Below are 61,801 nucleotides of genomic sequence, written 5' to 3'. Positions count from 1 at the left end.
TCAAGAGAAGCCAGGCTTCCCAAAAAAAACAAATAAAATAATTTATCTTTCATCTCTCTGTGTTTCAGAATTTTCCTTCAATTCACAAGAGGCTGAATGTATCTCACCGGAGAAAGCATCTGAGCGAGTGAAACAGCGCCCCTCTGTCTCTCTAGGTTTAGGTCATCTATCTGATGCTGTCTGGTCCAAACAAGTATGACATTGTTGCCGAACGAAGCATTGAATAGAATGCAAGGGAAGCCAGTGAGCAATTGGCCTCCCTTGATCAACAAAAGTATAAAACATTTGCCATTCAGCGTTGAGCTAAACAGAGCTAGCTCAACTGTGAATGGTCCTGGTGCACCAAAAAAAAGTGTCAAGGGAAGCCAACTTAGGGTTAGAGAGCATAAGTCAATTGACAGAAACAACTTGAATTGTTGCATCTTGTTGTGTTGTTGCACTCTGGTGGCTAGCTAGCTAGCTAGCTAAAATTGTCAGTTTCCTAAAAAAAACATGAATGGAGATAGGGATTTGGACTTGTGACTTTACTTCATTCTCTGTACTCGTTAATGAATATAACAGTGATTCTGATCCAACCATTAATTCATCCTTTACTGTGCCCCTGGCATGGACACAGAAGTCAGAACCGCAGCCACATCCTATGTAGCTTATGTTGATTGGACTAAATTGTTTTTGCTATCTTTTACTTGTCACTGTATTAGACTAAGCAGAGGTGATTTAATGATGTTTAATGATGTTGAAATTATGCTGGAATAGTGGAGGCAGCTCCTGTTTTCTTGCTCTTGTTTTTTTGGTGACTTGCGGTAACTCTGTGGTTCTAAATCAATACTTGTTATGTGGTCCGAAAATGTCAGAAACATTTGCTTGACCATGCTGTATGTCATGTAACTAACTGTCTGTTACATGCAATATGCTTTGTGAACTAAACCGGACAGAGGTTGCGCTCCGATTTGTTATAAAACAAAGGTGTGGTTGAATTTATTCTGCCACTGTCATCTTATTGTCTCGGCCTTTAAGCCTATTTATACAACGGGTGGGTCTGATGCTGATTGGTTAAACCACATTAACTCTGGCTAAATCTATGACATTAAAATGCCTATTTACTCTGTTCCATTTGTCTGCCAATCCGCTGTGTCTTCAGCTCAGCCAGGCAATTTATAAACTTGATCGCCACTATAAAAAGCATCTAGATATTATCTCACATTTCTTTTAGACTAACATTTAGTTTTCAACAGCGGAGATTTATATAAACCTTGCTGTATGTCTCTGACATTTGCAACATTGTTTCAATATTCAAATTCGATCTTCAGCTGTCGAATAGTAGTGAAAATGTGGGTAGTTGGGATGAGACAGGCAGGCAGCTTTTCTCAGCCAGTCAAAATCATGAATCGGCATCAATTTTTATGGATATATACAAAGAAATATCAATAGAAAATGGATCAAACTAAACAAAGTGCAGCTAGTTTGCAGTCTTTCCAGCTTCAGAAGTGATTGTGTTAGCTGTGTTGTTGGCTAGCTCCTCTAAACAACAGTGTCCTGACGAGAGAGCACATTTTCTATGCCAGGTGAAATAGCCCCTCATTAGCTGATTGTTATGGATGTATCCAAATAAATGTCACTAGAAAACACCTTATGCAAATGCAGCTACTTTGTTGTTATTCTGGCTGCACTGTTAGTTGGCTAGCTAGCAAGCAAGGGATACGATTGTTGCCAGCCAGTATGGCAATATAACATTTAGTACGAATGACAGGGTTGCGTCCATAGATGCAGAACAAAAAGACTTGGTCGTGTCTCTGGCAACCGAACCGATAGAACGAACGACCAGCCGGCTTGGGTAGCAAGACATTATCTTGTGTAAGGATGAAATAGAATGAATAAAAATGTTTTTCTTGAAAATATGTAAATCGTTATTAGAATATGTTGGTAACCCGTTGTATAAAAGTGATAATGTCCTCGTAGCCAACTTTGTCTTGGGCCTAACAACACCTGTGCCAATATATCCTCCAAACCCTGGCTTCTCTGGCATTATCACTTAAAAATCATGGTCGCAAGGCAGATGAATTACCAGGTAATAGAGCAAACAACGCAATTATTGCAACCCAAAGGTTGTAATATGCCTTTTTTCTGGCTTCCCAAGTGATTTCACTACTATCCTTAACCACTGATACGGGATCTGATTGTTCTTCCCCTAGTTATTAAGGTTAGGGTTTGGTAGGGTAATCTGATCCAAGATCTGTAGCGACGTGTAACTTCTACCTCAAGCTCATCTGGCACCCTTTTGTTTTTCCATTGCAAAGACAATTCTGGTCTGATTACAATACTATTGACCTGCACACCCTATCTCCTCCTCCTCTCTTTGGGATGATCACTATCTAATAGTATAAAGCATGATTTGTACGATGTTTTTTGGGGGTTATTCAGTCTGGCGAGATCAGTGATCCGCCCAAGCAGGGAGGGTTTACAGCGCTTGTTGCTAGGCTGTGGTTCTTTTTAAAGAAAATCTTCCACTGCAAAACAGCAAGAGCTATTCTGGCTTTCATCTTATTGGTTGGTGATGGGGGTGGAGTACCAAGGACTGAACACTGAACAGGACATTCAAAATGGCGTTTGTTATTGCTGCTTCTTGCAAAGCAATGCAGTTACAGTCTATCCATGAATTATTCAGTTATATCTGTATGCAAGTGATTATAACATGGTCAATGCATATTATTGGTGATATCAATACAAGTCATTATCAATATTAGCAATTGTATCACCCCATCTTTGGTAAACAATTACAAATGTGATAGCAGTTCATTTGTTGAACTCCCTTTTGAGTCTACATTAGTTGACACGGGTATATTTTGACTATCTATCCATCTATCTATCTGTGTGTGTGTGTCAATAATTATTGAGGTGAATATAGGGCTATGCAACACGTGATGTAATAAGTGTCTGTTGAAATGTTTAGTGAAATATACAGGACAGGAGGAATTAAAACAAAACTGTGTTTGATATTCAAAACTACAAATTATTTCACTACTGAAGTTTGTTTACATCTTGTCTTTAAATTGTCTTCATAAACACATTTCTTAGGAGGCACACAAAATGTGTATTTAAATGCATAACATACATAAATAACCCTTTGAGAATACATATTTGGTAATGTAGGGGAATCTTGCAACAATGTATCCTTCCTCCTTGTAACTAACATTAGATGCATTTCAAAACGTTGAGCACAATGTTGCATATTGACTTCAATTAATATATTAATTGTAATAATGTAAACCTTCCGCGCAGAGGCTCTGCTACCCAGGATGCTGGTGTGTTTCAGAGGAAGTTGTATGCGCTTATGTTGAAAAAGAGGGGGCAGAGCTGTATTGAACAGGATAACAGTTCAGGCAGACGTAGTGAGAAGGACAGACCGAAGAGACGAGCCTACAGCACAGCACAGCATGGCAGAGAGAAGCACAACTGTCAGGGAGAAGATCCCGATAAAATACGAAAATCAGAAAGAAATGCGGCGGCCGCGTGGCAGAAGACAAGGGATAGCGCCCTTCTCACATATGGGTAAGTATCTGAAAGAAAAACACAGTTTTCCCCTGTAAAGGCGCGGTTAGAAGATGTGGCAATATGGTGGTAAGAGCGAGGGTTCGATAGTCTGTTGTAAAAATGGCCATGGTGGGGTCCCCTGCCAAGAATGAAAAGGAAAAACGATTTTCAGACTGGATGTCGGTGCGGTTGAAATTCTAATTCGTGGGATGAGTAGAGAAAAATGTGTTGTGTTAGCCTAAGTCAAATATAAAGAAACCTATATGATTGGGTACACTTTCGAGTTCTAGAACCTACGCATTTAAAATGTGCTTTGTCCTTGAAAGGGCATATGCCCTTGTCTGAAATGGACAGAGGAAAATTGAACTAAATTGAGTACACCTTAACATACATGTTTTATTTGAGTGGGTCGAGAGTAAGATGAAAGTATGAATCATTTTATTGTGATTTCAAGAGATAATATATTATGAGTTAATGTCGATGTTTTTCCAAACAACAATTAATTTAAAAATATATATATATTAAAAAAGGCTTTATTGCCAGGTTTAGGAGTTACTTGATGAAAAACATTCCAGACAGGTAGTTAGGCATAACGTAATATTTTGGCTAATTTTAACAGCATTTAATAATTAATTAAAATTAAGGTAAATCAATATGTTCGATAATGTTCTATATGTACTTTCTATACATATAACACCAAAGGTTTATTATGTTCAAATGAAACTGCCATGTCTTGAGGAGCATATATAAGCTATTTTTCGAAAATGTAAAATAGGGTGTTGCCTTTTAACTCGTTGTGGTACAGAATGGAAATAAAAGCCACTGAAAAAACGTCATACATCGTTTTTAGGTTATTGTTTCTAGCCGTTATGAAGATGAGATTTGGGAGTAACTTTAGTTTTTCACACTTGACAAATACAAAACTATTCACTTTATCACAATTCACAGAATAATTATTTAGAAATGCACCCTTTTCCAAGACACAGAAGCATATGCTGTCCTGGCCAGATTATTGAAATATGTTCATACAGTGAGGATAAGATTGGTTTCATAGATATTTAATGTAATCAACTTGATGCTGTGTTATCACCTTAATTAAAGCTTAACATAAAGGTCTCTGGTGCTGAGAAAGTCTAAAAGTCTTCCTGTTTAGAGATACTAGATTTTAAAAAGATGTATAGATATCATCTATATGGTGGTCATAAATTGCTAAACAAATATTTTAATCTTAGTATTCCAATAACAATTCTTACAAATTGTCTCAATTTTGATACACACACATGTAATTGGATCAATGGCCACAATGCATATTTATGGTTTTCATGATGAATGTATAGTCGTTTTTTGACATGCATGCATTTGAAATGTGTAAATGCAGATCAATTGCCTTAATACAAATGGTTTTATATCAACAATTAATTATGGGTAGATAGTAGATTTTATTTTTTACCCACTTAAAGTCATGTAAATGGTTGCCTCTGTAGCATTTGTAGTAACATATTTGAATATACAATTCTGTAAAGATGTGTAGAATCTCTATCAGAAAATTTGATGGCATTCTGCCATATTTAGTGACATTATATAATTGTTTTAATCTGACATGTTATGATAATCCATTCTCCTATTTTATTTATTTCAGGAACCATTGAAGTTAGAAAAATGGGCTGAAAGAAGAATACCAATGTTTTGATATTTGAAAAAATGTAAGTTTGTGAGGGTATTTTATGAATATTAATGATTTAACCATGAGTGTTTAATTAAGCTAGTATTATTCTCCTTACTGTCATATAAGACTTACCAATAGGTTGGGCTGTTGGCCTGTTTTCACTTTTGTATTTGTATTTTTGAAGGTTTGTCATCCGGATGGTCGACCATATTTATGACTAGGGGGATTGGAATGACCAAGACTTGTAAGTATAAAATGTTTCCTTTTTATTAAAGACTGAGCAGATAATAAAACCTGACTGCATGACACATTTAACATTAAATGCATGACACACAATAACATTAAGGAAAAAAAGAGGGAAATAAAATGTTTAATGTGAAAGATGATATGGAAGTGTTTAATAAACCTTGTATCCTAAAACTAGTACATGGTAACAAAACATTTGCATTATGTACACACTTGGCATTAGTCTGCGCCCGTTCAATATTTGAAAGAAGAACAAAATAAACACAAGAAAGTAGTCACGATACCAGTATCTCGATACTACAATACCAGATTTTCCTTGGCAAAAATGAAAACACAAAGCAGACTTAACTATAAGCTCCTTAAAAACCTACTTTTGACAAATATTGTGTTCTATAGCTTGCAAAATAAACTAATGCGACTCTGGGTGGCGTCAGTCATTTTCCTCAAGAAATGTAGTCTGCTTCATGTTTTATTTCCTTTGCTTTGTTACTTCCTTATAATGGTATCGTGACAATATAACAAGAAAGAGTTAATATGATTTGTCCCAAAAAATTTGTACGTACAAGTGAACACTTGTCGGCACTGTTATGCTCGTTGTGGCCACAAGAGGGCAACATAATTCACTTACGTTTAGCTCGTGATGCTAACATGACGTTGCTTCAAAGCTGAGAGTGTTCCTGTTACGTTTGCGATTTGTGACTTATTTTCGAAATTTGATTCTGGATGCATATGGTTACATTGCAGTGCACAAGGTCTCTGTTAAGTGCTTGCAAAATGTGCTGTTTATCCTTTTGGGGAGAACTGTAACTGACATCCATACATCAGAAGGGGAAAATAGCTAGCTGGGTAATGGGTAAATGTATGATCTCTGACAATTAAAGAACACAGCAAATTACAGGTATTTTTAAAATATGCCTATTCATCTGGCTCAACTCAATCATGCCTAAGCCTAAAACGTATGATCATGAAAGTCTCCGTTCAAGTGCTCCTTCGAAACTAGTATTTACAAGTTGTTGAAGTTGCTATATGACTTAAGCCTGATGTTCTTTAGAAGTCGGGATGAATGAGATGAGTTTATGTAGTAAGTTTTATACTAAGATGCTAGCAAATAAGCTAGCTAAAATTGCTATAAAAAAGTAGCTAGCTTGCTAATGTTGACAGATGGTCAAATTAGCTACATTAACAATCAAGAAGATACCATTTTAGTATTCTGTTCATAACAATACATGTTTATCATAATTATTGATAATACACAAAATTCATATATTTTGACCATCTTTAAATTATGTTTCAAAAGGTGAAAAGTAATATGTCATAACTCGTAAACTGGGGTTGCAGAATTTAGTAATTTCATCTTGGCGAGTCATCTAAATGTAAAATAATAAAAAGTTGGAAACCAATATTTTTTTGCTAGCTGACACTGCTTGACCGGAGTATACAGCATAGCTCCAAGAAACCTGATAATTTCAGAGGTGACATTTTGGGGAAGATATCTTTGGTTTGCATTGATTTAATCCAAACTAGATTTGGAATTAATTCCAGAGTTGACCACAACTCATGGTCTGTTGTATTTGTTGGTCACCTAATTTCACTTCTTATCCCTAACAGAATCAAGGCCTGAACTGTCATTCCCTCCCAATGAAATAAGAAGACAGCTATGTGTAAGTCATGTCTTTTGATCTGTGCTGTAACAAATGGAATGTTTCTTCAAATATCTGCTATAACACTTTCAATACTGTACTAAATCGATTTCTTAAACATTTTTACCTCTGTTGCATAATAATGAAGTAAAGGTTGTAATCTTTAGCGCAAATAACAATCCAGAGGTAGGTCTATTTATTGGTAATGGTAGTAGGGTTCCCAGTTATATATAATTTAGAGCAATGATTGTAACCAATTGAGATCAACAGAGATCTACCACCATGGAATTGTACCTCATCTTCCAGTATTATTGAAAGATGTGTATTCCCATTGAAAGTTAGAACTAAATCAGCTAAATCAGTTTAAAGTTGCTCATCTCTCCCTTTTGGTATAAGAAGCCTTGTACAAGGGCATTTTATCATATCACAATAATTCAAGACAGACTCCTCCCCTTTAAAAAAAAACATTTGCATAAAATATGCCCATACTCCCCCTAGAAGCAGCATATTTTCCCTAGTAGCTGAAAGTTTCCATTCATTCTTGATAGCTTCTTTAAGAGTTCCTCCATCTTTCAAATATTCCCCGATTATTTTCATGCCTGTGACATATGCCAGCCCATCATGTACTATGATTATTCACAACTGCCCAAATCTATCCTTTAGTCTCTTTTTCTTTTAACAAAAGATTTTTCACTTAATCTCTATGGTAAGGTCAGTGTATTCTGACAATGCATAGACTATTATTCTATAGTACTCTTATTGTCTCATCTGGTATAGTAAAGTAACCTAGATACTACTACCATTATGTTTGACTTTTCCAACAATGTTAGAAAATAGTGAAACTGTTACACTTAGGCCACGCTGTCTTCTGTGATACATTTGGGGCGGCAGGTAGCCTAGTGGTTAGAGTATTGGGCCAGTAACAAAAGGTTGCTGGATCGAATCCCCGAGCTTTCAAGGTAAAAATCTGTCATTCTGCCCCCGAAAAGGCAGATCAGTGGCACTGTTCCCCGGTAGGCCGTCATTGTAAATAAGAATTTGGTCTTAACTGACTTGCCTAGTTAAATATTTTAAAAAATCCAGTCTCTTTTCTTTAGTAAAATATGAAACGGGGACTAACCCTGTGTTAATTAGACCCAACCCACATCTACTAATGGATTTCTGTGCATGGCCCTACTGTCCACTGAATGATAATGTCAAACTAAATATTCAACGGAAACTCAGTTTTCTTGGCAGGATCCTCCAAAAACTAACTTTGTTGTCACCTGCTGGTCAAGAACTGACATCTTTGGTCTGAACCTGCCCCTTGTTTTTCTTGGTTCATATGAATGTGTAATCCATTTTGAGAAAAATATGGTTTTATTCTCATTCCACATGTAGATTTTATCTCTTCCTTGTTGAATCTCTGCTGGTCATGTTTGGAAATTTTGGAGGCAGGGTGCATGCAGAGGAAGCACATTTAGCATATTTTGTGCAGTTTAGCTCATGCATGATTACTATTTTTGTAGTTTTGTGTTTTGTTTACAAATCAAGCTGCAATAGTTTAGATACAACTGTAATGGTTCAGCAATGTCAGTTGTCCAAAAGTGTTGGAAAAGGAATTTTGCAACATTATGAGATTAACTCATGCCAACGTGTACTCAATGTGATTCTGGTGGGCCCCCTAATGGACAGTTTAAGTAGTTTTGCCTAGCCTGACAGCAAAATAATAATAAACCGTATCAAGTTAATGTTATCAAATAAATTGGTAACATCTAAAGAACATGGTGCAATTCCAGAAGTAGATCACAAACCATGGCATAATTTGTTTTTCTGATAATTTTGAGAAATAACTAATTTACATGATCCACATTCAAATATAAGTTATAGTGAACGGTCATTCGTTTCAATTAACAGATGTGTTAGAACATTCCATTTGCTTAGCTTTTACTTGTGCATGCAATTTTGTTGTATTTCCTGTTTTGTCTTTTGTTGTTTCCAATTGTTCAACTCTAAAATGTGTTGAATGGTTGCTATTAAATTGCATAATGCTACGTTCATGTGCTCTCGGAATTATCGGAAACTCAGGATTGGGATACTTCTATAAAGCTCCCTGAATCGCCATAATTACAAGTTTCCGACATCCAAAACCGATCACAACAAGCTCCCACGTAGGAAATAGTTGTTGTACTCCCGACTTTCCCAGTTCAGATAGTTTTGAGGTTCATACTAGAACACTTGCATTACTTTTAGTATTCCATATATTTATTCACTTCATTGTCTTCGGTTCATGTTTGAAAAGCATGAGCATTTCTGTTGGCGTTTTAAAAGCGATAAAAGGCACACAATGCCATTTGGGCAAATAGGTCAGAATTCTGAAATATTTATATTTTGTCCAATCTGTTTGCAAATGACATGTTATATGTATGGGGAGCAAGGATTCAGCCCTTAATGCTCTGAGATATATTTGTAATATTATAATATTTTTTTTATTGATTCGAATTGCGATATTTGTTACCTCATACTGCAGTAATGTACAGACATTTTAAACTTCTGGGTTTCATTACCAACTTGACTTTTAGCTAGCTATTCAGAATTGGAATCTTTTGTGGAGTTATTGATGCTATTTTGGCCCAAAAGAAATCCACCTGATGGGTTTGGACAATAGTTCATTATTAATTAAATGTAATATATATATATATATTTTTTTTTACTCATTTCATCTTTTTCTTAATTCCATTAAAGACCCAATTCTACTGGACATTGAAGTGGAGACAACTGCTTTGTCATCAAGATGGCGACTGGGATTTGGGAACTAATTGGATTTTTGAAAAGCTGACTGCTTGGATTTTTCTGGATTTTATTTGACAGTTTCAATTGGAATTACTTAAACTTTCACATGGACTCTTGTGCTGGGGATTCTTTGGACTCAGTTGTTTGAATAGGCTATTGTAATAGTTGCTTTTACTGCATTCAATTAGAGTACTTTTCTACTTCTGTGATTTCCTAATGCGCTGTTATTTATATTAAATAAAACAATGTTTTTTCACTATTCTGACTCTTTCATTGGTCAATATGCTACCCAAGATTGTTACCAGACTATATTGTCTATTTTCTAAATGTGAAAATTCTAAATGCAAACTTTGAATCAATTTCACAAATGTAATGACCTGTCTGGTATTTTCTGGGGATTCTTAATGCATCCAGTCAGTGGAAGGGATACAATTTTAAATTACATAAATAGTGCTAGCTAGTAATTACTGTAGGATCAAGGGATGTAGTCGAAGGTAAACGCAAGTAACACAGTTTACGCAACTTTTTATTTTGGGAATCTTCACACACCTATTACGCTAAAGTTTTTTTGCTGAAGTGTTTACGTTTACTTGTCTGCATCTCGAGCATTGCTTAGCAATTTACCTTTGTGGACCACTACATCCCTGGTGGGATAATTTCCTTTCAAGTTAATTACATCATACACTTTGGGTACTATTTATACACTCTAGGTAGGACTTCTGTCCACAAAATCTGATTTGCGTGATTAGATTTTTTTTTATACTGAAGTCAAGTTAAAGCGTATGGCTTATTGTGATTGATGCAGTCCATGGTGAAGTGGCTGGCTAATCCAGACTATTAATTAAACCAATAAAAGTCATACACTGCAGCTCTACATAATACAAAGAGTTGAGCTTTTGGCAAGAACTGAAATGGTGTCCAAGGTTCTTTGCGTCTAAAATGGCTCCTGAAGTCTTATTTCCTGTCTGAACAGGAAGTGATGGGTCTCAGTGTTTTAAATATTATTGTTCAACTTTAAACCCATCTTTGTTTCAATATGTTTCTAACTTTGTCAAATGATATCCTCTTGAAGTGAAGAAACTAAATTTAAAAAAATATAAAAATGTAATATAGTTTTGCCGTTTTTATACAAAATTAAGGGGGTGGGACTTTTGGACATCACCTGAGTGTGGGGTAAATGGAAATAACGTCAATCAAAGGCAAAGCTTTCAGAGCTAGGAAGGAGCTCTAGATGGCGGATGAGCCTTGGGAAAGGGAACAATTAACTGGGCTTTCGTCAGACCTTTTCTTTTTCATGAAATCAAGCTCGAATATGACGCGCTATTAATATTTGTTTTACTTAAAAGAAAACGTGTTACTATAGTGAACAGTGAATTAGGTTTTCTGCGGTATTTAATGCGTTTTTCGTCGTGTAGATCCGTTTTGCAGCGTGTATGCGCGGGTCGTTGTTTTCTCTGCCTAGGTTTGGCAGCCATGGCGCCCCTCCATTTTTAGTGTGCTCTGTGAAGAGCTCTAGCATTTCGTCTCAGTATCACTTTTGTGAGGTTTCATTATCCTATTATCAACATTTCGTTTTTTTGTGCCTGTTTATTTTCATTCAACCTTTTTAAATGGCATTTATTTTAATTTTAATGTCATAAGTATTAAAGTCTGCTTTTGCGGATGTGAATCTAATTTCATTATACCTTCCTGTACATGGAATAGGTATGTTGACGTTTTATAATACCTACCTACAATCGATTGTTTTTTCATTTATCACAGTTTAGGCGTCCTTTGTTTGGTGACGCAGTTAGAATTTGTGCATGTGGCTGGATCGGTGAATCTAATTGAAATACACTCAACACTTGGCTTTTTTTTTTTATCACAGGATGTCATCAGTTGTCATTTATTAATCGATAATGTACATATTAATATAAATAATGCCCGTTTTAAACGTCAGACACAATGCTGATGGCTTATTTCATAACGTGAAGGTTTTTACTGTCCTCTGAGCAAAAACAATCTTATGGGAGTTTTATAATGGTCCATCCCTCTAACTTTTGACAGTCAATACCAGGACATAAGATCATCAAATCAAACGTTTTCAAGATAAAACGACGATGAAGAATAAGAATAAAAAGCAAGAAGATGAAGGTTCGACTCAAAGCAACGCATCAAGGTACGATCTTCTATATTTTCCCTTTTTTGACATCTGTCTTGATTGTTTACCTTGACAAGCATGGTTGATCACCTGTGAACATATTTGCCACTTAAGTTGTCCCGATTTGTACCAGTTTCAAATCAATGACCTTGGTTTTTAATAGCCACACCCTAATTTTTCTTAGCATTTGTTACACTAAATACTGAACTTTCAGGCTCTTTGAAATACATCTTTACCCACATGTATACAAACTAGAAGTTTATGGCTTCCCCAAGAACAAATGCATGATGTCAATATGTGTTGTTCTATCGTTACATTGTAATATGACCTTGTCTTATTAGTCGATACTGCATTGCACCATTTGAACATACAATGCTTATTCTTTTTTAAACATTTTGAAACCTCTAATTTACTAATGTTAACATATAGGGCTGAGGGGAATATTCAAATTTATACACTAATGCGCATTATCATTTGTTTCATCTGCATAGACAACTAACGTTATGCAGTTTAAGTTTTAAAGACACCTTTGTCTTCATTTAAAACAGTTGACTACTAAAACAAATGTTAACTTAGACATTTTGGTAGCCTAAATCATAAACTATTGTGTTTTAATGAGAACTGTTTAATGTATAGTAGGCCATACAATCACTCTTGACTGAACGTTCACAATATTTTAGTTTCTATTTGGCCTGTTGATCTATTTACCTCCTGGATATCTTGTTCTCAGAACTTCATGTGTTTCTCAGCAAGAAAGGGAAGCTCAATATTAGTTTCACTGATAGTCAGTCCTCTTGTACATTTAATGTTTTATTTCACTTTTACAACATGTTTGTTATGTATAGCCATTTCAAATAGTTATTCAATTAGGTTTATACTGAAAGTATGTATTCACGTTAACTTATATGGGGAAACAATGTTATTGATGCCTTTTTCCATTTGATTCAGGATTATTATTGGCATCAATGAATCTCTATTTTTCTGAAGGGATCATCACGTGCACACATCTGACTAACCATTGACATGTTGAATTTTGCACACCTTAGGTGTTCACTAATTTATTTATGTTGACTATGAATAGAATTTCAAATATGTGGTAATGCTCCAACTAGATTTTATAGGACAGCTTATTCTGATTTAAATTGAGTGATGTCCTCAATGCTCAATAACCCTTTTAATTCAGCTGTGCTTGTGCACTAGTTTTGAAGTTTGTACAACATCAACTGTGTTGGTGATTATGAGTTCCTCATAGGCTAATAGCTGTTCCATGGTATCAGAAGCTAAGTGCCAAGATGGTAAACATCATGTATGGCAGATGTTTTCATGCTCTCACGGACTTAAGAATTTATTTTATTTGACAGATAAAGGTATAATCTAAAGTTGGGATTCAAATGTTTGAAATGTATTAGCTCTGTGTTGGAAACAGAAGGAACACAAAACAATGTAATTTCATCATCAATAAAAAGTGCTACATCTTCTTAAAGGACCTCATGTGCTCAGTTTATTTTGATGCCATGTGGGAGATGGTCATGTCTGTACTGTCAAATAATCATTCTTGCTTGCATAATCTAATGGTAGTCTTGAGTTTAACATGATATTTGACAATATAGTTTTCCATTATATTTAAATAATGTCATACTCTGGGGGATGGTAAGTGCACATTGCTCACACCTTTGGTCTACCAATGATAGTTTTAGACTTAAGTCATGGAAGTTACTAATGTCATGTGTAGGCCAATGTATAATTAATTGGTGACTGCATATCATAATTAAAGCCTAATAGGGCCAACCTCATATTTGTCATCTATTACATGGCCTATATTTTGACATTTGGGCCAGTTACAAAAGTAACTTGTCAGATGTCACTGACATCTACTACAACCATAGGCTTTCACGAATGCTTCAACTACAGGCCTGGTTGGGTTGCTCAAGAGATAAGCATTGCATTTGTTATAGATTTTGTCAAATGCAAACTTTTCAGCTAACTGCCCCTAGTCCTGAATGTAATTGATAATGGGTCAGAAAAACATGACATGAAGGCATGCTGTCAACCAAGAAATGCTGTGCAAGTGCATTTGCTGTCCTGTTGGCAGCCATTTTAGTAACATGCACAGTTAGTCTGTCCTAAAAAATCCTAATCTACCACACTTTTGACTGCTCTTGTCCTGATAGAAGATTATTTTCAAGCACATAGAAGCAAGATGCACTGTGAGAGCAGATCACTATTAAATGTTCTTTTAAAATGTGTTGCATGAAGTGGAGTCCACTTTTAAGTCACAAAATGGCTCTTGCTTTGTGCTGCATAGACTGACTTTCTGCATTAGAACTGTATGCTCAGAACTACAGGAATGGGAACAGGAAGTGTTTCAAAGGTCAGGGGCTTGTCTTTTGAGCTGGGATTGGCTCATTCCTCACCTAGCAACCCACCAGCCTGTAGTAGTTCAGTTACATTTTTTGTCCCGCCCATGTCTGACCTAACTAAATGGAGGGAGTCACCCACTCATGCGCTTGCTTAGTCAGCAGCAGCTACATTCTCACTAGAGGAAGGGGTTTGAGCATTTGTTGCTGGGTGACTGAGTGGCGGATACATTACAATACCTTTTTAATATCACAATCCAATACCTTTTGATATCACAATAAGAACTTATTCAAATCCTTCCCCCCTTTTTTCTTATCTGAATGTTTATATAAACATTTCATTATTAATAAGATATATAATATTAATTATAGGCTTTCCTAATTTACCCTGTAGTTATTCATTGTATTCATTTAACTACAGAAATTATGTATCATAAGTGACTACACAATGGTATTAAAGCAGGGCTTCAAATGAAGAAATTGTTTTCCTTCGTTCTATTCTAGCAGCCGACTCCATGTCTGAACCATTCAAGGTCGTCTTGACTGTGGATTTGATCTAGAATTAGGTACCCCCTATAGTCTATTCAGGGTACTGCACATTCCATCATGGCAAATTTAACTAATGCAATGTGGGGCATAGACCGGTTTACTCCCTTGTGTAATTTGCTGTGTTTATGATGTAATAATTACAGTTAAATAAATACACGTTGCAGTGATTTGTTCTGGTTTCCTGATTTATTCTGGTTATGACATTTAAATTGAATAATCTTTTTTTAGTTGCATGTAACTTTTTCAAGCTAAAGTACAGCATGAATATGGAATATTTGGTTAGATCACTAATAATGTGGAGTGTTTTCAATGAATCAGGGCATGGTTTTGTCATTGTTTACATATAATTTAACTAATGTGTTTGCATTGACAAATTGTATAGGTTGTGATGTGCTCTTGAGGTGAATATTATTTCAGATCTAGATGTTATAATTGGTTGTTTGACAGAATCTCAGTAGGTGCTTCATGTTGTTTGGTTGAGTCACTGTTGGCCCTGTGTACTGAGGTGCGTTCAGTTCGCTTGAACGTTTGCTGAACGATTTGTACTGAACAACACGTTTACCAAAACTGTCTTGAACAGACTTTTGAGGTACGTTTGCTCCCGTTTGGTGGGTGTGGCTTGAAGCAATGAGTGATGTCTTTAAAGGGCAGTGGCCATACTGACAGCGTTCCCCAAACCACAACCCCGCCCCGTTTTTTAACTGATCGTAAAGTACGGCACCATTTCTGAAATTGAACGTCCCAGAACGTAAAAACGTGCTGATCGCAGCCCTCGTGTGGCATTGGCAAACATAGGACTTATTTGGCGCCCTCTACTGTTTTACAACAGGTTATAGTTTTTTGTGAAGATTTGTAGGCAATTTTAGGAATTGAATGAATGCAAAGATAATTTTAGTCTAGGAAACTTATTAAATATTGTGGAAAGGTCTTTCAGCATGACAATAATAATATGCACCCCAGATTGATAACCACTGTTCTAGGTGACCTCCAGCAGGTTCTCTTGCATGGGGTTAAGTATTTTTAAAGATCAGTGTAAGAGGATTGGTTTGAGGTGGAGAGAATGGGCTTGTTATGACAAAGTTACTCTGAGCACACTATGGTGGTCTTCGGTTTCCTCTCCACTAAAGGAATTAGCGTTGTGTGTAGTCTTTTCAGTACTACAGGAACTCTATATTTAACATGTTACACATTCCGCAGCTTTTTCTACTTTGTGGTATAGACAAGGTCCCGCAAACTCAACTCTGTACCTCGAACTCAGGTTCCACTCTGTTTTTTTCATTGTTCCCCTCTAATCAGGGACACCAGGCGGGTGCTGTTAATTATCAGGTTGAACAGACAACCAGCAGGCTCTGTATCTTGTAGGGTAATAGTTTAATACCCCTGGCCTAGGTTAACATGTCCTACATACTAAACCTAGATTCCATTGCCTGCTGCTGTGCCCTTGAGCAAGGCACTTAACCCACCACAACTGCTCCATGGGTACCCAGTGTGGCAGCCCCCTGCTCTGATCTCGTCAACCTGTATGTGTGTCTTTCATAGGGGTTGGGATGAAGCGAGAGTCAAAATCCATTAGACCTTGTGTACAATTGGATTAATAAAGTGATCCTAATTTGTTTAGCCAAATCAGTGTTTAACAATAGGTGGGAGGTCAGAGAAACTGTTCATAAAATTGGCTTTTTATTGAAAAGGAAAATTATTGTATAGCTTCCCAAATTAAAATCCACCACTATAAAAGGGTGATACTATACTGAACAAAAATATTAGTGCAACAAGTGTTGGTCCAATGTTTCATGAGATTAAATTTAAAAAATCCCACAATTTTTCCAAAAAGCTTATTTTTCTCATTGTGCATAAATTTGTTTACATCTAGTTAGTGAACATTTCTCCTTTGACAAGGTAATCCATCCACCTGACAGGTGTGGCATATCAAGATGCTGATTAATAAGCATGATCATTACACAGCTGGAATGTCCATCAGAGCTGCTGCCAGAGATTTGAATATCATTTTTTACATTTTTTTTTAGTATAAGTAGTGCAGGAATGTTTTATTTACACAAACTCCATATTTTTGATACTATAGCAATTCGGCCTCTGAAGAATCAAACAACTCTGGGTCGGAGTCTGGGAGTCAGTCGGAGAGTGAACAGGGCAGGGAGAGGAGAAGATCGCACCACTCTGGAGAGTCCAACAGTTCCTCTGAATCTGGGAGCCAGTCTGGGTCTCAGAGTGAATCCCAGCAAGCCTCAGCAGAGGTCAACGACAAACCACCAGTTAAAAAGAGAAACAATCTGGCAGATGTAAAGAAGGTAAACAAAGCAGGGCCTGTACTCCAAACTGGTTGTATTATGTAGGGCTGAAAGGCCCTTGAAGTTTTGGAAACAAATATATTACACAACAGCGTTGATGCATGGACACTGTGCATTTTTAGAAAGGGAGTAATGCCTCAATTCAGATGGAGACTGAAAATGTCAAGGAGAAAGTGGAGGCAAAGATGCAGTGATCCAATTTGGTTTTTGATTCCAGATGTGGGAAGAGCATCCAGATGTCTATGGGGTCAGGCGATCAAATCGCAGCAGGCAAGAACCTGCTCGTCTCAATATTGGAGCCGGGGTAAGAAGTGCAACATGAAATATACTGAAAATGTTCATGTACTAAAAGCCCGACTCCACTAAAATTGTATTTTTGCCTCAAAGGGGTTTGCACATGCAGAAGTTGCACCATCTAGTGTATATGATGTGGATTTATTGGTGTCTCATTCACTGTAGCTGCAACCCCTAACGGCAAAGCCTAATATCTCATTGAGATGTAATCAATTTCAACACATTTGCAGGGTAGCAGTGACTCAGAAGGTGAAAGTCCTAAAAGAAAAGCAACACGACAAAAAAGGAAAGAGTGAGTATTGAGATTATTTGATGTTTATTTCTTTTCATTTCAGTTTTTTCTGTATTTTGATTATTCTTATCAACTAAAATCTATCATGTCAAGAGATAAATGTACTATATTGTGTCAAATGCTGATCAAAGTTATGCCATTTATAATAACACAAGAAATCATTTGAATCATGATGTAGGTTAATCGTCAAAGCAATTGGAAGTGGTCAGTTGTCTATAGCATATGTTTGCCTTACTGGCTATCCCAAAATACACTTGCTGTCATCCAATTAGACTCTCTGCTATAGTCTTGACTCACATTGTTGTTTGATATCATGTACAGGTATAGTATCTAGGACTGTGGCAGTCACATTTGTCAGCTTGTGATTGTCAAGCAAATAACTATCGGTCTCATGGTAATTGACCATTAATTAACATAAACACATACAGCATCTCCTGGCTTCCATCGTAAAAAGTCTAATAAATCCATGTAAAATAGCCTAAACGTTAACATTAAATCCGTTATATATTTTAGTCAGGTCTAAAGAAGCATGATATGAAGAAAATGTAGTCTTATTTCAGAAGAAAAGAATAGCATACTCTGAATTGTCTTTGTTAGGCCCTGATGTAGCTATGCCAAATGGCTGTGGGCTACACTAGTTCATTTAGCAGACAAGATTTGCTTATAATTCCGTGGCATAATTTTATTGTATGAAGAATACAATTGAACAAAGCTGAATAAAATATACATTTTCTCCAAACGATTTGAGGGAGTGTGCATGGCTATTCTGTGTTGAGCAGTTAACAAAGAAATGGGTACTCATATATGCTTAATTTATTAATGTAACTTTAGTTGTTCTACTAACATTGGGCTATATGTTTGGGTTTTAATACATTGTAAGGCTGCATGACTAGACTTGATTGACTTTTTTAAAGTCACTTGAAAGGCGTGAGCTCTGCTTAGTTTTTTTGCTCAGCTTGTACATAATTTGTCAGTCTCGCATTCACAATTTTACAAGCTCTTGATAATGCGTAAAATTTCATGCTGGCATCCCCTTTGTGGCCGTAATGCACCCTATAAAAACATCTGTCTTTTGTGGCCTGGAGTGCTGCGTTCTGCCCTTCTACCAGAGTGTGCTGCACAATCTGAAGTGTCTCTCAATCACACGGCTTTCAGTCACGTGATCGGGTCTTTCTTACAGGCTACAAGTTAAGACAGACACATCGGGGACACAACTGCACATATCTTTATCCAACTCCAAGGTGCATATTGAAGATATTGGATGAACTGTTCACATTTGCTTTTCGTCAACCAACAAGATGAGTAGGCCTAAGGAACAGCAAAAGCACTAGCCTATGTCAATCTACTATTCCCCTATAGTACAAAAGTTGACCCATTCTGTGCGAGAAATAAATATTCTAAACAATCTGGGACAGTTGTGGGATGCAATATACACATGGTATTGAGCTATAAGCGCAACTGTTCCATTAGCGGAAAGCACCATTCTCAAAAGTGACCGCAAATGCAATTATGTATGTAATGCTTTTATTATAAAGGTGCAAATTTATGGTGAAAGTTATCTTCCCCAAACTTGAATCTCACGCGCTGCTCATAAACTCAGCAAAAAAATAAATGTCCTCTCACTGTCAACTGCATTTAATTTCAGCAAACTTAACATGTGTAAATATTTGTATGAACATAACAAGATTCAACAACAGACATGAACTGAACAAGTTCCACAGACATGTGACTAACAGAAATTGACTAATGTGTCCCTAGTCAAAATCAAAAGTTAGCCAGTATCTGGTGTGGCCACCAGCTGCATTAAGTACTGCAGTGCATCTCCTCATGGACTGCAACAGATTTTCCAGTTCTTGCTGTGAGATGTTACCTCACTCTTCCATCAAGGCACCTGCAAGTTCCTGGACATTTCTGGGGGGAATGGCTCCAGCCCTCACCCGCCGATCCAACAGGTCCCAGACGTGCTCAATGGGATTGAGATCCGGGCTCTTCGCTGGCCATTGCAGAACACTGACATTCCTGTCTTTCAGGAAATAATGCACAGAACGAGCAGTATGGCTGGAGGCATTGTCATGCTGGAGGGTCATGAAAGGATGAGCCTGCAGGAAGGGTACCACATGAGGGAGGAGGGTGTCTTCCCTGTAACGCACAGCGTTGAGATTGCCTGTGATGACAACAAGCTCAGTCCGATGATGCTGTGAAATACTGCCCCAGACCATGACAGACCCTCCACCACCAAATCGATCCCGCTCCAGAGTGCAGGCTTCGGTATAACACTTATTCCCTCGACGATAAACGTGAATCCGACCATCACCCCTGGTGAGACAAAACCACGACTCGTCAGTGAAGAGGACTTTTTTCCAGACCTGTCTGGTCCAGCGAAGGTTGGTTTGTGCCCATAGGTTGTTGCTTGTGATGTCTGGTGAGGACCTGCCTTACAACAGGCCTACAAGCCCTCAGTCCAGCCTCTCTCAGCCTATTGCGGATGGTCTGAGCACTGATGGAGTTATTGTGTGTTCCTGGTGTAACTCAGGCAGTTGTTCTTGCCATCCTGTACCTGTCCCTCAGGTGTGATGTTCGGATGTACCGATCCTATGCAAGTGTTAAACATGGTCTGCCGCTGTGAGGACAATCAGCTGTCCGTCCTGTCTCCCTGTAGTGCTGTCTTAGGCGTCTCACAGTACGAACATTGCAATTTATTGCACTGGCCTCATCTGCAGTCCTCATGCCTCCTTGCAGCATGCCTAAGGCATCTTCATGCAGATGAGCAGGAACCCTAGGCATCTTTCTTTTTAGTGTTTTTCAAAGTCAGTAGAAAGGCCTCTTTAGTGTCCTACGTTTTCATATCTGTGACCTTAATGGCCTACCGTCTGTAAGCTGTTAATGTCTTAGTGACTATTCCACAGGTGCATGTTCATTAATTGTTTATGGTTCATTGAACAAGCATGGGAAACAGTGTTTAAACCCTTTACAATGAAGATCTGAAGTTATTTGGATTTTTATGAATTCTCTTTGAAAGACAGGGTCCTGAGAAAGGGATGTTTCTTTTTTGCCAGTTAGGCTCTACACCCCTAGTAAAGCGGATTGATGTGTTTAACCTCTCTGATCTCCCCATCCCGGATCCGGGATCGTGAATACAGACTCAAGCTCATTACCATAACGCAACGTTAACTAATTCATGAAAATCGCAAATGAAATGAAATAAATATGCCATCTCTCAAGCTTAGCCTTTTGTAAACAACACTGTCATCTCAGATTTTCAAAATATGCTTCTCAACCATAGGAAAACAATCATTTGTGTAAAAGTAGCTAGCTAGCGTAGCAGTTAGCATTAGCGTTAGCATCCAGCACGCAACATTTCAACAAAAACATAAAAGCCTCAAAATAAAATCATTTACCTTTGAAGAACTTCGGATGTTTTCAATGAGGAGACTCTCAGTTAGATAGCAAATGCTCAGTTTTTTCCAAAAAGATTATTTGTGTATTAGAAATAGCTCCGTTTTGTACATCACATTTGGCTACAAAAAACCCCCGAAAATTCAGTCCTCAAAACGCGAACTTTTTCCAAATTAACTCCATAATATCGACTGAAAACATGGCAAACGTTGTTTAGAATCAATCCTCAAGGTGTTTTTCACATCTCTTCGATGATATATAGTTCGTGGAAGCATGGTTTCTCCTCTCAATCAAATGGAAAAATACTTGCACCTGGCTTTGCGCACCAATTTCGACGCAGGACACCAGGCGGACACTTGGAAAATGTAGTCTCTTATGGTCAATCTTCCAATGATATACTTAAGCTTTCCCGACCATCCTCCTCCCACTCCTACTGGCTTTTGCAGATTCTGCCGTTACGCTCCTGAAATTGCCGGTAATAAGCTACACGAGGAGTCTGTAAACCTTCTCATGTGAAATGCCAATTTATCTTACCATTTCTACTGATCTGTGTGCCAGTTATGGTTTTCATATGCAGTTTTTCCTGGAGCAGTTACATTTAATTTATAATAACATCTTCGTATCCAAAGATTCTATCCATATAGATCAAATTCTATCCAAGTAATGAAAATAATACGAACCTAAAAAGTAACTTCTATTGCCAACTATGTAAAACCAGCCAATAAAGCCAACAAATAAAAACATTGCAGCCTGCAGGTAGAAAATATCCAGATTTAAAAAACAATTATCCTATAAATCACAGTGGCTATGCATGGCCTGTCTGCAACAAACTTGAAACAACTAATAACTTGGGTCCAGCCTGAATCTCCTTGCAACAGCCAGTGAGCTCGGGACAGACACAGCTATAGGCTATTTGTGCAAGGGATAAGAAGTAATCATGTAGGCATGCCTATTTTCTGAAGTTTACACTGGATCAGAGCATGACATTTTTCCCTTTTTCACGCTGAGTGGTTATCTAAAGGCAGGGGCGCCACTGGTTTTCGAAGTGGGGGGGGACATAACAAATTCCCGACCTTTCAGAGGCGTCCGCACTCCCGCAGCCTCCGCAATGGATTAGTTCACTGAGATGGGCGCGAATACGACGGGTGTCTCGTGTGCCATAAAATAATAGTGTGTGTATATTTTCTACTGCTCGACAAAAAAAAAATTGTTGACCAAACAATCGACCAGTCGAATAATTAATTGGTCACACCTAATTAGTATCCCATGACTATTTGGATGTAAGTGCATGCCATTTACTTAGTTGTATCGTTCAATTCAGTGGTGTTTGTATTTGTTATTATGTTGCCAAATTATTTTCTGTGCTGTCAGTATTGTGTCCTTTCTATTTCCATGTGTTTGTGCTCGTCTAAAGTGGGCCATTGGGAGTTCCAGCCAGACTGAGGTGGTCTTCAGAACTTTAGTTTGTTTAGATATCTCATCAAACCTGGCTAACCAGATCAACCAGATCAGGTGTAGACCCATAATAAGCCCAAAGGGTGAATCTGTGGTATTTCTGTGTTGTAAGAAATACCTGGAAGAGTGATGACTCGGAGGAGGAGGAGCAGGAGGAGGATGCCAGCAGTGCAGACAGTGAGCAGGAAGAGAAAGTTAGATCCAGACGACTTCCTGCTAGAAGGTAAGGATGTAGTGAAGTCTGGTCTTCAGACAACTAATCTGTACACTTTCATTTCCATTGTGTGAAATCAGAAACTAGCTATATTAGTGTTTTTTTTGGCTTTCAAAGTACTGTATGACTGGGCTTCTTTTTAGCCTTCAGTCACTAACAAAATATGAAATCTGTAAATTCAAATCTGATAATTGTGAAACTTTCTATGTATTTATTACTGAGCATTTAATGTTGTATCAACTATGCTATGCATTCTACTATTCTATATTGCTGTGAATATTTGAATTTAGACTCAGAAGAATGACGGAAAAATCCCAAAGTCAACCAAAATTATGTTCTGATGAAAGCTCGCTAACATACCAGCTACATGGCCCAAAAATCGGGCGATGTCTTATTAGTGTTTTTGCAGTGTCAATTTTGTGGGTTGACTTTATGATTTCCCCCAATTGAGCACTTAGTGCTCTAAAGGCATTTAATGAAGACGTTCACCTGTAACCTTATCACCAATATTATTCATATTGCTGAGGTCGGAGGTTTAGAAGCGGTCTCAAGGCCATTGGTGTGAGTCAGGTTGTTAGGAGGGATTATAGTCAGCTAGAGCTGTTAGTGGAAAAACTAGTAAGTAGGGTGTCTTGCAGAGTGGTTAGAAGTGGGATTCATGTGGTTATTTGACTCAATATTTTAGACCACAGACCAAATCATCTACAGTCAAAAAACAGCAGCCTCCAAAGGGAAGGAAAACCAGGAAACAAGAGTCATCTGTGGAGGAAGATGATGATGACGATGATGAAGATACCCCAAAGAGACAAACCCGGCGAAGGGTGGCGGCCAAAGTCAGGTATGTCATTGTTTCACTAGTTCAATCTGAAATATGAAGGAAAGTGTTGCTGTTCCACATTGCTTCTGTCACATTACTTTGCATTACATGCGTTGTGTTGGTTTGTTCCAGTTACAAGGAGGACCTGAATGACTTTGAGACAGATTCTGACGACCTGATAGAGATGGAGGGAGCTGAGGTGGAGCCGGAAGATGACAGCGAGACCATTGAGAAGATCATGGACACCAGAACAGGCAAAAAAGGAGGTGATGCATCCTCACGTGGTATCTTATTGTCGGTATCTCACCTGTATTGTGTTAACCCATCTAGTTAGACATTGCCAGCGGGTGTTGAAAGAGAAGGCAAAAAATATTGTGGCTCACAGAAGATAGACGAGACATGTTTACTAGAGGCTGCTGCCTGGTTAGGAATTTAAACTGTGAATAAAAATCAGATATTGAAAATATTTATGTCAGAATTTTGTGCGTGTATCTATTTTAGCCTGTGGGCCTTCCACTACCCAGTATGCTGTGGAGGAAAACGGGGACCCCGGAGCAGACTTCGACTTTGAGAAGGATGAAGGAGAGACCCATTACCTGATCAAGTGGAAAGGCTGGTCCTATATCCACAACACCTGGGAGAGCATCGACTCCCTCACTCAACAGAAGGTCAAGGGACTGAAGAAACTAGAGAACTTCAAGAAGAAAAACAATGAACTCAATGCTTGGTGAGGGTTTGTTTTGTACACATAGCTACACACCACTGACGTTTTACCTTTCACTGTTGATGAGTTCTGTTACTTACTGACACTGATTGTCTTCCAAAGGTTGAACAAAGCATCCCCAGAGGATTCAGAATACTACAACTGCCAACAAGAGCTAACCACTGACTTAAATAAGCAGTTCCAAATTTTGGAAAGAGTCATTGGTAAAAAAAAAACAACTAAACTCCTTTTGAAATTAGTCTTCATTGACTTGCAGCAATGGTTCAACAATTAAATTAGATTTGTTTGACAAAATGTGATTATTACAAGACTTAACCTCTTGCTTATCAAAAATATTTATTTTCAGCGACTAAAATAGGGAAGACACAGGGACCGTCTGATTTCCCTTGTAAGTTCCTCATATCCTCAACATTATCATATCTTCATTATCATACTCAGCACATTTTGATTCTGAAAAGCACTTCAACTAAAGATGTTGTTTTCACTGTGTATCAGCTCACAGCCACAAGAATGCGTCGTCCAATGAGCCGGAGTACCTGTGTAAGTGGATGGGCCTGCCCTATTCAGAGTGCAGCTGGGAGGATGGAGCTCTGCTGGGGAAGAAGTTCCAGCACTGTATAGACAGCTTCACCAACAGGAACTCCAGCAAAACAGTCCCCTCCAAAGACTGCAAAGTAAGTGAGGAAAGTGTCCTAACTAGATGGATTGCACATGGTATCCTATCACAAATGTTTTATTTAAAGTTGACTATCAGCTAGAACACAAGCGCTACAGCTATAGTCATTTTAGAACAGTGCAGTGATTTTCTTACTCTAATTTCAGGTGCTGAAACAGAGGCCCAGATTTGTTGCACTGAAGAACCAGCCATTGTACATTGGGGATGAGAACCTGCAGCTGAGAGATTACCAACTAGATGGACTGAACTGGCTGGCTCACTCCTGGTGCAGGTACACGTCAAGTCACAAGGAATGCTGTATTGAGAAAAAGATTATTATGGTTTGGAACATCACATTCAGTGGTTATACTGATGCTTTACTGAGGTGTACTGTCAATTACCTGCCACTTAGATAGTTTGAATGTCATTTTTGTAAAAACACAAATGTACACTAAGACTCCATGGTCGGTGTTTTTCAGGTGCAATAGTGTGATCCTGGCTGATGAGATGGGTCTGGGGAAAACCATCCAGACCATCTCATTCCTTTCCTACCTGTTCCACCAGCACCAGCTGTATGGGCCCTCTCTGGTGGTGGTGCCCTTGTCCACCCTCACCTCCTGGCAGAGAGAGTTTGACACCTGGGCCCCCGACATGAACGTGGTGGTCTACCTGGGAGATGTGATGAGCAGGAAATCGGTATGGAAATCTGCTCTTTACAGAACTCTAAATAAGCGTTTTGATCTTGTGCCCAACCAAAAGTAAATGTTCCCCAATGCTTTGCTTTTGTTTTGGACAGATCCGTGACTATGAGTGGGTATGCCATCAGACGAAGAGAATAAAGTTCAATGCACTTATAACCACGTATGAAATTCTACTGAAAGACAAGGTACGGCATCAGTATTGCTTGGAAGTATTTTCATACAGATTTGTTTAGAAAATAGTACACATTTTTTATTTTTATGGAAATAAAAAGTGAATTCTTTGATTGAATGCAACTCTTCGCTGACTCTATTGGTGTGATCTGTCCATAGGCAGTGTTGGGGAACATAAACTGGGCCTTCCTGGGTGTGGACGAAGCTCACAGGCTGAAGAATGATGACTCCCTGTTGTACAAAACCCTGATCGAGTTCCGGTCCAACCACAGACTTCTAATCACAGGGACCCCACTGCAGAACTCTCTCAAAGAGCTGTGGTCCCTTCTGCACTTCCTCATGCCTGACAAGTATGTACTTATTGTATTATTAAATACATCAGAAACTTTGGCGAATTCTGACTTTGAGAAAAACAGTCTATACATTTATATTAATTTACAGTAATCTTATCCCAATCCAATTGTACTTTTCCCCCTCCTGAAGGTTTGAGAATTGGGAAGATTTTGAAAGCGACCATGGTAAAGGGACTGACAATGGCTACCAGAGCCTCCACAAAGTCCTTGAGCCCTTCCTCCTGAGGCGTGTCAAGAAGGATGTGGAGAAATCCCTGCCTGCCAAGGTAGAACAGATCCTCCGTGTGGACATGTCCGCCGTGCAGAAGCAGTACTACAAGTATGTTCCCTCATATGTAGCTTTTCTCTCTATCAATGTTTGCCAGTCTGGACAGATGATTTGAGCAGTATCTAAACGGTCTTACTCCTTGTCATTGAAGTTAACTGGTGATGTGTTTTGTGATTGTTTCAGGTGGATTCTGACCAGGAACTTCAGAGCCTTGCAGAAAGGCACCCGAGGCAGCTCCTCTGGTTTCCTCAACATCGTCATGGAGCTGAAGAAGTGCACTAACCATGGTTTTCTCATCAGGCAGCCCGAGGAGGAGTGTGACACTCAACAGGAGCACCTGCAGGTAGGACCAGCAATAAGAGCTCAGCTCAACGCATTAAAAGGTGTGTTATGTGAATTAATCTTTACCTTGCAAATGATATGACTGTGAACTTATTATCTCTGTTTTTTCTGTTTTGAATTTTGAGAAGTACATAGATTAAAATAGCATGATTCCATGCAACCCACACTAATGTATTGGTTTGTTTAGCGGTGGAGAACAGATTTGACCTCTTACCTTGTGTGAATCTCAGGCATTGGTGAGGGGCAGTGGGAAGCTGGTGCTACTAGACAAGCTGCTGACCAGACTTCGGGAGAGGGGCAACCGAGTCCTCATCTTCTCCCAGATGGTGCGGATGTTGGACATTCTGGCTGAGTACCTGGCCCTGAAGCGCTACCCATTCCAGGTAGGGTATAACACAGCCCAGGGGATGGCAAGGCAGTAGGTCCAAACCTTCAGTAGTCTTCCTCCTGTTCTTGTATTTAGTATGACTTCTCCTTGTTAGTTCTTTTACATCTCCGTTATATGTTTTGTTTATTCCATGTGTAACTCTGTTGTTGTATATGTCAAACTGCTATGCTTTATCTTGGCCAGGTCGCAGTTGCAAATGAGAACTTGTTCTCAACTAGTCTACCTGGTTAAATAAAGGTGAAATAACTAAAAAATGATTCCATATTTATTATATTGACTTAGTGAAGGCGTTAACAGTAGAGGAGCTGTTGAGATATTGGAGCAGTGTTGGTGTCAACTCTGGTGTTAACCGGCTCGTGTTAGTTTTGCAGCATACGTGCACTGGCAGACTGATGGTGTATATGGTTATTTTTATCCTCAAGTTATTTTTGAAAGCCAGAGTGCCCACTGTCTTCATGCTGGGCTTTATTATGGTTAAATCACTGTAGACATAGCTTTACTGCTGTATTGCTCTTTGACAATATGCTGCTTGCCTGATGGATCGTATAATGGCATGTATAGCCGAGCGTTGCTCAGTGGCATCTTAGGGCGGAGGGAGTTTCGGCAAGGTTCCAAGGTTTGAGGTCTCTCTCCTTCCCTCTCTTCTCAGCGCCTGGACGGTTCCATAAAGGGAGAAATACGAAAACAGGCACTTGACCACTTTAATGCTGAAGGCTCTGAGGTATGTAATCGGAACTGTATTGTTTTAGCTGTTGCAGATTGGAGGGGTTGATAAACACTGAAATTATGTCAGCTCTGTATCTGCGTCAGGGCTTAGTTGTTATGTTTCAGGTACTCTGTGAATGATTATGCGCAAGGAGATGTATATATCGTCAAGATTACCATATTGATACTAGAATCTCATTTCTTTGAATGTTAGGATTTTCCACGTCGAAGTTATGATATTCTGTTAAGAAAAAAACTTTTCTTTAAGAAGTGATAACAACATATCTAATTACCCATACAATTAAAGCCACACTAACAATTATCACGCTTGACATGTTTTTCAACTTCAAGCATTTAATCCCTTTGCGATGTTCATCAGGTCGGCTGTGATGCACTATGTAAGGTTCGTTTTTTTTATATAATAATTTCTCCTCTCTGTCCAGGACTTCTGTTTCCTGCTGTCCACCAGGGCTGGAGGGCTGGGGATCAACCTGGCATCTGCAGACACTGTGGTCATCTTTGACTCTGACTGGAATCCTCAGAACGACCTGCAGGCTCAGGCCAGGGCTCACAGGATTGGCCAGAAGAAACAGGTAACCACAACTAGACCCATAGTGATTAATTAGTATGGAGGGCTGGCTTGGCTAAGCACAAGCTGACTTGATTCTGCTACCTTGAGCAGAGTCGTCATGGAAATGTAGGTCTTTGCCAACTTTCCAAGTAAGACACAAGCATATCGCTACGCCTGCAATAACATCTGCTATATATGTGAATGTGACCAATTAACATTTGATTGTAATATCTCCTTGTCTCAATGAACAGGTGAATATCTATCGCTTGGTCACAAAGGGATCTGTGGAGGAAGACATTATTGAGCGAGCCAAGAAGAAGATGGTTTTGGACCATCTTGTCATTCAGAGAATGGACACCACTGGTCGAACTGTACTGGATAACAACTCTGGAAATTCTAAGTAAGGAAACTTTAACATGGAATCTGTTAGTCTGGATATAGGTTTGTTTGACGAGTAATTTCTGAAAACATGAGATTCCTCATATTCTTAACCTCTCTGGTACAAGTGCTAGCGTCCCACCTCGACAACAGCCAGTGAAATTGCAGGGCGCCAAATTCAAAACAACAATTAAAATTCCTCAAACATACAAGTATTATACACCATTTTAAAGAAACTTCTTGTAAATCCAACCACAGTGTCCGATTTCAAAAAGGCTTTACTGAGAAAGCACACCATGCGATTGTTAGGTCAGCACCTAGTCACAGAGAACCATTTTCCGGCCAAGGAGAGGGCTCACAAAAGTCAGAAATGGCGATTTAAATTAATCACTAACCTTTGATCTTCATCAGATGGCAGTCATAGGACTTCATGTTACACAATACATGTATGTTTGTTCGATAAAGTTCATATTTATATGCAAAAATCGCAGTTTACATTGGCGCATTATGTTCAGAAATGCATTGTCTCAAACAAACATCCGGTGAAAGTGCAGAGAGCCACATCAAATTACAGAAATACTCATCATAAACATTGATAAATGATACAACGCAGTGTTAAACATACAAATAAAGAAACTTCTTCTTAATGCAACCGCTGTGTCAGATTTCAAAAAGGCTTTACGGCGAAAGCACACTTTGCGATTATGTTAGGTCAGCACCTAGCCACAGAAACCCATACAGCCATTTTTCAGCCAAGGAGAGGGCTCACAAAAGTCAGAAATAGCATTAAAATTAATCACTTACCTTTGATCTTCAACTGGTGGCACTCCCATCTCTCCATGTTAGACAATAAATGTTAATTTTGTTTGATAATGTCCCTCTTTATGACCAAAAACCTCTGATTTTGTTTGAGCTTTTTGTCCAGTAATCTGAATGCTTAACCTCTCTAGGGTATGTGGGACGCTAGAGTCCCACCTGGCCAACATCAAGTGAGATTGCAGAGCTTCAAATTCAAATACAGAAATATTCATTATAAAAATGTAGAAAACAAAACATATTTTACATAGGTTTAAAGATGAACTTCTTGTGAATCCAACCACGGTGTCAGATTTTTAAAATGCTTTACGGCGAAAGCCTACCTTACAATTATTTGAGAACATAGCCCAGCAGACAAATCATTACAAACAGTAACCAGCAAAGTAGAAGAGTTACACAAGTCAGAAATAGAGATGAAAATGAATCCCTTACCTTTGATCTTCATATGGTTGCACTCAAATAATTTACTCAAATGTTCCTTTTGTTCAATAGTCTTCTTATATCCAAAAACCTCAGTTTTGTTCGTGCTTTTTCTTCAGTAATCCACAGGCTCAAACACAGTCAAAACAGGTAGACAAAAAATCCAAATTGTATCAGTGAAGTTCATAGAAACATGTCAAACGATGTTTATATTCAATCCTCAGGTTGTTTTTTAGCCTAAATAATCGATAATATTTCAACCGGACAATAACATTGTCAATATAAACGGTAAACAAGAAAGGCACTCTCTCGGTATCACGCATGAAAAAGCTCTGTGACACGGCAAGGTCCACACATTCCGACTGCTCTTACTCCCTATTTTTTCAGAATACAAGCCTGAAACTATTTCTGAAGACTGTTGACATCTAGTGGAAGGCATAGGAACTGCAATTTGAGTCCTAAGTCAATGGATACTGTAATGGCATTGAATAGAAAACTACAAAACAAAAAAAAACTATTTCCTGAATGGATTTTTCTCAGGTTTTCGCCTGCCAAATCAGTCCTGTTATACTCGGACACTATTTTAACAGTTTTGGAAAGTTTAGTGTTTTCTATCCAAATCTACCAGTTATATGCATATAATATCTTCTGGGCCCGAGTAGCAGGCAGTTTAATTTGGGCATGCTTTTCATCCAAAATTCCAAATGCTGCCCCCTACCCTAGAGAAGTTAAGGAGCGTGCACTAAGTCCAGTCGAAAGGTAAAAAGAAATGTACAATAAAAGTTAGTAGAAACATGCCGAACGATGTTTAAAATCAATCCTCCAGTTGTTTTTGTCATAAGTAATCAATAATATTTAAACCGGACAAAAGCTTTGTCAATAGACAGAGAAACAAGAAAGGCAAGTTCCCCATCGGGAGCATGGCTGATGTCTGGAAATTTCCACTGGCCACTGATTGAAAGTGCTGTATCTCCCCTAATAGTTCAGAGTAAAAGTCTGAAACAATGCCTAAAGACTGGCCACATGTAGAAGAAGCCATAGAGCTCGTGAACTGGGTCCTAAGTCTTTGTATGGTGGATAGGCTTTCAATGGAAAAACAGCCTTTCAAAATAATAGTACTTCCTGGTTGGATTTTCCTCAGGTTTTCGTCTGCCATATCAGTTCTGTTATACTTACAGACATTATTTTAACAGTTTTGGAAAGGTTAGTGTTTTCTATCTAATTATATGTATATCCTAGCTTCTGGGCCTGAGTAGCAGGCAGTTTATTTTGGGCACGCTTTTCATCCAAAATTCAGAATGCTGCCCCCTACCCTAGTGAAGTTAACAACCTCAACTTCTTTTCACAGTTCCAACCCATTCAACAAAGATGAGTTGACTGCCATCCTGAAGTTTGGAGCTGAAGATCTGTTCAAAGAGGCAGAAGGAGAGGAGACTGAACCTACGGTACATAGACACATTTCTATTGATTATGTGCTTTGAAAAGTGTTGAAACCGGTAATTCGTAAGAGTATTAATGACAGATTTTCATACTTCCATATTTGCCAAATGTCTGTGTTGTTTTTAATTTACCTTGTGGTGTTCTCTTTTGGCCCTTGCAGGAGATGGATATCGATGAGATCTTGCGGTTGGCTGAAACCAGAGAAAGCGACCACGGATCCAGTGCCACAGATGAGCTTCTCTCTCAGTTCAAGGTACCTAGAAGTTGATCCAACTCTGAGCCTGATTTGAACCAAATCTGCAGGAATACCTTTAGCTACTACACTAGCCACTCTACTCCCAGTCTGACAGTACATGTGTTCTGTGTTCCTCCAGGTGGCCAACTTCTCCAACATGGAGGAGAGTGCTCCAGACCTGGTGGAGCGGACGGTACCTGACTGGGACGACATCATCCCTGAGGACCAGAGGCGGAAGCTGGAGGAGGAGCAGAAGCAGAAGGAGATGGAGGACATCTACATGCTGCCCAGGAGCAGGAGCTCCAACAAGAGGGTAAGCAGGAGAGAACACATACACACATCTCACATTAGGTCTTCTCTCTAGAGCAGGAGCACGATGTGACTGCTACATGGTGCAGCACAGTTGGCTGTGTGTGTGTGAGTGAAGGGGCTTTTCTAGTGTGCTGCTGAGCTGTGTACTCTACTGATCTCAGTCAGGGGGATATGATGGGGTGGTCATGAGTAATGAGGTTTTTACTGCCTGCCTCGGTGTAGGTGATTCCACTGTGTGTGAATCTACCGCATAAGAAGCTTCCCTTAATAAATCATTAGGCTTTATTTCAGTGGGTCTTTCTATCTCCTGTTGAAGATCTAAATGCATGGAAGAGTCATCTCGAAATGATTCAATGTGGAGATAAATTATCATTATTGATGATTAGATTTGATCATGATTTTATTTCTTATTATTGTAAAAGTGCATAATTTAAGCATTTAGAAGTATCCATAACACAAAAAGGCACTTGGCAACTACATTCAGTAGGAATTAGATTTTGCTTGTTGTGTCTGAAGGTTGTCTTGTGTCTTGCAGCCCCAGGCTAACGACAGTGACAGTGACATTGGCTCCAAGCTGAAGCACCGTTCCTCAGGCTCTGAGAGCGAGACGGACGACAGCGGCGATGACAAGAAGCCAAAGAGGAGAGGCAGGCCCAGAGCCCGCAAGAACAACGTGGAGGGTTTTACTGATGCAGAGATCCGCAGGTACAGTATGTAGGTGTCTTTATACATTAAACCAAATGGTTTCTCAAAGTTTCATTAAATAGTTAAGGTTAATGTTTTACACTTTCCTTTATCAGGTTCATCAAGGCTTACAAGAAATTTTCAGCTCCGCTTGAAAGGCTGGAGTGCATTGCCCGGGACTCTGAGCTGGTGGAAAAATCCCAGGCAGACCTGAAGAGACTGGGAGAGCTGATCCACAACAGCTGTGTGACGGCTGTCCAAGAGCACGAAGAGCACCTCAGAGAGAACCCCAGTGAAGGTGTGACATTCTGACTGTCTGCATGACTCAGTTTTTTGGGAATTATGGCTAACAAGTGTGTTGTTTTTACTCATGTATACCCTGTTCCTTTAGCCAAAGGTCCTGGGAAGCGCAGAGGTATAAACATCAAAATCTCAGGAGTGCAGGTCAATGCCAAGTCCATCATTCAGCATGAGGAGGAGTTTGAGCCACTGCACAAAGTTGTGCCAGCTAATCCTGCTGAGAGAAACAAGTAAGATACAATTGCAGGTATATCTGAGGCATGTGAAACATTTTATCAGATGAATATGCACAGAAAATAAATATTCCTATACGGGTTGAAAATGGTAGATTTGGACACTAATAAGTGAGTAAATCGAAACAGTGGCTGTACATTAACATGCTATACATGACGACAGAGCGTAGGGTCTCCGCTGCACAGCTCTGTATGGGTTTTGACTGACAGCCGTTCTGAACTTGAGCCTCTACGTGCAACTTGAACTTGAATTTGCAGATTGCGATTTTGTAATAGATTTTGAATTGCGTAAACAACAGTAATTATGTGATGGGGGGGGGGGGGGTTTAGGGCTGTGTTCAAAACAATTACAAGTGTGCTTACTCTAGTTCATCAACGGCACAGCTATGAGAGCTCCATTTTTTAAAATATATATTTGAAGACTTTTCTTTGAGTCATAAAAGTGCATTGAAATTACTTAGGAACTGTGCACACTTTGGAGAGGTGTGTGGCTACTTGGAGACACCAGTTTGATCTCTCATTCAAACCCTTGTCATTTTTTTGTCTTATGTTGCAACTACCCCAAATTTTCTAAGAAAATTCTTACCATGTTACTGACTGAGTATTTTCAGATTTCGTTATCAACAAATACGTCTAATACAGTAAATGTAAAATCCACAAAAAAAACTGTTTGGATTGTCTTGTACAGACAACAGTTCACCTGACCTCTAGTCTAATAATTTACCATAATCTCCTAACTGTTCCCTTTTAATTGCTACCATTATTATGCATTTCCATATTTTTTCCTGTTAGAAACATTTCAATGTATCCCTATCCATATAGGCCAATTCCCACGACTGTAAAGGGTTAAAGTTGTAACAACTGATGCAGACACCAGAGCATTATCTTGATGGGCAGCAGTAGCAGAGGGTGTTGACCACCTCTCCTCCTCTTCCTGCCATAGGTTCCAACTGACCTGCAGAGTGAAGGTGCCGCACTTTGACGTGGACTGGGATCTGCAGGATGACACTCAACTGTTGCTGGGGGTCTATGAGCATGGCTACGGCAACTGGGATCTGATGAAGACTGATCCCGATCTCAAACTTGCAGACAAGGTAACCTTCAGAATGTCAGAATCAAATATTTCTCAGATAGCTGTGGAATTCAGTAAAGCTGTGTGGGTGCATTTTATTCTTCTGGTAACAAATTGTATTAAAATCTGTATTCCAGATTCTCCCCGATGACCCAGATAAGAAACCCCAAGGGAAGCAGTTGCAGGGCAGAGTGGACTACCTTCTGAAGACGTTGAAGAAAGAAGTGGACAGTAAAGAAGTCACTAAGGACGAGGTAAGCAAAGACCTCGCTGCTCTGTTTATCAGGACCATAGGGAATGGTAATGCCTATGCATCTGAGCCCCTTGGATTGTCTATATGCAAATCCATTCAATAATGCTCTTCCTTACATTCCCTGTCTGGTATTGGTCTCTTCACAATAGAGCACATATCCCCTTGGCTGATCATATCCCCCCAGGTCAAAGTGAAGCAGCGGAAGCCTCGGGTGAAGAAAGAGAACAAGGCCCCTAAAGATGAGCAGGGAAATTACATTTCCTCCCCTCGCCTGTCAGACAACCCCTCCGAGGAAGGGGAGGTGAGGGTAAGTCACCTCGAAAGACCCAGCGCAACCTGCCTATAAAACCCACCTGCCTTTTTACAAGGGAATTTCCTGTTAGTTACAGAATACCGGGATAGAGAACACAATGGCAACATGATGCAGTCTTTGTAATCCACCAGAACTGGTTTACTTATTTACCTTTCTGCTTTTTATTTAACCAGGATGACGGGACAGAAAAATCTCCCTCAAAGAAGAGACAGAAGAAAAAGGATAACAAAGAGAACAAAGAAAAACAGGGAACTCCTAAAAAAGAGGTGGAAAAAGACAAACGTCCCAAGACAAAAAAAGAAAAGGTACTTTAGCAGTCGTGAACTTTATGCATTGTGCTGCGGTAGTATACAATTTCACACCCACTAACCTTTCCTGTGTCTGAACAAATGGGGAACTTTTGTTAGATGGGTGGATGAACAGATTAGGTTATCAGATTGTTCTTGGACCAGTAGGTTGAAGTGTTGCTGTGCAGGTGTTTGTGTGAATATCTGTGTTGCCCTGCTGAGTGGTGTCTGTTGTTTGTCTGTGTTTCAGGCTAAAGGAGCCAAAGGGAAGAAGCCCCAGGGGCCGGTCCACATTACTGCTGGAAGTGACCCTGTTCCCATCGGAGAGGATGACGACGAGCTGGACCAGGAGACCTTCAGCATTGTGAGTTATTACACCATGTCCCTACTGACGTGGACAGGATAAGGATATATTAATCACTACATACAAGACTAATGTAGGTGTTAATAACATTTTACATTTAAGCAATAAGGCCCGGAGTGGGTGTGGTTATATGACCACACCTAAGGGCTGTTCTTAGCAGTGTTATATTGGCCATAAAACACAAACCCCCGAGGTGCCTTGTTGCTATTATAAACTGGTTACCAATGTAATTAGAACAGTAAACAAGTAGTTTTGCGTCATAATGTTGGTAAATTGTCTCTCATACCATGGCTTTCAGGAGCCAAACTAGTCATTTAGCAGACGCTTTTATCCAGAGCAACTTATAAGAGCAATTACACACAACAGATTTTTCACCTAGTCGGCTTGGGGATTCGAACAAGTGACCTTTCAGTTTCTGGCCCAACACTCTGAACCGCTAGGCTATCTGCCGCCAACCATCAGCCATTTAACGTGTCAAGCATAATGGAGGTGCCGTTACAAATGTAAGATCATCTTTTGTTGAGAATTGTTCTGCACAGCAGGAAATGCAAACTTGTAGTGTGTTTTAGTTTTTATAAGGCTTCTAAAGTTTGTAATTTCAACTTTGAAATCTGACTTGATTTGCCCTCACGAAAAATGTTTAAATCCCTACAAAAATGTCCATTAATTATAATCCACATAATAATTCTCATTTACTGTTGCTGCAGGATTATTGTCCTGCTGTAGCAAACTGGATCAAATTCAGATCCTACAGTGGAGGATAATTGAAACATATGGATCATTTTTGACTAAGAGCTCACTTACTTAGCTGAGTAAACTGTGTGTGTCTGTCAGTGTAAGGAGCGCATGAGGCCGGTGAAGAAGGCTCTGAAACAGCTGGATAAGCCTGACGAAGGCCTGTCTGTTCAGGAGCAGCTCCAACACACACGCACCTGCCTGCTGAAGATAGGAGACCGCATCACTGAGTGCCTTAAAGCCTACAGCGACCCAGAGCATGTCAAAACATGGCGTCGGTAAGCCCTCATTCAACCACAAGATAGTTGTGTGCATTGAAGGTTTGATTATGAAACCTACTCCGTGGTCATTTAGGTCCGTCTTATGTTTTTAATTCTACCATTTGAGTTTCATTAAAATCGTTCTCCATATTAAGGGTAACTCTTACTAAGATATGTCTCTCTTTGTTTGGCAGGAATCTCTGGATTTTTGTGTCCAAGTTCACAGAGTTCGGAGCGAGGAAGCTTCACAAGCTGTACAAGATGGCTCAGAAGAAGCGGTCTCAGGAGGAGGAGGTGAGCTGATCTCTTCTCCCAGTATCAAAACTAGTGCTGAGTGATAAACCGATCGTTCGCTTTTTTCCGGTTATTAAACAACTAATTGCCTGGCAGCGGTTCAATTATTTGAATTCCATAGTTTTTTTGTGAGCCTAAATATTCAACCTAGTTTAGCGCAGTTCCCAGCTCGTAGACGGATCAGACAGAAAGAGGCGAAGCCAGAGGGTTACACTCTCGCCAAATCTGTCCAAAATAAACCCAATGCGTTTCTGTTGGCTTATTTTGGACCTGAACTTTTAGCCTGCCTTTCGGATGACGACTAGCATTATTAGGGCATAGACATGAGCATCTCGTCATTGTATACAGATCTCTGGACAGATACAATTTTACACCCGCTACGTTAGATTCACACAGAACGCATGCGAGCACAATGTACACAACATAACGACAAGAGGGACAGAGACACTTTGAATAAATAGTGACACTATTTTGCCAAAACAGCTCTGCGGCATGAGCAGGCTAGTTAAATAGGATTACTAAAGACTGTTCAGTATTGGGAGTGCACAACATTAGATGGCCTGGCTGGCTGATTGTTAGTGCCTGAGATGAGATGATTACTTTTAAGGAATGAAAAAGAGTAGTCATCAAATAAAAACTAAATAATATACACAACTGACATGTTTTTATTATTTCATAGTAATTTCCTATTTTTCTATTGATGTCTATACAATGTGGACCTGATGGAGACAATGGAGTATCTTCTATGTTTTGCCAATTGAATGTTTGCAATTTTTTGCTTTGGAATTTCCATTAAAATGTCTAAAATTATTATACCGTCATTATTTCATAATACTTTTTTTTAATGTTTATTGAAACTGAAAACCATGATTACTTTTTAAGAATCACAATGTCCTCAAAAAGCATTAATCGCTCAGCACTAATCCAAACTTTCAGGTTTCTATAACAAGTACAGTTGGCCAATCATTTATCTGATCTTTTTGCTCGGTCCTCTGCTTAACCCTTCCATTGTCCTTTCCTTTTCAGAAGGAGCATAAAAAAAAGGGGGATGACCCGTCGGGCAAGAAGAAGTCTTTCAGAGCAGAGGCGTCTAGTTCCAGTCGAGACTCCAGCGGCACCCAGCCATCGTCTAAGTCTCATCCAGGCATGCCTCGCCCCTCTCCCACATCCCCCCAAGGTCACCACAGAGAAGGCTACAACAAATCCAACAACAGACACTTTGGAAATGATGGTAAGAGCTGTTTATTTGGTCTTATCAAATCTGAAGTATACAATTCTACAACTTGGCAGCAATTGTGAGGATTTCTAATTTTAGAATTGAGCACAACATATCTCATGGCCCACTGTATTTTATCTCATGATGACAGATCGAGGAGATTGGCAGAGAGATCGTAAATACAACTACCCTGGAAATAGCAATCAGTCCTGGCAAGGCGAGCGACATCATCCATATGATGCCCATCGGTATAAGGACCATCACTATGGCGACCGTCATCCACGTGAAGACTCCTACCGCAGTAGCTGTAGTAGTTACCGTAGCGGCAGCAGCAACTCCCCGCGGAAGAGGCCATATGACCAGTATGACAATGACCAGGATCACAGGGACCGCCGGGCCTATTATGACAGGTGAGAAACACTCACAATTACGCCTTTCTTTTCAAACCCAATAATGTCTAGATTATGTATTTGTCAGTATTGGAATGTAATGCTAAAACCATACGTGTTGTGGTAGCTTGTAGCTCTAGTCGTAAGCTTTGTAAGACATCATCCCTCTCACTTCAGACATCCAGACACCAAGCGGAGACGCGGCGATGACTTCCGTCCTCCCCAAGACTTCAGGAGTGGAGGAGGCCATCCCCAGGACTTCAGGGGGAGGATGCTGGAGCAAAGGGGGCCAACAGGGCAAGAACACTTCCCCCGGCCCTATCCAGACAACAAACCCCCTCCCCTGCTGGACCCACGCTCCCCACAGGCTCAGAAGTCCCCCCAGGACTCACGCTCGCCAAACGCAGAGCGGACTGCAGAGCGTAAAGCAGCAGGGGCTGATTTAAACTGGAACAACAGGAAGACATGAGGCCTGTCACTGAATGGAAAGGTGTTGTCCAGGTGAGGAACACAGTGGTGCTGCTGAAGGACGGGTCTGGGCTGGCTAGACTCACTGTTTCGCTTGGCCAGACATAACCTCAGTCGGAAACGGAATTGACAAATACTCTGTTTACCAGCAAACACCAAACTCTCCACATCCCTCCCCCAGGTGTGGTTGTGGTAACGATCTGTGTCTGTGCCCATGTAGAAAAGTGTTCAACATTATAAAATATGTATCACACTAAGAAATGTTTTTGTTGTTGAAATGACAGATAATCAGTCAGTGTTAGTGATGAGTCTGTAGAATGCCTATGGATAGTTAGTCCTATGGACTATTATGTGGGGAAAGAGTGATGATGACTGATCTGGAAACATTGAAGTGTCTGAAGTATTTAGCCTTTTAAATGTTAGCGGTATGGGATTATTCCCAAATACTTTTATTTTTTTGAGTTTAGCTTTATGCCATTATAATAAAAGTAATGTTTATTCATCTTGACCTGGTTATGAAACTATCATAATTTCATAAAGAGATGCCCATTCTTTCCCGACTCAAAATAAGTGCACCCTTCTGTCTAAATTGAAGACGAATAGTAAGTTAGTCACACCTGTACCTAGTTCTCAGAATTGCTATTTAAAGTGTTTTAATGAGCATTTGTCATTAGTGTTGATAATCATTCTTCTGTAAAGACATTCATTGCCATTGTCTTTTTTTTTGTTTATGATAACTTATTAGCGGGTCAGTGGTTAAGGACCTAATGAGAAGGACATGTTTATAAACATTATTTAAGGTAATTCGTTGTGCAAAGCTTCAGAAGAACACTGACTGTTAAAGCTATCCCTAACCACGTTTATTTGTAGGTGTGCAAAGAATTTGCCATTTAAACCATATTTCTCTCTATCCTATGTATGAATGGTACTTTTGCATCTTACATTGCACAATTAGTACTGCACTCTACTGGCTTAGTCAACCCGTAAAAGTATTGCGCTATGTTTGAGAAGAATCTGGAAATAATTTTTTCATTTTCTATAGTTATGTGATTCCCAGTGACAGCAGTGTAACCACTGATCGATTTTCTAAGGTACACTTGAGTGTTTACGGATGTGGTTGATGACAAGCTGTTATTGGTCATTCTGTTTTAGTGCCAAACCAGAGACTGGCCCTGCTGTGGTTCTTATGATTTCTGGTGTGCTTCTCCATTTGTGCCTTATTTCTGTGTATATTTTCATACTGTATATCCTACTGGACACATGTCAATTCAATGTAATTTCATTGAAATGACATGGAAACAACTGATTCAACCAGTGTGTGTGCCCAGTGGGATGGGTTATGGACATTTACTGTACTCTTCTACAGAGATGATGCAGTATTAAACAGTCATTTTTTTGAGATTGTTCTCAATGGATGATTGTGTAACGTGGCATGCTTGTTAAGCGAAGACTGGTGGTGGGAACAAAATGATATTGTTTGTCATGTTCTTCTGCAACTCCCCAAAAGATATTGGGAAAAATTATTTACACAGATGAATCAGTGTTATGTCCTCTGTGGGCATATCTGATAGAAGGAATAGCCAACCAACACCACCTTCCTTTTCTCCACGCTACAGTCCCTGGAGTTGTGTTTTTGAAAACAAGCCTAAATAATTTATATTTGTGAGAAAGCCACTCCATGTGAAATATACTGTCAATATGTTTATAGACATATGTATTAAACTTTGCTACATTATAAAACATATGTTCACTGTTGTTTTTTTCATCCAGTATAGTCTAAGACCTAAAGGCGTCCATCCACATTGGTTCGCATCTGGGACAGTTCTTGCCTATATTATGACAAGTTTGTGTATGTATGTCCAGTTGAAGTCGGATGTTTACATACACTTAGGTTGGAGTCATTAAAACTCATTTTTCAACTACTCCACAAATGTCTTGTTAACAAACTGTAGTTTTGGCAAGTCTGTTAGGACAACTACTTTGTGCATGACACGTAATTTTTCCAAAAATTGTTTACAGATTATTTCACATTCACTGTATCACAATTCCAGTGGGTCAGAAATGTGCATACACTAAGTCGACTGCCTTTAAACAGCTTGGAAAAATCCAGAAAATTGTCATGGCTATAGAAGCTTCTGATAGGCTAATTGACAATATTTGAGTCAATTGGAGGTGTACATGTGGATGACTTTCAAGGCCTACCTTCGAATTCAGTGCCTCATTGCTTGACATCATGGGGAAATCAAAAGAAATCAGCCAAGACTTCAGTAAAAAAGATTGTACACCGCAGGTCTGGTTCATCCTTGGGAGAAATTTCCAAACACCTGAAGGTACCACGTTCACCCGTACAAACAATAGTAGGCAAGTATAAACACCATGGGACCTCGCATCCGTCATACCGCTCAGGAAGGAGACGCATTCTCTCCTAGAAATGAACGTACTTTGGTGCGAAAAGTGCAAATCAATCCCAAACAGCAGCAAAAGAGCTTGCAAAAATGCTGGAGGAAACGGGTACAAAAGTATCTATATCCACAGTTAAACGAGGCCTATATCACCATAACCTGAAAGGCTGCGCAGCAAGGAAGAATCCACTTCTCCAAAACCGCCATAAAAAAGCCAGACTATGGTTTGCAGCTACACATAGGGACAAAGATCGTACTTTTTGGAGAAATGTCCTCTGTTCTGATGAAACAAAAATAGCTGTTTGGCCATGTTGACCATTATGTTTGGAGGAAAAAGGGTGAGGCTTGCAAGCCGAAGAACACCTTCCCAAACGTGAAGCATGTCGGTAGCTACATCATGTTGTGGGGGTGCTTTGCTGCAGGAGGGACTGGTGCACTTCACAAAATAGATGGCATCATGAGGGGAAAATTAAGTGGATATATTGAAGCAACATCTCAAGACATCAGTCAGGAAGTTAAAGCTTGGTCGCAAATGGGTGTTCCAAATGGACAATGACCCCAAGCACACTTCCAAAGTTGTTCCAAAATGGCTTAAGGACAAAGTCAAGGTATTGGTGTTGCCATCACAAAGCCCTGACCTCAATCCTATGGAAATTTTGTGGGCAGAACTGAAAAAGTGTGTACGAGCAAGGAGGCCTACAAACTTGACTCAGTTACACCAGCTCTGTCAGGAGGAATGGGCCAAAATTCACCCAACTTATTGTGGGAAGCTTGTGGAGGGCTACCTGACACGTTTGACCCAAGTTAAACAATTTAAAGGCAATGCTACCAAATACTAATTGAGTGTATGTAAACTTCTGACCCACTGGGAATGTGATGAAAGAAATAAAAGCTGAAATAAATAATTCTCTCTACTATTATTCTGACATTTCACATTCTTAAAATAACGTGGTGATCCTAACTGACCTAAAAGAGGGATTTTTTTATCAGGATTAAATGTCATAAATTGTGAAACCGAGTTTAAATGTATTTGGCTAAGGTGTATGAAAACTTCCGACTTCAACTGTGTGTACCAGTAAAAATTTTGGACACCTACTCATTCAATAGTTTCTTTATTTTATCTATTTTCTACATTGTAGAATAATAGCGAAGACAGCACTATGAAATAACAAATATGAAATTATGTAGTAACAAAAAAGTATTAAGCAAATCTAAATATATTTTATATTTGAGATTCTTCAAGGTAGCCACCCTTTGCCTTGACAGCTTTGCCCACTTGTGGCATTCTCTCAACTAGCTTCACCTGGAATGCTTTTCCAACAGTCTTGAAGTTCCCACATATGCTTTTCCTTCACTCTGCCGTCCAACTCATCCCAAACTATCTCAATTGGGTTGAGGTCGGGTGATTGTGAAGGGCAGGTCATCTGATACAGCACTCCATCACTCTCCTTGGTCATATAGCCCTTACACAGCTTGTTGTGTTGGGTCATTGTCCTGTTGAAAAACAAAAACACTGAGCACAAACCAGATGGGATGGAGTATCGCTGTAGAATGCTGTGGTAGCCATGCTGGTTGAGTGTGCCTGGAATTCTAAATAAATCACTGACAGTGTCACCAGCAAAGCATCATCACACATGCGTCACGATGGGAACCACACATGCAGAGATCATCCGTTCACCTACTCTGCATCTCACAAAGACATCTCAAATTTGGACTCATCAGACCAAAGGACAGATTTTGACCAGTCTATTGTCCATTGTTTCTTGGCCCAAGCAAGTCTCTTCTTATTATTGGTGTCCTTTAGTAGTGGTTTCTTTGCAGCAATTCAACTATGAAGGCCTGATTCACACAGTCTCCTCTGAACAGTTGATATTGAGATGTGTGAACTCTGTGAAGCATTTATTTGGGCTGCAATCTGAGGTGCAGTTAACTCTAATGAGGTAACTCTAGGTCTTCCTTTCCTGTGGCAGTCCTCATGAGAGCCAGTTTCATCATAGTGCTTGATGGTTTTTGTGACTGCAGTTGATGAACCTATCTAAGTTCTTGAAATGTTCCAGATTGACTGACCTTCATGTCGTATAGTAACGAGGGACTGTCGTTTCTGTGTTTATTTGAGATGTTCTTGCCATAATACGGACTTGGACTTTTACCAAATAGGGCTATCTTATGTTTACCAGCCCTACCTTGTCACAACACAACTGATTGGCTCAAATGCATTAAAAAAGGAAAGAAATTCCACAAATTCCCTTTTAACAGGGCACACCTGTTAATTGAAATGAATTCCAGGTGACTACCTCATGAAGCTGGTTGAGAGAGAGTTTTGTTTAACTCTTTTTTGGTTACTACATGACTCCATATGTGTTATTTCATAGTTTTGATGTCTTCTCTATCATTTTACAATGTAGAAAATAGTAAAAAGAAAGAAAAACGCTGGAACAAGTGTGTCCAAACTTCTGACTGATACTGTGTGTGTGTGTGTGTGTGTGTGTGTGTATATATGTATATATATATATATATATATATATATATACATATTAGTTTTGGCCCTCAGACTAGGGTTTTTTCGGCTGTTCGTGCACACAAACATTTCTTGAGGCAAACCGAATTTCGGTAGCTGAAGTCAACGTTGGTCCATAGTAGGAATTCTTCAACTAAGTGTTGTCATTGAGATAGATGACTCGTTTTCATGCACATGTTTAACGTAAGAAATACTGCACCAAATATTTTAATGCAAGATTGCGCAACAAATTTCTTGAGTCATCTTAGATTGACTATTTTGAGTAAGTCTATACCGACTATTGCGTCTCAACACAGACAAACTGCTATTGACACTTTTTCATGGTTTTCAAGCGAAGGTCTTTTAAAGGAATTATGCGAGCGCACTTGTTCGGTTCACCTAGTAGGCGCCAGACAAACCAAAGCATGCGGAAGCCATAACAGTCTGACACTTATAATTGGGCCTCAGCCTAAAACGATCTGATTATAATAAATGTCTTTGCCTTTGGTGATCTTGATCCTCCCCACAACAATTATGCTAATACATAAAACATACATGGCTATCACTACAAGCATCCACCTGGATTATTATGGTTTATCAAGCACTGTTGTATGATAAGAATGTCAGGGCTCCCCAGGGCTGTTTTTTTTTTATGTATTCATATCCTTACACAATGCTTACACCAGGTGGCAGTGTAACGAAGCAAATCAAGTAGCCTAACCTCCTCCACTGGAAATCTAGATCATAAAAAAAAAAAGCTCCTCATTGGTCAGTGTTTGTTATCACTATGAAACAAAGTAAGAGGTTTATCACAACATAGAGACATCACCCAAAAGTTAGCAAGACACATCTTTTATTTAATAAATAATTTACAATATAAACAGTTGGTGTGTCACACCGCTTGTGTCCTACATTCAAACACAGTTTGATCTTTCTGGCTTCTGCCATTCGGCCAAGTGTTTAAATGCCATATTTTCTACCGTTACAAATCTGACAACCTCTATTCACAATCAAGTTCAAACCAAGTAAGAGCTAAGTGAAAAGAACATAAAGTGCTTTAAAATTAAAAACATGAACACCAAAAAAAGGGACACTTTCTTGTATTCCCTTTTTAGATATCCACCTGGATGGAATCCAGGTTAACTTGTGTCTGCTCCTGAGCAAGAAAATGAATGCTCTGAAACTACAGTAACCAGGATAGGATCCCTGCCATTGATAGATAGCTGAACACTATCCCCTAAAGACCCTACAGCTTTGTGATGTGGTGTTCACGTTTTCATCAAATTATTTAAAAAAAAAGGTTACATTCACCAAACCCTTTCTCATATTCAAAACTGTAGTGAAATTCAATACAGATAAAATACAATATTTTACACACAAACGTATATACAATCTCACATTACACATGTAGAACCATATAGAAAACTCAAAATACAAGTTACATCTATAAAAACAAGATTCAATGTTACAATCATGTTTGTTTATTTGAACAACTTTTTTGCCAGACTAAGAACAAACTGCACCAGTACATGTAGTTAGGCCTGCCAAACACTTCAGTGTAGGGATATATTACCTTGTTAAGTTGTTGAATAGATTAGTACTAAGGGAATGGTCAAATCTAAATATATTCTACCGAGATGAAATAGGAAGGGGAAAAATGAAGCAAATCGTCGGACAAGGTTCTATCCTTTGAGCTTTACTTCGGTATACAACAAATAATTAAAATAAAGATCAAATCAGAATGTAGGTTAAATGTCTTGTTCATAAATAGCAGGCCTTCGGGGTATTAGTACCTCAGCCTCAAGATTTAGGCTTACTGGTGAATTACATTATTACTATGAACACAAACAATGCAATTGGAAAACTACAACAAATCAAAATTGCACTGTAGATGTATGCACATCACACGGGTCCTGCATATGACTAGAGGTACAATTCAAAACCGAAAACTGACAACATCTTTGCCATATGCTGCTGAATATGAATATGTCTATCCACTAAGATCATGTAGCACCTTCCAGCATTCTACACAATCAAAAGTTAAAATACTTAGGCTTAGATTCAATCAGATCAAGCATTAACCCGCTCTACATCACACATGCAAGTGTTCGAACTTGAAACAGCTGCATAGGATTTCTACTAATGCGACTCGGCGCATCCAATGGCAATGTACGCAACAGGTATAACGCCGGGTGCTGCTTTTGGATTTGACAGCTATTCCATTCCAATGAGCCCGTCCTCCTATAGCTCCTCCCACCAGCCTCCTCTGATACAGGACCTACTTTCTGCTCTCTACAGAGTGGTCAGAAAGACTATCTTTCTCAAACCAAATACATGGCCATGATACCTACATCTGTGTGGAACTGTTGACTGCCTAGAAAAAGAGAAATAACTCACAAAAGACCTGTAGAAATCAATTTCTTGGCCATGGTACATGTTGGTTGGTTGATTGGTTGAATGAAGGGATGAGATATACTCTGTAAACGTGATCTGGGTTTCTGCATTATCTGTGCCCTTGGTAAAGTTTGTAAAGGGCTGTTTTCTTATGAACATCTTAATTACACCCTATACAAAAAATACATTTATCATAATTAACACTTTAAACGCCAATATTCAAGACAGCCTGTTCTGGCGGACACACTAAACCACAGAGGGGCACAACCACACACACACAATCTTACAAAAGACCTGCCATTATGACCTATTAACCTCCACAGCAGACTAGACTGTCACTCGCTGCTTTGACATCCTTTTGGCCCGAGTACTTTCTCCAAAAAGCTCCGGCTTTTCCAAAGCTGGAAGCTCATCAAACAGTGAGCTCCTTCTGGACAGACATTAACAAAAGCCCCTGTCATGTCCTCTAGCCCAGACCCATGAGCCACAGAGAGCTCCGCTGGCTTGGCACAAGTGAGGAGAGGAGATCAGCAAACTCTTCTTTCTGTAAGAGATCATCTCGTCTTGCTTCCCATAGGCATGCAGTTCCAGTGGGAATGTAGGATTTAATCCCAGCTGGATATCCAAAGTGCTGGGGCTCCTGGGTTCTCCTCTCTCACCACTGCTCCTTTAATCAAAGGACCAGTCCTTAAACCAGCTGAATGAACGCAATGATAGGTGGGAGCACAGAGAGCTCACCTCTTCCCCAGATGTAAGTCAACACATGATGACAACAATGATGAGACCATGGGCTGGGATGAGTTTGATTGCAAATGAGCTGCTGTGTCCCCTCAGAGGCATGGACGGCCCTGCTGTCTACACTGGCCACCAGCCACTGAGAACAGAGCAGTAGAGGTGAAGTATGACACGGTGAGGGATTTGTTTCACACCCACTGACAGCTAGCATAATGAGGATGATGTTGGCAGGGCACTATAGATGAACCCAGCAGCACTCAATCCACAACAACATAGCCAGACAGTTGAGAACTAGCGAGAACATATCTGATCCCCTCTGTGCTGCATTACTCCCAAAAGCATCCTTTTCAAAAATGTGGTATTTGTCCTTGTTGGAGTGGAGCATTTTCACGTCCTCAAAAGCATAGTAGGCAGCCATGGTGAAGTTGATGTCCCCAGAGGAAAGCAGATCGAACACACAAGACTGGAAGTACAGGTCTTCCACTGGGAGGCGCTCTTTACACTTGGCCATGGCAGCCTGATAGGTAAACCCATGGGACTGGCTGCCCGTCCTGCTATTGACCTGGCCGTGGCCCTCCACAGCACGGTCCTTGAATGTCCTGAAGTCGATACGTTGGTTGGCGGGACAGCCATGAAGGCAGAGATACAGGTCCTGGTTGTCTCGGTCTTCTACAGAGTTCACTACTTCCTCTGGCATCCGCACAGCAAAGGTCAGGTATCGGCCCACCTGCCGGACCACGATAGTTGTACCGATGTAGCGTGCGTGGATCTCCACATGCTGCCCAGGCACCTTATCCACGATGCGCAGCGTGTTGGCCCCGTGGCGGTCTCCACCGTTCTTGGAGCCGTCGGCGAACGCCGCAGGCAGCTCGTCTGTCTCTGCGTGGTACATCTTCTGGTCCACACACTCCTGAAAGTTCTTGAAGATGATTGTCAACTGTACCGAGTGAGAGAGGGGAGAATATTAGAATTAGCAGTCAGCACAACAATAGCCAATATGTTTCAATATGTGTCAGGCCTTTTGAGGATGAAAATAGCAAGGTACATATAGACATCAAATTATTAAATCATTGAACAGCAGTATGGAAACTGTATGGAACCTCTATATTTACATGTTTATGTGGACAAGAGTTAGTGGTAGGGCTACACAAATGACTGAGGGGAATCTTTTTGCTTTGGCATTAAGAAGACCAGTAGGTTGTATAATGCAGACCCATCTACACCACCACCCCAGTTCAGTGTCACATTTCAGCTCTGCCTCAACATGGGGGAGGCCAAAGTAAACGCTCTCAGAAAACACGGGTATAGGCCATGTTAAATCGGGCCTCAGTGTGCAAACACAAAGACGAGCCATTCATAGTGGTGAAAAACCTGCCTGTGAACCCCAGAACTGTGCTCCAGGGAGTGGCACTGAGCCAGGATGGGAGAGCGTGCTCTGCTCTGTGGCTAATTAACTAAGGCTGGTCACTTCTCTGCTTGCATGATTTCATTAGGACGCCAGTGAGCCGTTGTCTCAGAAGTGACCCCAGGACAGCCGATAGGCTCTGATCTCAAATAGGGGGCAGGAAGTAGAGCACCAAAATGCCCTGTTATTACCCAGTCAAGTCATCTGCCAACCCAGCCCCCAACCCACCCCCCAATCATCCCACCCCACAATCCCCCATTCCCCAAAGTTTTTTTTACCTGCCACTGACCCCTCTTTTCGAAGGATAACATGATCTAAGAACATGAAAAAACCTCTACAAAACCCCTGTGCATAAAGAAACAAACTGTTTCATCAACCCATCCCTTGAATGAAGGTAGTGCATACAACAGACCATTCCATACACTGCAGCAGGAGCCCATATGAAACAGAGCTACAGAAATACCCAGTCTTGTTTGTACAGGTGGCATAGGCTTTTGCCTTGTTTTCCCTTTGTCCAGACTGAATAACTTCAAAAGCTGTGTAATTTGCTTCCAAGTACAGCTGTGTAAAAATATCATTACCTTAAGCACACAGAAAAAAGCCAGAATGCTGAAAGTGCATCATTAGGTCTGATGATGGAAAATTGGTCTCTCTCTTTATGTGATTGAGGACAAAATGTCAGTGTAAACCCTGCAGTCAGGATACAGTGCACGGAGGGAGGCCTATTGGTCACACAACCACGACTGCCAAAATCATACCAAATGTGGACCTAATATTAAATGACTTTGCAGACTACAAATGCTCAGGGATCTTTGTTTTCACCTCATGTTCAAATGAAATACATTTCTGGGGTGGCCCTCCAGGCCGTCCAATGTACTGTAGAAACAAAACAATGATAATTTATGAGGTATCAGGGCCAACTAATGTGCAGAAAATATCTGCAGTTTCCTGCATGGCTTGAGCACTTAGTTAAAACAACAGTTTCTAACTAACATACACACAATGCTAGGGTATGGACTGCTACACATAGGGTGGGCCTAAAATTCGACTTGGCTGTCCACATGATGTTTATACTGCGGGTATAATACTGGCATATCATTTGTAAACCTTATCAGGATCCCAACAATTGTTCTGTGTATTGCCTATTGGTCTGCGATGGAACTGATCCAAACATTAACCAGAGTCCACAGTAAAACATTCCCACGGCTGCTCCTACTTCTCTGGCCACATTAAAGAGGCCCATAACCTCTTACATACGAAGGTCTTACTTAAGATAATATTTCTTGATTTGAGAGCTCTTACAAATAAATCACTGCAGTACAATTTGTCCAACAAGATTCCATTCAGTGTTTCAAACAAAGCAAAAAATATTCTCAGGTAATGACCTGAAAGGGCATTCTTTAGTAAGAAAAGGGTCAAATAGAGGAGTAGCAGCCTTGCTCAGGAGACAACAAAACTTTCCCTTTCCTAAAATGGCTATGGTAGCCAAAATAATGGCCTGCATGCCCAACATTTATGTACATGACCCTAAGCATGATGGCATGTTAATTGCTTAATTAACTCAGGAACCACACCTGTGTTCAAGCACCGGCTTTCAATATACTTTGTATCCTTCATTTGCTCAAGTGTTTCCATTATTTTGGCAGTTACATGTATCTTTTTGCTATCTTTTTGTTCTCTACTTAGATGCATGTCTACACTCCTCCACAGTGGTGAGAAGACAAGTGTTATCAGACGTTCTGCAAGGTCTGTTGGTATTTCTATGATAAGGAAAGTTGTGAAATTCTAATTCAATAGAGTAGTTTTTCAAGGATTCAGTCTGTAGCAATGAAATAATCACAGAATACTTGGATCAGTAGCAATGTCAAGCATCACCAGACACTGTAACTGTGGTGTACCCAACATACAGTCAATATCACATTGATTCAAGATGATAGAGAGATGTAGAGGCTAATCTCACCTTGCTGGTGGCCGTAGCAGAGGAGCCAGGCACGACAGGTGTGTTGGTCACCTGAACAGACAGGTATTTGTTATGGATAAGTGGCCAGGCTCCCTCCACCTTGCAGGTCTGGAAGTCATCGCTGAAGGTACGGAGGTGTGGGTCTCCAAAGAAGCCGCAGTGGGTGTAGTTGGGTGGCGAGGAATGGCGAGGAAGGCTGCGTTCGTAGTGACACTGCTCCGGCCCATCGGAGCGCTCCTGGCTGTCAGGCTGGAGCTGTGGTGGTGGGGGTGGAGCGGGGGTCCGGGCTCGAGGCTGGGTTGTAGGTCCCTCCTTAGAGCAGTTGTGTTGACTCATGAGGTCCTCTATGCCATGTTGGGCTGAGTGGTAGGCCAGGTCGCCTCTGCAAGTGCGCGCGGTGCGGCGTACACAGTTGTTGTACGCCCGCAGTGCCGTACAGAACTCCTCCTCCGGGCCAGAGCTTGAGGTGGAGGCCCAAAACTCTGAGTTACACTTGAGGATCTTACACTGCAGACTCACTGTAGAGAGGAGAAGAAAACATTAGGACCATAGATCACACAACAATGGCAAACCAATACCCACAATGGACTGTTCATCCAATCACTAAACATTGTGTTGAACAATTAATGTACTAAACAAACAGGAAAAGTAGGTGTTATACAGTCTTATCTGTGTGTTTGAAACCTTTAAACAATAACCTATGCAATGGCCAGTCTTTAGACTCCTATAATCCAAAAAAGCCCTGCAGCATTCTTTGAGTTTTTCCATGTTTTTTCAGTGTCTCGAGACAAATTGAGCATTTATTTCCATCAAATAACTCTGACTTCAAGTGTAACAAAAACCAAAATTCCACCAAATGTGTGGATTCCAAGTGGCTGCAGTTTGCCAACTCCATCATCCCACTGGGCACAGACATCAATTCAACATCTATTCCATGTTGGTTCAATGTAATTTCATTGAAATGACGTGGAAACAACGTTGATTCAACGAGTGTATGCCCAGTGGGATGTGTATGCACACTTCATTACAAATCAAGTCTGCGCTGAGACTTCATACAGCACACAGTGAGTTTAGCCTTTTCCAAGAGATTCAGTGAATCTGCAAAAGATCATGCATCATTAAAAAAAACATGGTGGGAGACATGGTATGTAAACTTGTCATAAAAAACATACAAATTTGATTTCAACAGGGACATTGGGGGCTACATTAGGAAAAGCACCAACACACACCTCATTAATTAGTCAAAACAAGCTACTCAGAAGTGTTAACTGCATAAATTCACAGCTACCTAATGTTTGCATCTATACTACATCCTCCTGTTGCATGGCTAAAAGCCAGAACGGAGTGAGGAAATTATTATTTTGAGAATTTAGCTATTTTTGAGGTGAACTGGAAGGGGGATGATATTGTGCGAGCCAATGTGGGAGGGAGTGAATGAAGGCAATGTAAGTTGCTATTGTGAAGAGACCAGCAGTCATAAATTTCCCCTGTGTAAGGGGATCAGGTTGTTCATCAGCAATGGATTGTATCGTGGGGGGTTCAGACAGGAAAGAAACTAGCTCCAGGACCAGAGAGCGGAACAGAAGAGAGGCCTCACCATTCCACAGGTCAAACTGGATATTAGATATCCACCTGTCCATTGCAGAAGGCCTTAATCAAAGAGTAATGCAACTTCCAACAGGCATTCCCCAGAACTTAAATGACATGACCTGAAATTGAAGTTGCTTTGGGTGGCATGGTATAGGGGGGGGGGGGGGGGGGGGGGGGGGGGGGGTTACATAGGAAAGAATAGATGTAATTCATAGCAAATACCAATACAATTGGATCTCCTAACTTCACCCTAATAAACAAACTTCAGTTTAGGATGAGTCTACATGTAACTTTGCTGCACCAAACGTTCACTCAGAACTTATTGACCAATACAACACTTTGAAGTCACACTTTCAGTTATTAATACTGATGACTCTACCATTCCACCCCAACTATTCCAACCTCCACACAGCACACACCACTCCCTCCTCCCATTCCCAGCAACAACAGGAATTTATTATCATGCATCTGATAAGTGGCAATAAAGTAATCTTAATCTTGAATAAACGTCAACAACAATTAACACTTGCATTATCACTTTTTGGTTTGGCGGTAAATTACTTGAAAGAGAAACTGATAAAAGTCGGTAAATGAGCAAATTGATTTCTACGAGGCCATGGAGATAGGCTATTTCTGCATCTCATAATAAGGAAGAAGGGCTCAAGTAAGACCATTATAACCAGTGTTATATCAAGGTGTTTTAATGTTGCTTAGAAAGATCCATGCAGGTCGAATAATAAATAACCTAAGCATGGTTACGAATTGCTCATTGTTCATCCAACCAAAAATAAGCTAAACGCCTGGGATTCAGGGATTCATGGATTTCCCGAACTATTTGTCTTTACTTTCTTTAGACCGACGCAATACGGAAAAAGGCAAGTACCGTTAGGTTACTTTAGAAAAGAGGGTTAGAATGCGTAAACCCTATCCCCTCCCCCCAAACATAACACAACTACGGGGTTATACAGCTTGGGTAGCATAGGCTTGAGCTGTGTAAAATTATTCAATAGAAACAAAAAAGTCTTACTCCCATGTGACGATTTCTTTTATTACGAATATACCACCTCAACATTGAGCACAAGAAACGCGAAACCATTGGCGGTACCGACACTGTCAATTCCACAGGACTCTGACATTATATGTTTTACCAGTGTTGACATGCAATTTATAAAGTCAGTCTTCCATTTTTGTTGATAAACTCAACTAATTGTCTCGTTTGACAAATAATGTAGGTACATCCATCTGGCAGGTTGTTTAATTAAGCTATGTGAGCTGCAAATGGTTACCATAGGGCAAAACAAGGGTTGTAATAACTAGATAATAATCATATTAATACAGTTAACGCGCATGATTTAAATAGTATCTCTATTGCAAAGTCTTACCAGAAGGAAACAGGCAAAGAAACAAAACAAGGATCTTGCCGACTTCAAGCGCCGAAGGTCCTGCTACTCCCTTCCCCATAACCGTCCATCCAGCACGGGGTCGCACTTCTCTCCTCTCCCTGGTCGAATCAAATCAAGAAGGTAGAAGAAAAATGAATTAGGAGATATTCCTATCGTCTATCTTGTTGAATAACACGGAGCAGTAGGCTACATGAGATCTGAAGTCACGTAATGCAGTCATGTCCTCGATCAAGTACTTGTTTCGAAATCTCGAAGTAACTTTCGCCCTCTTTCTAGGAGCCGATTCAATGCACTCGAATTCCTCAGCAAACAGTAAAAGCTGGCAATCGATCTTGAATTTAGGGAGTGTCAAGAAGGTGCAGTTTATACTACTCACTGGACCAATGAGGAGCCGTTGTTAAAGCCTTCGTCCCCTCCTGAGTCTCAAATTACAACTCAACCGTGTAGATTTGTTCATTATAGCACGTTGGGCCTCGACAGTTTGAATGGAACAAAAGTGTTTTGCTTTGCTGCTACATAACATGCTAACCTTAATAACGTTATTTCTATGTTGCGTAAATCTATGTTGGGGCAGAGGTTAGCCTGCATGGGTGAATGTCACTTCTCTTGCGCCTTGACTTAGCCTATAGTCCATTATGAAAATGTTTAACCTTGCAAACCATGCTAATAGTAGTACAAAAGACAAATTAACATATACGTCACAATGTCAAATAGGCTATGTCAAAAGTTACCACTTATAAGCCTGTAGGCTATACGCCCTTTAGGCTAATACTGTATTATTGACTAATATTGTGTTATGTCTTTGTGGCATTTCTTTAATAGACTCATAATCAATGATAACGTGACTGATTATACGCTGAGTATACCAAACATTAGGAACACCTACCTAATATTGTGTTGGGAAGTCATTGCAAACCATTTTTTTTAACACTGTTTTAACACTTTTAGATTAAATAAACTAACAGAATTCTTGTCAGGTGTTGTTCATGACAATCTGTGTAGCATTGAAATTGAATTTAAATTGAGATAAACAGCAAAAAAGGATAATTGCATTTATCCTCAAAAAAGATACTCAAGCAAAATGTGTTCTTTTAGCTGTGTCAAATAACAGGTACGATATATTACGCTGGTTGGTGCACTGTCAACGAAACCTCCATAACACAATAGTTGGTATTTGATCATCCAGATGATATTAACACATAGAAGGCTAGTATGGTTTAAATTGGAGCATAACATCTTTATGAAATCACAATTAAAAGAAAACATACGCCAGCCAGCAAACAATTGAGAAACAAGTAAGCAGATGTTCATTAAGAATGTTTTATTTGTCTGTCTATTAGTTCTATACATTATGTCATGATTTGGATAATGAATAGGCAATGTGCACCAGGACTTGTATAAAGAACTACTACACATGTTGATCAACCACCCATCAGTACAATACTGCTCTACACAACACTGTTTGCTCTGTAGGTCTACAGTAGAAATGTCACTGAAGCAAGTCAAGTCTGTTGTGTGGTGTAAAATATGTCTGACCATGTTGATCCATTTTTTAAAATCCTTAATGTCAGGCAATGAAGGTGGCTGATGCCCTAAGACATTGAACATATTGATGCACAATTGCACTTCAATGAGAATACTTAAGAATACTATCCAGCTAAGAAGTTATGTAGGCATAAATACATACTGTGTAGGCTATACTAGTCTATTGGGGTTGATAACAAACCCTGGGAACATTAGCCTACTGGAAAACCCCAAACACCATCCAGACTAACTATTTGTCTGTTATATAAGTGAATATGATTATTAAACCAGATTAAATGGCATAGTTTGTTGAAACTACATGGATGTGTTTAGACATTTAGTTGGGCCACTTGAGTGATATTACATTGATAATGCTTTATTTCTTAACATACTTATATTCTGTAAGGACTGGAAGATGTTTTGGATTGCTTAACAATGTATGGTAACTGATATGTAGCCTCGACTAGTAGAACACTCAATCACATTTCACTGTAGGCCTACAATATCACATCTCAATGGGGACCTACAGTATAAAGCCCCCATGTAATGCCTCCTGCAAGGTCAGCTAAAACCAAATTCCCTCCAAGCTAAACCCCTCCATTGAACAAATAGATGTTGTCTCATTGGCCAAAATGAGTTTTGATTTCATTTTAGTCATCACTGACCTTGAAATATAAACGTAGGGCCTATCCTTAGGCTTAAAATACCTAGACCTAAATGTCGATTTAAATTCATAAAATTACTACAGCGTTACAGATGTTTCCTTATATATTTCGGGGAGATAGGCCTATACTGATAATGCATCTGGCCCATAGCCACATACTGTATGATCTGGCTTAGACGACACTCGGTGAAGATACTTCACACTTTCCAACAGATGGCGCCTGTATTAACTCTAGATATCAAATCTCACATCATGACAAACGCACATGGCATTATGAGTACCGGGACAAGTTGATCTGTCATTAAATTAGTACACAGGTCTATTATTTGGCGGTTTAGTGCAACTGTAGCCCACAACTGTCAGTCAGTCATCAACATTGTTAGGCCTACCACCACATTTCCTTTCTATCACAGCGAATAAAGAAGCCCATGTTCTATGTTTTATTTATTCAAAACACAAATATGATAGGCGCTCGATTGGAAGTTTTCTAATAGATTTCCAAATACATTTTATTCTGAATAATGCATTCGTAAAGGGTTTGATTTTAGCATTGTGAAAGAGGAGAAGCCAACGATATTGTCTAATAGAATCGTATTATGACCATTATGAATTTACAATAACCCATAGACCGTAGGCTATACAAGTATCCTAGTTGTGTAGCAATGCCATACCCTATGTCAATGCTTATAGACCTAATAACATTTAAAACATGTTATTACAGCTGGACAACTTGCATTGCAAGTTCACTTTTGTAGTATGTAGGCCTACTATGTAGGCTATTGCCGTTTTTTGCCAAAAAATGTAAAGAAAGTCTGTAGCACACAATGCCGGGCAAATGTATTATAAGGGTAATCAACACACAATGTGGATGACCGTTACACTTCACAATAGAAGTAGTCTCCTATAGTCCACTGTCAAAAACACAGACATTTTCAAAATAAAATGACCCATTGACAGAAATATTATGAGAAGCCTCCACGAAAATATAAAGTTGGATTTTAGCCTGGAAAAAAATCTGTAAATAGCCTAATTGTTCGCTGTTGAGAAACGACCAATACCAACCTTTGCGACTGCATGGATCCCTCCAAGTTTAGCTGCTGAACGCGAGGAAAGCGCAAAGGCGAGAAGTCCCGAGTCCGAAATTCCACCCAAAATAGGTGTTGTGCAGCAAAGTAATCCAAATGTTTCGCATATACCTTTGTTTAAATTGGTGGAAAATGCCGACCTCCATTCATGGTTTCCCTCGAAGGTGTCTCAAATACTGAGTGTGAAATCAAAGTGATTTTTTGCACACAATAATTCGCATTGAAATAGAGCACCCGATCAACTCATTGATTCTCATACACTTGGATACTATTCTTCCTAATTCCGTTGACTGAACATTCCCACGATATAAACGTTCACGTCTCATAAAATATTACCATAATTAACAGTTGTTCTCATCTCTACGCTTGTATTCCTGATCTCAGTTTAGTTGGTTCTCGTTGACGTTGAGAGGAAGAGCCCTCCGGGCACCGCTGCTGCTTCACATGGGCTGCTGATATCTCTGGCCCGACTCCTTGCCTTGCTCACTGTTGTGTAATGGATACTTAGAAAGTGTGAGAGACAATGATCGGCTCTACATGACGCCGCTGGGACCCCTCTTCAGTCCCCCGACACCTCGCGACGTTTCAGGCGATTTGCGAGTGTTTAGACTGGGTATTTATTCTCCAAATATTATGCATAAACTGGTGCAACTAATTTTAATAAACCACAATAACTAAGATTCATGCTCCTCCTTCACATTTCGTACCTCCCACCACTCTGTATTACACTATAATAACTACACTATAACCACTATCTTATCAAATGACAATAATAATGATGCATACGCTGTTTTATTAGGCTAGCTTAGGCAATATTTGACATTTATGCCAAAATAGCCTACCATTCACTTCGCTGAGATTAAAAGTGAAAGGGAAACAGCAAGTACAGTAGCACAGCATGACTAGAGCTTGGGTCCAAATCCAACATGACTATATATTAGACATTAAAAACTAGCTTTGGATATGGCCAAATTTAGAAACGGGAAGGTAACGGATGGATCAGAATCAAAGACAGAGGGGGGAATAGGGGAATTACACTGCACCTGTGTTTTAGGATCAAACTCAAGCAGAGTGACCAGACCACCCCCTCCTAGAGAGCCATTACAAGGCCAGGCTCCAACCCCATCCCTCTAGGGAGAAGGCTCTCACTGCCTCCACTGCTCTGTGATCAGGAAAATCCATCAAACAGGTGATTGGAGTCAACCATATCACTGAGTCATGGGACAGACATTTGCTAAGCTCCAATGGTGTAGGCTATTATGCCTTCTTTACAAATGTAGCTAGATAGAAAAATACCCAGCATGGGCTGGCATCAGAAACAGGTAGCCTATGAATCTGAACATATTACCAGACATGAACCACAAAAAATGTCAGTGATAGTAGCCCAGTTCTTCAAATGGTGTCATAAACTTGTGCATTGAGTGCCATGTCAAACATGATAAATATATTGCTTCTCTTGGACAGCTACTATGTCATACTGTAGATAATGCAACATTTCTGAGTCCATCACATTTATCTATCTGAACCTGACCTACTGGGGACATGGAGTACGTTCATATAGTTACAGCCTGAATTCAAAATTGATGAAAACATTTTTTCCCTCACCCATCTACACTTAATACCCCATCATGACCAAGTGAAAACATGTTTTTAGACATGTTTGCGATTAATTAGGGACAATTTCAAGTTTTTATAACAATCGGTAATCTGCATTTTTGGACGCCTGTTACACGGGTGCAGCATGGAGACAAGGTAAGTTGCTAGCTAGCATTAAACTTATCTTAAAAAAACAATCAATCTTAAGATAATCACTAGTTAACTACACATGGTAGTTAATATTACTAGTTTAACTAGCTTGTCCTGCATTGCAAATAATCAATGCGGTGCCTGTTTATCATCAAATCACAGCCTACTTCGCTAAACGGATGATGATTTAACAAGCGCATTCGTGAAAAAGGCATTGTTGTTGCCCAATGTACCTAACCATAAACATCAATGTCTTTCTTAAAATCAATACACAAGTATATTTTTTAAAACCTGCATACTTAGTTAAAATAAATTAATGTTAGCAAGCAATATTAACTAGGGAAATTGTGTCACTTCTCTTGCGTTCTGTACAAGCAGAATCAGGGTATATGCAGCAGTTGGGCCGCCATGCTCATTGCGAACTGTGTGAAGACCATTTCTTCCTAACAAAGACCGTAATTAATTTGCCAGAACTTTACATAATTATGACATAACATTGAAGGTTGTGCAATGTAACAGCAATATTTAGACTTATGGATGCCACCCATTCGATAAAATACGGAACGGTTCCTTATTTCACTGAAAGAATAAACGTTTTGTTTTCGAAATGATAGTTTCTGGATTTGACCATATTAATGACCTAAGGATCGTATTTCTGTGTGTTTGTTATATTATAATTAAGTCTATGATTTTATATTTGATAGAGCAGTCTGACTGAGTGGTGGTAGGCATCAGCATGCTCGTGAGCATTCATTCAAACAGCACTTTCCTGCGTTTGCCAGCAGCTCTTCGCAATGCTTGAAGCACAGAGCTGTTTAATACTTCAAGCCTATCAACTCCCGAGATTGAGCTGGCAATACTATTGTGCCTTTAAGAACATCCAATAGTCAAAGGTATATGAAATACAAATGATATAGAGAGAAATAGTCCTATAATTCCTATAATAACTACAATATAAAACTTCTTAACTGGGAATATTGAAGACTCATGTTAAAAAGAATCACCAGTTTTCATATGTTCTCATGTTCTGAGCAAGGAACTTAAACATTAGCTTTTTTACATGACACATATTGGCTTTTACTTTCTTCTTCAACACTGTGTTTTTGCATTATTTAAACCAAATTGAACATGTTTCATTATTTATTTGAGACCAAATAGATTTTTATTTATGTATTATATTAAGTTAAGTTAAAATAAGTGTTCATTCAGTATTGTTCTAATTGTCAATATTATATATATATATATATATATATATATATATATATATATATACTGTATATACAGTATACACACACACACACACACACACACACATACATACATACATACATATATATATATATGTATAAATACATTGTCCAATTAATCGGTATCAGCTTTTTTTGGTCCTCCAATAAATCGGTATCGGCATTGAAAAATCATAAATCAGTCGACCTCTAGTATTCACACCTCTGAGTCAATACTTTGTAGAAGCCCTTTGGCTGCGATTACAGCTGTGAGTCTTTTTAGGTAAGTTTCCAAGAGCTTTGCAAACCTGGATTGTACAATATTTGCCCCTTGTTATTTTTTTAATTCTTCAAGCTTTGTCATGTTAATTGTTGATCATTGCTAGACAACCATTGCTAAGTCTTGCCATAGATTTTCAAGTCGATTTAAGTCAAATCTGTAACTAGGCCACTCAGTAACATCCAATGTCATCTTGGTAAGCAACTCCGGTGTAGATTTGACCTTGTGTTTTAGGTTAATGTCCTGCTGAAAGGTGAATTCATCTCCCAGTGTCTGTTAGAAAAGAGACTGAACCATGTTTTCCTCTAGGATTTTGCCTGTGCTTAAGCTGTAATCCTTTTTTTATCCTAAAAAAACTCCCTAGTCCTTGACGATGGCAAGCAAACCCATAACATGATGCAGCCACCACCATGCTTTAAACTATGAATAGTGGTACTCTGATGTGTTGTGATGGATTTGCCCCAAACAAAATACTTTGTATTCAGAACAAAAAGTTAATTTCTTTGCCACATTTTTTGCAGTATTACTTAAGTGCCTTATTGCAAACAGGATGCATGTTTTGGTATATTTTTTATGCTGTACCGGGTTCCTTCTTTTCATTCTGTCATTTAGGTTAGTATTTTGGAGTACGATGCTGTTGATCCATCCTCAGTTCTCATATCACAACCATTAAACTCTGTTTTAAAATCACCATTGGCCTCATGGTGAAATCCCTGAGCAGTTTCCTAGTGAAGGGCAGCTCAGGGCTGCCCTTCACTAATGGCTATTGAGAAGAAGAATTTTTACATTGATGTAACAGCTCACACATGAAAGGCTGCTACCCCAGTGTGAAAATAACGGCTTTAGAAGTGCCGGATGCTGGCCCCCTGTCTCAAACACAGCTGGTGGGGGGGGGAGCTGCCTCTCTGCAACAGTGTGGTCAGTCAACACAAATAGTCAGTTGACATCAGTATGACAGACTGCAGTTTTGTAGAATAATTTACTGTACTGACATAGTAGATAGACACACACTACCAAAAATATAAATCAAATCAAATCAAATTTTATTTGTCACATACACATGGTTAGCAGATGTTAATGCGAGTGTAGCGAAATGCTTGTGCTTCTAGTTCCGACAATGCAGTAATAACCAACAAGTAATCTAACTAACAATTCCAAAACTACTGTCTTATACACAGTGTAAGGGGATAAAGAATATGTACATAAGGATATATGAATGAGTGATGGTACAGAGCAGCATAGGCAGGATACAGTAGATGGTATCGAGTACAGTATATACATGAGGTGAGTATGTAAACAAAGTGGCATAGTTAAAGTGGCTAGTGATACATGTATTACATAAGGATGCAGTCGATGATATAGAGTACAGTATATACGTATGCATATGAGATGAATAATGTAGGGTAAGTAACATTATATAAGGTAACATTATAAAGGCCCACTGTAAAATAGAAGGCCCACTGTATTTTTTGTGTTGAGATATCAAGATGTCAAGCTCATTGCATTTCAACCGTCAATGATTCAGGACAAATTAGATACAACAGGGCGGCAGGTACCCTAGTGGTTAGAGCGTAGGGCCAGTAACCAAAAGGTTGCTAGAATCCCAGAGTTGACAAGGTAAAAATATATTGTTCTGCCCCTGAACAAGGCAGTTAACCCACTGTTCCTAGGCTGTCATTGTAAATAAGAATTTGTTCATAACTGACTTGCCTAGTTAAATAAAGGTAAAATCTGCAAAATGACTAAAATGTTAAATGCAATCAGTCATGCAACTATTATTACCCAGAGTGAAAGAAATGATCAATAAAGCCTTCCATTGGCTCCCTGTGATGTCCTTCACCACTGAATACTAACATGAGAAATGTCAT

The 61,801-nt window shown here is 39.6% G+C and overlaps 2 protein-coding genes across 4 annotated transcripts; one reads left to right on the top strand and one right to left on the bottom strand.

The window, feature by feature from the left end:
* The first annotated feature begins 11,065 nt into the window (after positions 1-11,065).
* LOC139371959 (chromodomain-helicase-DNA-binding protein 2-like) lies at positions 11,066-40,762 on the top strand. Of its 2 annotated transcripts, none has more exons than XM_071111973.1 (38): positions 11,066-11,559; positions 11,902-12,013; positions 16,982-17,207; positions 17,425-17,511; positions 17,732-17,793; positions 22,757-22,867; positions 23,544-23,696; positions 23,808-23,941; positions 24,177-24,402; positions 24,502-24,602; positions 24,746-24,787; positions 24,895-25,073; positions 25,222-25,346; positions 25,534-25,750; positions 25,851-25,940; positions 26,086-26,276; positions 26,410-26,598; positions 26,731-26,890; positions 27,120-27,272; positions 27,927-27,998; positions 28,426-28,575; positions 28,805-28,953; positions 31,516-31,612; positions 31,768-31,860; positions 31,982-32,155; positions 32,690-32,859; positions 32,955-33,136; positions 33,230-33,368; positions 34,315-34,465; positions 34,581-34,697; positions 34,881-35,003; positions 35,183-35,314; positions 35,547-35,660; positions 36,495-36,673; positions 36,850-36,949; positions 37,976-38,180; positions 38,317-38,575; positions 38,732-40,762. In XM_071111973.1, the coding sequence occupies exons 2-38, from the start codon at positions 11,955-11,957 to the stop codon at positions 39,021-39,023; spliced, it is 5,403 nt and encodes a 1,800-aa protein (XP_070968074.1). In that variant the 5' UTR covers positions 11,066-11,559; positions 11,902-11,954; the 3' UTR covers positions 39,024-40,762. The 2 variants fall into 2 exon arrangements, with proteins under 2 accessions (XP_070968074.1, XP_070968073.1); XM_071111972.1 differs by having other exon boundaries at positions 32,690-32,868.
* Positions 40,763-44,757: 3,995 nt separating this feature from the next.
* Positions 44,758-57,179, bottom strand: LOC139371895 (repulsive guidance molecule A-like). Of its 2 annotated transcripts, none has more exons than XM_071111968.1 (4): positions 56,659-57,179; positions 53,388-53,506; positions 50,416-50,933; positions 44,758-47,987 (listed from the first exon to the last, which is right to left on the bottom strand). In XM_071111968.1, exons 1-4 carry the CDS (start codon positions 56,670-56,672, stop codon positions 47,286-47,288), a joined length of 1,353 nt encoding a protein of 450 aa, XP_070968069.1. In that variant the 5' UTR covers positions 56,673-57,179; the 3' UTR covers positions 44,758-47,285. The 2 variants fall into 2 exon arrangements, with proteins under 2 accessions (XP_070968069.1, XP_070968070.1); XM_071111969.1 differs by lacking the exon at positions 56,659-57,179 and adding an exon at positions 53,645-53,719.
* Between the last annotated feature and the right edge of the window lie 4,622 nt (positions 57,180-61,801).

The sequence above is a fragment of the Oncorhynchus clarkii genome, chromosome 2 (assembly GCF_045791955.1).
Source record: "Oncorhynchus clarkii lewisi isolate Uvic-CL-2024 chromosome 2, UVic_Ocla_1.0, whole genome shotgun sequence".
Classification (NCBI taxonomy): Eukaryota; Metazoa; Chordata; class Actinopteri; order Salmoniformes; family Salmonidae; genus Oncorhynchus; species Oncorhynchus clarkii.
The sequence above is the reverse complement of the archived record's forward strand: the minus strand, read 5'-3'. Positions and strand labels throughout refer to the sequence as shown.

What these genes read in the sequence shown, in the direction of transcription:
- LOC139371895 (XM_071111968.1), bottom strand. An exon ending in TCTTTGCCTGTTTCCTTCTG is followed by an intron (nt 50,934 to 53,387) that starts GTAAGACTTTGC and finishes TCCTCTCTACAG; the next exon opens with TGAGTCTGCAGTGTAAGATC. An exon ending in CTGCTACGGCCACCAGCAAG is followed by an intron (nt 47,988 to 50,415) that starts GTGAGATTAGCC and finishes CACTCGGTACAG; the next exon opens with TTGACAATCATCTTCAAGAA.
- LOC139371959 (XM_071111972.1), top strand. Translation starts at nt 11,955, where the DNA reads ATGAAGAATAAGAATAAAAAGCAAGAAGATGAAGGTTCGACTCAAAGC. An exon ending in ACACGACAAAAAAGGAAAGA is followed by an intron (nt 17,794 to 22,756) that starts GTGAGTATTGAG and finishes CTGTGTTGTAAG; the next exon opens with AAATACCTGGAAGAGTGATG. An exon ending in AACAACTCTGGAAATTCTAA is followed by an intron (nt 28,954 to 31,515) that starts GTAAGGAAACTT and finishes TTCTTTTCACAG; the next exon opens with TTCCAACCCATTCAACAAAG.